The 72,089-nt window shown below is 43.4% G+C and overlaps 1 protein-coding gene across 1 annotated transcript; it reads left to right on the forward strand.

Moving 5' to 3' along the window:
- Positions 1 to 19,341: 19,341 nt before the first annotated feature.
- On the forward strand, positions 19,342 to 58,928 carry LOC115119655 (NGFI-A-binding protein 1-like). Its single transcript, XM_065015979.1, has 8 exons — positions 19,342 to 19,556; positions 30,215 to 31,029; positions 31,230 to 31,363; positions 41,006 to 41,057; positions 43,887 to 44,006; positions 46,228 to 46,447; positions 55,834 to 55,998; positions 56,152 to 58,928. Exons 1-8 carry the CDS (start codon positions 19,532 to 19,534, stop codon positions 56,220 to 56,222), a joined length of 1,602 nt encoding a protein of 533 aa, XP_064872051.1. The 5' UTR covers positions 19,342 to 19,531; the 3' UTR covers positions 56,223 to 58,928.
- The last annotated feature ends 13,161 nt before the right edge of the window (positions 58,929 to 72,089 follow it).

Here is a 72,089-nt window from a genome sequence, read left to right on the forward strand (position 1 = left end):
TCTCTCTCTCTCTCTCTCTCTCTCTCTCTCTCTCTCCCCCCCCTCTCTCTCTTTCTCTCTCTCTCTCTCTCTCTCCCCCTCTCTCTCTCTCTCTCTGATTGGGAGAAGAATATGTTTTAAAGCTTGGAGCGTGCACACCCAGTAGTTTTCCTGGTAGCGGGCTGCTTGTTCAAATCCTGGCTGCCAAGGTCAAAGTGGAACGGCATGGAAATGTGCTGAATGTCATGCAGCAGGTAAATGCATTGGTCACATCTTATATCTATGGAGTCACCCACAGCCAGTGGATTACGCAACACAAACTCTAAAAGAAAACAAGACACCTTTGACATGACTGCAGGCAATGAAATGACGGCGTGTTTTGCCTAATGTCAGTCAAACTGAACAAAGATATGGCGTGTCTTGCCCTTTTCATTACAGCGTATTTTGCCATGTATAATTTATTCAAATGTATTCTGTCACATGTAGCTCCACAGTTACTTTAATTCCTATCTAATAAGAAACAGTATTATTAGAGTTACATGTAGAGAGACGACTGGTGGTAACAGAAACGTGTGGAGGATGATTAAAAATGAATCAGAAATATGAATAAACCTTTTGATAAGAGATAACCTGGATAGGGAAGGATGAACCTTTAAATAAGAGAGAACCTGGATAGGGAAGGATGAACCTTTAAAGAAGAGAGAACCTGGATAGGGAAGGATGAACCTTTAAAGAAGAGAGAACCTGGATAGGGAAGGATGAACCTTTAAAGAAGAGAGAACCTGGATAGGGAAGGATGAACCTTTAAAGAAGAGATAACCTGGATAGGGAAGGATGATGATTTCTAAAATGAGACCCTACTCTCTATTCTGGAATACTTGACTGTAATCTCAATCTCTCTCTCTCTCTATCTCTCTCTCTCTCTGAATATGTTTTGATAAATGTGTGACTCCTTGCCAATGGCCACTTACAGTGCAATTGGTAAGTATAATCGAAGAGAATTCTCTTCGATTATAATCACAGCCGTATATATCCCCCCCAAGCAGACACATCGATGGCTCTGAACGAACTTTATTTAACTCTTTGCAAACTGGAAACCATTTATCCGGAGGCTGCATTCATTGTAGCTGGGGATTTTAACAAAGCTAATCTGAAAACAAGACTCCCTAAATTTTATCAGCATATCGATTGCGCAACCAGGGGTGGTAAAACCTTGGATCATTGTTACTCTAACTTCCCGACGCATATAAGGCCCTACCCCGCCCCCCTTTCGGAAAAGCTGACCACGACTCCATTTTGTTGATCCCTGCCTACAGGCAGAAACTGAAACAAGAGGCTCCCACGCTGAGGTCTGTCCAACGCTGGTCAGACCAAGCTGACTCCACACTCCAAGACTGCTTCCATCACGTGGACTGTGCGAGTTCATTAGAACGTGCGTTGAAGATGTCGTTCCCATAGCAACGATAAAAACATTCCCTAACCAGAAACCGTGGATTGATGGCAGCATTCGCGTGAAACTGAAAGCGCGAACCACTGCTTTTAATCAGGGCAAGGTGTCTGGCAACATGACCGAATACAAACAGTGCAGCTATTCCCTCCGCAAGGCTATTAAACAAGCTAAGCGTCAGTACAGAGACAAAGTAGAATCTCAATTCAACGGCTCAGACACAAGAGGCATGTGGCAGGGTCTACAGTCAATCACGGACTACAAGAAGAAACCCAGCCCAGTCACGGACCAGGATGTCTTGCTCCCAGGCAGACTAAATAACTTTTTTGCCCGCTTTGAGGACAATACAGTGCCACTGACACGGCCTGCAACGAAAACATGCGGTCTCTCCTTCACTGCAGCCTGCAACGAAAACATGCGGTCTCTCCTTCACTGCAGCCGAGGTGAGTAAGACATTTAAACGTGTTAACCCTCGCAAGGCTGCAGGCCCAGACGGCATCCCCAGCCGCACCCTCAGAGCATGCGCAGACCAGCTGGCCGGTGTGTTTACGGACATATTCAATCAATCCCTATACCAGTCTGCTGTTCCCACATGCTTCAAGAGGGCCACCATTGTTCCTGTTCCCAAGAAAGCTAAGGTAACTGAGCTAAACGACTACCGCCCCCGTAGCACTCACTTCCGTCATCATGAAGTGCTTTGAGAGACTAGTCAAGGACCATATCACCTCCACCCTACCTGACACCCTAGACCCACTCCAATTTGCTTACCGCCCAAATAGGTCCACAGACGATGCAATCTCAACCACACTGCACACGGCCCTAACCCACCTGGACAAGAGGAATACCTATGTGAGAATGCTGTTCATCGACTACAGCTCGGCATTCAACACCATAGTACCCTCCAAGCTCGTCATCAAGCTCGAGACCCTGGGTCTCGACCCCGCCCTGTGCAACTGGGTACTGGACTTCCTGACGGGCCGCCCCCAGGTGGTGAGGGTAGGCAACAACATCTCCTCCCCGCTGATCCTCAACACGGGGCCCCACAAGGGTGCGTTCTGAGCCCTCTCCTGTACTCCCTGTTCACCCACGACTGCGTGGCCACGCACGCCTCCAACTCAATCATCAAGTTTGCGGACGACACAACAGTGGTAGGCTTGATTACCAACAACAACGAGACGGCCTACAGGGAGGAGGTGAGGGCCCTCGGAGTGTGGTGTCAGGAAAATAACCTCACACTCAACGTCAACAAAACTAAGGAGATGATTGTGGACTTCAGGAAACAGCAGAGGGAACACCCCCCTATCCACATCGATGGAACAGTAGTGGAGAGGGTAGCAAGTTTTAAGTTCCTCGGCATACACATCACAGACAAACTGAATTGGTCCACTCACACTGACAGCGTCGTGAAGAAGGCGCAGCAGCGCCTCTTCAACCTCAGGAGGCTGAAGAAATTTGGCTTGTCACCAAAAGCACTCACAAACTTCTACAGATGCACAATCGAGAGCATCCTGGCGGGCTGTATCACCAGAGGGTAGTGAGGTCTGCACAACGCATCACCGGGGGCAAACTACCTGCCCTCCAGGACACCACCCGATGTTACAGGAAGGCCATAAAGATCATCAAGGACATCAACCACCCGAACCACTGCCTGTTCACCCCGCTATCATCCAGAAGGCGAGGTCAGTACAGGTGCATCAAAGAAAAAAAAAACAGCTTCTATCTCAAGGCCATCAGACTGTTAAACAGCCACCACTAACATTGAGTGGCTGCTGCCAACACACTGTCATTGACACTGACCCAACTCCAGCCACTTTAATAATGGGAATTGATGGGAAATGTTGTAAATATATCACTAGCCACTTTAAACAATGCTACCTTATATAATGTTACTTACCCTACATTATTCATCTCATATGCATACGTATATACTGTACTCTACATCATCGACTGCATCCTTATGTAATACATGTATCACTAGCCACTTTAACTATGCCACTTTGTTTACTTTGTCTACATTCTCATCTCATTTGTATATACTGTACTCGATACCATCTACTGTATGCTGCTCTGTACCATCACTCATTCATATATCCTTATGTACATATTCTTTATCCCCTTACACTGTGTATAAGACAGTAGTTTTGGAATTGTTAGTTAGATTACTTGTTGGTTATCACTGCATTGTCGGAACTAGAAGCACAAGCATTTCGCTACACTCGCATTAACATCTGCTAACCATGTGTATGTGACAAATAAAATTTGATTTGATTTGATATTCAGACCCCATTACTTTTTCCACATTTTCTTATGTTACAGCCTTGTTGTAAGAATTGATTAAATATGTTTTCCTCACCAATCTACACACAATAACCTATAATTACATCACAATACCCCATAATGACATCACAATACCCCATAATGACATCACAATACCCCATAATGACAAAGCAAAAACAGGTTTTTAGAAATTACAGCCTCGAGTATTCTTGGATATGACGCTACAAGCTTGGCACACCTGTATTTGGGGAGTTTCTCCCATCCTTCTCGGATCCTCTCAAGCTCTGTCAGGTTGGATGGGGAGCGTCGCTGCACAGCTATTTTCAGGTCTCACAGAGATGTTCAAATCTGTGGTCTGGCTGGGCCACTCAAGGACATTCAGAGACTTGTCCCGAAGTGACCATCTTGCGTTGTCTTGGCTGTGTGCTTATGCTTGTTGTCCTGTTGGAAGATGAACCTTCACCCCAGTCTAAGGTCCCGAGTGCTCTAGAGCAGGTTTTCATCAAGGATCTCTCTGTACTTTACTCCCAGTCCCTGCTGCTGAAAAACATCCCCCCACAGCATGATGCCGCAGGTCCTACAGGCCCTAGTTTTGTCGCACCTTGACTACTGTTCAGTTGTGTGGTCATGTGCCACAAAAAAAGACTTGCAATTGGCTCAGAACCGGGCAGCATTGCAGGCCCTTGGATCTACACAGAGAGCTAATATTAATAATATGCATGTCAATCTCACCTGGCGGAAAGTGGAGGAGAGATTGACTTCATCACTAAATAACTTTATTTGATCAAACACCATTTTTTCCAAAAGTTTGCTAAGCACTTTCAACAGGTTGATTGTTTGGCAGTTTGAACCATTAAAGGGTACTCTGCTATTCTTGGCTAGTGGAATGACCTTTGACTCCCTCCAAGTCGGAGGGCACACCGTCTTCTAGGCTTAAATTGAAGATGTGGCAAACGGTGTATTCCGCTACCAACCTCAGCAATTTACCATCCAGGTTGTCAGTACCAGGTGGTTTGTCCTTATTTATAGACAGCAACAAATATTTTCACCTCTTCCACTTCCACTTTGTGGAACTCAAAACTACATCGTATGTCTTCCATTATTTGGTCCATTAAAGGCTCAGCATTTGCTGTTTGCATGTCAGGCCTAAGTTTGTTTGTTAAAGTGGTTGGCAATATCAAAGGGTTTTGTTATGAACAAGCCTCAATAAAGGATGGAGCAGAGTTAGCTTTTCTAGCCTAGAATTTCATTTAACATACTCCAGAGCTTTTTTACTAGCATTCTTTATATCATCTATCTTTGTTCCCCATAGTATAGTTCATTCATCTTTTTGTTTAGTTTAGTTAGCGATTTTTCAATTTACTGTATGTTTGCCAGTCTGCTGTGTTGTCAGACTTATTTGCTATTCTCTTAGCCTCATCCCTCTCAGCTATACGTTTTTTCAATTCATCATCTATCCATAGGGATTTGGCAGTTCTAACAGTCAGTTTCTTGATGGGCGCAAGCCTATCAGCAACCGGAAGAAGCAGTTTCATAAATTCTTCAAGTACAGCATCAATATGTTCCTCATAACACACATCAGAGGAACAAATATATTCGACATAGGAATCATTGGAAAACCTCTTGTATGATTGTTCATTAATACACAATTATAGGTTCAGTCTTTGCAACTTTGGTTTTTCTAGACATGGCTATTATATTATGATCACTACATCTGATGGGTGGGAATACTGCTTTAGAGCAGATTTCTGCAACATTAGTAAACATGTCATCAATAGACTCGTTCTGGTTCCTGATCTGTTTACAAATACCCTGGTAGGTTGACTGAAAAACATATAAGATTGCAGCCACAAAAAAGGACTTGGAATTGGCTCAGAACAGGGCAGCATGGCTGGCACTTGGATGTACACAGAGAGCTAATATTAATAATATGCATGCCAATCTCTCCTGGCTGAAAGTGGAGTATCACTACTTGTATCACTACTTGAGAGCTAATATTAATGATATGCATGACAAAATGCAAATTAATTACATAAAAATCATACAATGTGATTTTCTGGATTTTTGTTTTAGATTCCGTCTCTCACAGTTGAAGTGTACCTATGATAAAAATAACAGACCTCTACATGCTTTGTAAATAGGAAAACCTGTAAAATCGGCAGTGTATCAAATACTTGTTCTCCCCACTGTATATACAGTATGCCAGGTAGGCTCTACACCCTTTTAAGTTAATTTAAGTTATTTGGCAACTTTAGATACAAACCTTATCAAAACATATAGGCCTATGGACTAGGCTACATGAGATGTGGGACTTTGATTCGAAAAAGTTGCAAAAAAAGACATTGTTTCTTATGCTGGGTATCATTCACAAGTGATAATATATAATTCACAAGTGATTGGCTAATACTGTCACCCATCAGACTATTCTTGATTTAATCTTGTCTGTACATTTACTAAATAATGTATGTGGGAAATTTGTTTTGATTTAGAATGGACCATTATCATGCACCTGTATCAAAACAGGGGCAGCGGAAAAAATACATGTCATCTATGCACTTAAATAGCGAATGGAGGACGCTTTTCCCCGTGGTTCATATAATCAATCTGTTAATATTAGGAAAGTTGAGAAATAAATATAGTAGGCCTAGCCCATAGAAAGCTGATGGGATCCTCCTATTTTTAGTAGAGGTCATCACTCTGTTTTTTTACCGCAATTGTATAGCCTATAGATATGTTGTGCAACATGAGCTCATGGAATGTTTGGTTAGATTTTTCAATGATGTCAGAGTGATTAGAGGGACAATAGGGTGCAGGTAGTTAGAAAATTTGGTATGCTACTAATGACCAGTAGCAGCATCAGAGCTCACATGGAGAGCTCACATTTTGACTGCCTTCATGACTCGTGACCGCCGGTGTGGCTGTAATACGGTCACCGCAACAGCCCTACTCTGGACATGCATGACAACACCTCCCACATTCGCATTTCTATCTTTCCTGTATATTCTATAACCATATATAGCTCCTGCATTGAATTATCAAAGGAATGATCTAAGTGTGTTTCAGAGATATGAAGGTTTTTCAGAATATGAATGTTTTCTGATGTTAACCTCTCTGGCCAAAAGCCAGTGAATATGCAGAGTGCCAAATTCAAATAAATTACTATGAAAATCAAACTTTCATGAAATCACACATGATATGCATATCTTATCTTCTGGGGATGAGTAGCAGGCAGTTGAATTTGGGCATGCATTTCATCCGGACGTGAAAATACTGCCCCCTGTCACCAAGAAGTTAATGCAACCTCTGTGTCGCATTTCAAAAAAGCTTTACGGAAAAAGCACACCATGCAATAATCTGAGTACAGCGCTCAGACACAAAAGAAAGCCATGCTATGGAGTCAGTAAAAGTCAGAAATAGCGTTATAAATATTCACTTACCTTTGATGATCTTCATCAGAATGCACTCCCAGGAATCCCAGTCCCACAATAAATGTTTGTTTTGTTCGATAAAGTCCATAATTTATATCCAAATGCCTCCTTTTTGTTAGTGCGTTTAGTTCGCCAATCGAAATTCACCAGGCACAGACAAGTCCAGGCGAAGGTTCAGACGAAAAGTCCAAAAAGTTATATTACAGTTCGTAGAAACATGTCAAACGATGTATAGAATCAATCTTCAGGATGTTTTTATCATACATCTTCAATAATATTCCAACCGGACAATTCCTTTGTCTTTAGAAATGAAAAGGAATGCAGCTCGCTCTCACGGCCGCGCATATGATTTAGTTCATGGCCTTCTGCCAGACCCATTAGTCAAACAGCTCTTATTCGCTCCCCCTTCATAGTAGAAGCCTGAAACAAGGATCTAAGGACTGTTGACATCTAGTGGAAGCCTTAGGAAGTGCAATATGACCCCATTTACACTGTATCTTGGAAAGGCAATGAGTTGAAAAACTTCAAACAGATTTCCCTGCCATATGAGTTCTGTTTTACTCACAGACATCATTCAAACAGTTTCAGAAACTTCAGAGTGTTTTCTATCCATATATTAGCTTCTGGGTCTGAGTAGCAGGCAGTTTACTCGGGGCACGCTTTTCATCCGAACGTGAAAATGCTGCCCCTTATCCCAAACAGGTTTTAATAGCTGAATCTGATCTTCTATGATATATGGAGGCCGACCAGACGGCTTCCCACCCTACCTCCTACGCCTTGCCAGCGTCCAGTCTCCCACTGGCTGTGGAGTTGAGCCACCATCTGTCCAGTGGATTGGAGCAGGTCTGTACCGCCCACCTCATCGACCCCTTGTCTGTAGGAGGCATTAAGAACTGAAATTCTGTGTGCCTGAGATGCATCAAAGCACTTAGAAAGTACATCTTGTTTTTTCTGCAGCTGAGCTAGCAGTCGGAGAATCTCTGCTTGATGATGATACATTTGGGAGAGACAAAGAATTTATGGACACATATCCCAATGACTGACATGTGACTCTAATATCAGTGGACTGTGATGCAACTGGTTTTGGAAACATATCCAATGACTGACAGGTGACTCTGATGCAACAGTTTATGTATGCTGTTTCTTCTGACAGGATCTGATTATCAATCAACATTGAGTCCTTCTGTCTATCAGTGGTTGTGGGAAATAATGCCTCATGTACATGGGGAGAAGGGGAGAGAGAAGGAGAGAGAGCATGGAGGGAGGGATGTATTGAAGGAGAGAAGAAGAGAGGTAGGAAGAGGAAAATTACTGAATGGAGAGAGAGGGAGGGAGGGAGGGAACTGAAGGGAGAGAGAGGGAGAGAGTGTGCGAGAGGAAGAGAATTGAAGGGGGAGGGAGGGAGGGAGGGAGGGAGGGAGGGAGGGAGGGGAAGATAACTGAAGGGAGAGAGGGGTAGGGAGAGAAAGATAACTGAAGGGAGAGAGGGGTAAGGAGAGGAAGAGAACTGCAGCACCCGGCCTCACCCTACTAGAATTTAAATTAAATGTCTACTGTTTACTGATGATCTGGTGCTTCTGTCACCAACCAAGGAGTGCCTACAGCAGCAGCACATAGATCTTCTGCACAGATTCTGTCAGACCTGTGCCCTGACATTAAATCTCAGTAAGACAAAAACAATGGTGTTCCAAAAAAGGTCCAGTCGCCGGGACAAAAAATACAAATTCCATCTGGACACTGTTACCCTAGCTGGACACTGTTACCCTAGCTGGACACTGTTACCCTATCTGGACACTGTTACCCTAGCTGGACACTGTTACCCTAGCTGGACACTGTTACCCTAGCTGGACACTGTTACCCTAGCCCTTGTGTAGGCTTAATATTCTGTATACTTTGACCTAAGGGTAAAAAGTAAAAAATGACCCGCCTTTACTAACTAAACCCATAAAATAATCAGCTTAACTGAATTTTAAACCGCAAATCTATTTTGCATGAAGAAACAACATGTCATTCATTAAAAACTTTGTGAATTTCTGGGGTTTCCCTCTTCACAATGCAGAAAGACTACATTTAATAAGTGGACACCACTCGTTTTTACAACACACCTGTCATTATTGTTTTCTTTACTAAAGGTTATTATTATTATTGCTAAAGGTACTGCATAGGTGTAAACATACTTTTCTTAGCAAGACATAGCACTTGTATAGCCTGAGAATGTAGCAGAAATGTGCAGAAAGTAGTTTGAATGCAGATTATTGAAGGGAAACAATAACAGTCGTCTTGAACTTTGTTGGAAACATAGTGGTATATTCTTATATACTGTACCCCAATGCGGGTGAAGGTCGAGCTGGTAGAGGAGGACCCTTACACCATTCAGAAGGTCAGCTGGTGCCCGCAGAGCCGTCTCTTCTGTGTGGTGGGCATCTCTGCCCACGTCATCCTCTACCGGTTCAGCAAACACGACACCAACACGGAGATAGTGGTGAGTGGATGAGAGATGTTTCCTAACCCGCTTCCCCAGTCAGTTGAGGAATTAAACTACAAAATACTAGTCTTCTCCCATTTTTTTTACCTTTGCCCCAACCACAAGGTGTACAAACAAAAACAATTAAAATAAATAAATAAAATAAGATAATGAATACAAAACAAAAACGTGAAGAACATAAATCAATCAACTCTAATTAGCACATGTAGGGCAGTATGCAAGTGTGTGTGCATGGACTTTGCAGATGTATTTCTCACATGTGCAGCACATAGTATTTATTTTCCAGTCCTTCTTTGGGGGGAAGAATTGGCATCTCCTCCTCTTGCCTGCCCCAGCTGCAGCCTCAGGTGGATCAGGACAAGATTCAGCCACCTGAACAGCTTTCACAAGCGCTGCAGAGGCTGCTGTGTGGGGACGTGCTCTCTTCCCTGAATGTGTGGGGTTACAAGTGTCTTTCCCAGCTGCTCCAGGAACAACCTCCTCTTGATCCGCTTATCAGGCATCCAGGTAGGGTTGATCTTGTTCCATATCACGAAGGCATTGTATGAGGACACATCATTGATGTTATGGAAGATGACCAGGGGCCAGCGGGCAGTCATCCTCCCGCAGCTGTAAGTTCCAATCACCTTGTCCAGGTTGTCCATGCCTCCTTTGTTATGGTTGTAGTCCAGGATGATGGCTGGCTTCCTGTCCTCATAATAACTGATCTCAGCCATTTTGTACAGTGTGTTCAAGAGGACCACATTCTTGTTCCTCTTTGGGAGGTCAGAAACTTGAGTGGTGGTTGGGGGTCTTGACTCACGGTTGCAAGTCTTGACTTGCAGGTCTTGACTCACGGTTATCAAATCGTAGCATTCTTGAGAAAGTGTGAAAGACTTTCAGCAGCATTGTGGCACGGCAAATCGCCCTTCCACTCTCTGTATCCCAGAGACTACATGTAGCTTTCGCCTCGGGACCTATACACACCTGCTAAGATTAGCAGCCCTATGTAGGCATGCAGGTCAATCTCATCCATCCTTTTCCAGTTGTCCATATTTACGGAAACTCTCCAAATTTGTCATCTCCAGGATTATTTTTTTGATGGCTGGTGTGATGGACATGTAGAATATTTGAGGCAATGTCCTGGGCATGGGCAACTGCATGTCTTGTGGGCCCTGGGGTCATCCTTATGACCTGGTTGTCATATGGTGACAAAAATGTCTCTCTTCCAGATGGGGGATTTCTTCTTCATCTGAAGATGATGCATCGTGCTCTGGGATGTATTCTTCCCCATCTTCTTCTTCAGATACCTCCTTCTCTTCTAAATCATTGTTCTCTTGTTCCTCCTGGACATCTGAATAAATCAGACCTGCACTCAGGGCTTCGGCAAAGAGAGAACTGGGGGGGACTGTCATCTGCAGCATCTTTATAGAGGGGGGGGGGACTGTCATATGCAGCATCTTTATAGAGGGGGGGACTGTCATCTGCAGCATCTTTATAGAGGGGGACTGTCATCTGCAGCATCTTTATAGAGGGGGGGACTGTCATCTGCAACATCTTTATAGAGGGGGGGGGGCTGTCATCTGCAGCATCTTTATAGCCTCTGACTGCATTCCCCAATAGTTTTATTTTATTGTGTCATGTGTGTGTGTGTGGGGGGGGGGGGGTCATGGAGGGGTGATGTTGCACATGCACAAGGAGGTTTTAGTTTTGTCTGAGATCAATCAGTTGCACACATAATCTCAATTTCTCATTGTGTGAGTGTGTGTGATTTTTGTATTTTGAATTTCGCTCTCTGCAATTTCACCGGATGTTGTTGAGGTGGGGCGCTAGCGTCCCACCTAGCCCAAAGAGGTTTTAACAAATGGGCTGTGTACAGGTGCAATGATCGGTAAGCTGCTCTGACAGCTAATGCTTAAAGTTAGAGAGGGAGATATAAGTCTCCAGCTTCAGTGATTTTTGGAATTCTCCAGTCATTGGCAGCAGAGAACTGGAAGGAAAGGCAGCCAAAAGAGGAGTTGACTTTGGGGATGACCAGTGAAATATACCTGCTGGAGCATGTGCTACGGGTGGGTGTTGCTATGGTGACGAGTGAGCTGAGATAAGGCGGGGCTTTACCTTGCAAAGACTTATAGATGTGGGTTTGGCGACAGATATGAAGCAAGGGCCAGTGAACAAGAGCATACAGGTCGCAGTGGTGGGTAGTATATGGGGCTTTAGTGACAAAATTGATGGCACTGTGATAGACTACATCCAATTTGCTGAGTAGAGTGTTGGAGGCTATTTTGTAAATTACAAGCCAAAGTCAAGGATTGGTAGGATGGTCAGTTTTACGAGGGAATGTTTAGCAGCATAAGTGAAGGAGGCTTTGTTTGCAAAATAGGAAGCAGGTCGTAGATATCATTTTAGATTGGAAATGCTTAATGTGAGTTTGGAAGGAGAGTTTACAGTCTAACCAAACACCTAGGTATTTGTAGTTGTCCACATATTCTAAGTCAGAACCGTCCAGAGTAGTGATGCTAGACGGGCGGGCGGGTACGGGCAGCGATCGGTTGAAGAGCATGCATTTACTTTGACTTTAATTTAAGAGCAGTTGGAGGCCATGGAAAGAGTGTTGTATGGCATTGAAGCTCATCTGGAGGTTTGTTAACAGTGTCCAAAGAAGGGCCAGAAGTATACAGAATGGTGTTTTCTGCGTAGAGGTGGATCAGAGAATCACCAGCAGCAAGAGCGACATCATTGATGTATACAGAGACAAGAGTCGGCCCACGAATTGTGGCACCCCCTCCAATTTGACACACTGAACTCTATCTGAGAGGTAGTAGGTGAACCAGGAAATAATTTGAGAAGCCACGGCGGTTGTCTGCCGATAAGAATACGATGATTGAAAGAGTCAAAATCCTTGGCCAGGTCGATGAAGACGGCTGCACAGTACTGTCTTTTATCGATGGCGGTTATGATATCGTTTAGGACCTTGAGTGTGGCTGAGGTGCACCCATGACCGGCTCGGAATCCAGATTGCATAGCAGAGAAGTTACATTGGGATTCGAAATGGTCGGTGATCTGTTTGTTAACTTGGCTTTTGAAGACTTTAGAAATGCAGGGTGGGATAAATATAGGTCTGTAACAGTTTGGGTCTAGAGTGTCTCCGCCTTTGTAGAGGGGGATGACCGCGGCAGCATTCCAATCTTTAGGGATCTCAGACGATACGAAAGAGAGGTTGAACAGGCTAGTAATAGGGGTTGCAACAATTGCGGTGGATTATTTTAGAAAGAGAGGGTCCAGATTGTCTAGCCTAGCTGATTTGTAGGGGTCCAGATTTTGCAGCTCTTTCCGAACATCTACTATCTAGATTTGGGTGAAGGAGAAGTGAGGGAGGCTTGGGCAAGTTGCTGTGGGGGGTGCAGAGCTGTTGGCCGGGGTTGGCGTAGCCAGGTGGACAGCATGGCCAGCCTTAGAAAAATTCTTATTGATATTCTCGATTATCATAGACTTATCGGTGGTAACAGTGTTTCCTAGCCTCAGTGCAGTGAGTAGCTGGGAGGAGGTGCTCTTGTTCTCCATGGACTTTACAGTGTCTCAGAACTTTTGGGAGTTTGTGCTACAGGATGCAAATTTCTGTTTGAAAAAGCTAGCCTTTGCTTTCCTAACTGCCTGTGTATACTGACTCCTAACTTCCCTGAAAAGTTGCATATCGCGGGGGCTATTTGATGCTAATGCTATACGCCACAGGATATTTTTGTTCTGGTCAAGGGCATTCAAGTCTGGAGTGAACAAAGGGCTATATCTGTTCTTAGTTCTAAATTGTTTGAATGGGGTATGCTTATTTAAGATGGCGAGGAAAGCACTTTTAAAGAATAACCAGGCATCCTCTACTGATGGAATGAGGTCAATATCTTTCCAGGATACCCTGGCCAGGTTGATAAGAAAGGCCTGCTCGCAGAAGTAATTTTAGAAAGCATTTGACAGTGATGAGGGGTGGTCGTTCGACAGCTGTCCCATTATGGATGCAGGCAATGAGGCAGTGATGGCTGAGATCCTGGTTGAAGACAGCAAAGGTGTATTTAGAGGGCAGGTTGATCAGGATGATATCTATGAGGGTGCCCGTGTTAATGGATTTAGGATTGTACTCGGTAGGTTCCTTGATAATTTGTGTGAGATTGAGAGCATCTAGTTTAGATTATAGGAGGGCCGGGGTGTTAAGCATATCCCAGTTTAGGTCACCTAAGAGTACTAACTCTGAAGATAAATGGGGGGAAATTAATTCACATATGGTGTCTAGGGCACAGCTGGGGGCTGAGGGGGGTCCATAACAAGTTCAACAGTGAGAGACTTATTTCTGGAAAGGTGGATTTTTAAAAGTAGCAGCTCAAACTGTTTGGGCACAGACCTGGATAGCATGACAGAACACTGCAGACTATCTCTGCAGTAGATTGCAACTCCACCCCTTTGGCAGTTCTATCTTGGTGAAAAAAATGTTGTAGTTGGGGATGGAAATTTCAGACTTTTTGGTGGCCTTCCTAAACCAGGATTCAGACACGGCAAAGACATCAGGGTTGGCGGAGTGTGCTAAAGCAGTGAATAAAACAAATTTAGGGAGGAGGCTTCTGATGTTATAATGCATGAAACCAAGGCTTTTACAGTTACAGAAGTCAACAAATGAAAGCATCTGGGGAAGAGTAGTGGAACTGGGGGCTACAGGGCCTGGGTTAACCTCTACATCACCACGGGGAGTAGGATAAGTGTACGGCTAAAGGCTATAAGAACTGGTCGTCTAGTGCATTGGGAACAGAGAATAAAAGGAGCAGATTTCTGGGCATGGTAGAATAGATTCAGGGCGTAATGTACAGACAAGGGTATGGCAGGATGTGAGTACAGTGGAGGTAAACCTAGGCATTGTGTGACGATGAGAGAGTTTTGTCTTTGGAGGCACCAGTTAAGCCAGCTGAGGTCTCTGCATGTCTGTGGGGTGGGACAAAAGAGCTATCTTAGGCATGTTGAGCGGGACTGAGGGCTCTACAATGAAATAAAACAAGAAGAACTAGCCTAGACAGCAGTAGACAAGGCATATTGACATTATTGAGAGGCATAAAGCAATCACAGGTGTTGATCAGGAGAGGTGAGACAACAAAGGGTAAATGGCGTTGAATGGGCAGAGCAGGTCAGTTAGGTAAATACAGGACCTGAGTTCGAGGCTGGGGCCGACAGATAAATAAAATGACATGCTGTGTTATTGAAACAGTCCAGGGGGCATCAGCTGTGTAGCCGAGTGATCATAGGTTCAAAAGAGTAGCAATAGGTGAGTCAGGGGGGCGTCCGGTAGTCACAACGACGCTAGGCGAGCAGGGGACACAGCGTTCAGAAAGCTAGCGGGCCAGGGCTAGCAGATGGTTCTTCGGCGATATTGTAACAGAATAGCCTGTTGAGACCACGTCGGGCGATCACGTTGGCAGTCCAGTCGTGATGGATCGGCGGGGCTCCGTGTCGACAATAAAGGGTCCAGGCCAATTGGCAAAGGAGGTATTATAGCCCTAGAATTAGCTGGTATATGGGCCTAGCTCGAGGCTAGCTCAAGGCTAACTGGTGCTTGCTTCGGGACAGAGGCGTTAGCCAACAGTAGCCACTCGTTTGCAGCTAGCTAGCTGCAATGATCCGGTGTAATGATCCAGAGTGGCAGGAATCCGATGATGTGGTAGAGAGAAGCAGTCCGATATGCTCTGGGTTGATATCGCGCTGTGCAGACTGGCAGGTATTGTCCGAGCTAAAGGTGAAGCCGTGGCTAACAAAGACTAGCAGCTAGTTAGCTGGCTAGCTCCTGATGGAGGTTCCAGTTATAAGGGATAAAAATAGCAGATCCGTACCACATTGGGTGAGACGGGTTGCAGGAAAGTATATTTAGTTCGTAGATAGAAAGTGAGATTAAGATATATACGGAGAAAAAAGGGCTATTTACACAGGATAACACACGGGAGCCCGTCTGGTGTTCAACCTTCCCAAGTTCTCTCACGTCACCCCGCTCCTCCGCTCTCTCCACTGGCTTCCAGTTGAAGCTCGCATCCGCTACAAGACCATGGTGCTTGCCTACGGAGCTGTGAGGGGAACGGCACCTCAGTACCTCCAGGCTCTGATCAGGCCCTACACCCAAACAAGGGCACTGCGTTCATCCACCTCTGGCCTGCTCGCCTCCCTACCACTGAGGAAGTACAGTTCCCGCGCAGCCCAGTCAAAACTGTTCGCTGCTCTGGCCCCCCAATGGTGGAACAAACTCCCTCACGACGCCAGGACAGCGGAGTCAATCACCACCTTCCGGAGACACCTGAAACCCCACCTCTTTCAGGAATACCTAGGATAGGATAAAGTAATCCTTCTCACCCCCTCCCCCCTTAAAAGATTTAGATGCACTATTGTAAAGTGGCTGTTCCACTGGATGTCTTAAGGTGAACGCACCAATTTGTAAGTCGCTCTGGATAAGAGCGTCTGATAAATGACTTAAATGTAAATGTAAATAATATATGTATTATTATGGATTTATAATCAGCTATAATGGGGCTGTCATTTTGGACCGGGAACACAGAATTAATGAACATGAAACGAGCACAACAGAAGGGTTAAGACCACACAAGGGCTAGAGCATAGAAAAACTATACATACCTCGGCCTAAACATCAGCGCCACAGGTAACTTCCACAAACCTGTGAACGATGTGAGAGACGAGGCAAGAAGGACCTTCTATACCACCAAGAGGTACGTAAAATTTGACATACCAATTAGAATCTGTCTAAAAAATTTGTTACAGAACCCATTGCCCTTTATAGTTGTGAGATTTTGGGTCCACTCACCAACCAAGAATTCACAAAATTGGACAAAATCAAATTGAGACTGCATGCAGAATTCTACAAAAATATCCCCCGTGTGCAACTTAAAACACCAAATAATGCATGCAGAGCAGAATTAGGCCGATACCTGCTAATTATCAAAGTCCAGAAAAGAGACGCTAAATTCTACAACCACCTAAAAGGAAGCAATCCCCAAACCTTCCATAACAAAGCCATCACCTAAAGAGAAATGAACCTGTAGAAGAGCCCCCTAAGCAAGTGTAACGGATGTGAAACGGCTAGCTTAGTTAGCGGTGCGCGCTAAATAGCGTTTCAATCGGTGACATCACTTGCTCTGAGACCTTGAAGTAGTAGTTCCCCTTGCTCTGCAAGGGCTGTGGCTTTTGTGGAGCGATGGGTAACGATGCTTCGTGGGTGACTGTTGTTGATGTGTGCAGAGGGTACCTGGTTCGCACCCGGGTATGGGCGAGGGGACCGTCTAAAGTTATACTGTTACACAAGCTCGTCCTGGGTCTATGTTCACAAACAGAGCCCCAGGACAGCAACACAATTAGACCCAACCAAATCACGAGAAAACTAAAAGATAATTACTTGACACATTGGAAATAAAAAAAATTAAACCCAGAGAAAACTAGAATGCTTTTTGTCCCTAAACAGAGAGTACACAGTGAATACCTGACCACTGTGACTGACCCAAACTTAAGGAAAGCTTTGACTATGTAGAAACTCAGTGAGCATAGCCTTGCCATTGAGAAAGGCTGCCATAGGCAGGCCTGGCTCTCAAGAGAAGACAAGCTATGTTCACACTGCCCACAGAATGAGATGGAAACTGAGCTGCACTTCCTAACCTCCTGCCAAATGTATGACCATATTAGAGACACATATTTCCTTCAGATTGCACAGACCCACAAAGAATTCGGAAAAAAAACCCGTTTTGATAAACTCCCATATCTACTGGGGGAAATACCACAGTGTTCCATCACAGCAGCAAGATTTGTGACCTGTTGCCACTAGAAAAGGGCAACCAGTGAATAACAAACACCATTGTAAATACAACCCATATTTATGTTTATTTATTTTCCCTTTTGTACTTTAACTATTTGCACATCATTACAACACTGTAATATAGACATAATAAGACAATTGAAATGTCTTTATTCTTTTCGAACTTCCGTGAGTGCAATGTTTACTGTTAATTTGTATTGTTTATTTAACTGTTGTTTATTATCTACTTCACTTGCTTTGGCAATGTTAACATATGTTTCCCATGCCAATAATGTCCTTATATTGAATTGAGAGGTAGGGAGAGGAAGAGGAGAAGAAGATATATGAAAGGTAAAGAGAGAGGATGAGGGAGAGCCCATCCCTGGTGTCTGCTACTGAAGTAGTGTGTGTGTGTGTGTGTGTGTGTGTGTGTGTGTGTGTGTGTGTGTGTGTGCGCGTGTGAGGGAACGCGTTTAACTCTGCTTGTGAGGACCACGAGAATAGTAGAAGAACAAAAATTGGACCAAATGGGGATATTTTGTTAGTCCCCACAAGGTCAAATGCTATTTCTAGGGGGTTTAGGGTTAAGGTTAGAGTTAGTTTTAGGGTTAGAATTACGTTCAGGGTCAGGGTTAGGAGCTAGGGTTATGGTTAGGTTTAGGAGCTAGGGTTAGGGTTAGGGGTTAGAGAAAATATAATTTTGAATGGGAGTGAATTGTGTGTTCCCAGAAGGTTAGCTGTACAAGACTGTGTGTGTATGTGTGTTTGGAGAGGCTGCTTGCCTGCTAGCTGATTCACTCAGTGTGGGAGTGTAAATATCCTGTAGTGCCTGCTGCATGTGGGACCTCATCCTGTCCTCTCCCGCTCTGTCACTCTTTCTCCATCTCCTGTAGTTCATCTCTCTTCCTCCTCTCAGTCTGCCAGCACCAGTCCCTTTCCCCTGCCCTTTCTCTCCCTCCACCTCTCTCTCTCTCCCTCCACCTCTCTCCACCTATCTCTGATTCTCTCCCTCCACCTCTCTCCCTTTATCTCTCTCCACCTCTCTCTGATTCTCTCCCTCCACCTCTCTACCTTTACCTCTCTCCACCTATCTCTGATTCTCTCCCTCCACCTCTCTCCACCTATCTCTGATTCTCTCTCTCCACCTATCTCTGATTCTCTCCCTCCACCTATCTCTGATTCTCTCCCTCCACCTCTCTCCACCTATCTCTGATTCTCTCCCTCCACCTCTCTCTGATTCTCTCCCTCCACCTCTCTCTTAACCTCTCTACTCCTCTCTCTCTCTCCCTTCACCTCTCTCTCTATCTCTCTCCTCCTATCTCTCTGTCTCTCTTCCTCCACCTCTCCCCCTCGTTGACCTAAATTACTCCTCTCTTGATCTTTTTCTCTCTCTTTCCCTGTCTTCTCTCTCTCTTTCTCTTTCGCTCTTTCTCCTCTCTCCTTCCATCTTTCTCAGATATCTCTCGCTTTATCATTGGACACCGTCTATTATCAGAATGGTTCAGAGTTCAGTGTAATGTAAATGTCCCCTGTCTATTTTTTTTTACAGCATCTTCATAGCACTTTATGTAACCAAGCACAGGAGTTGTTAGCATAATGCTGTTGTTTTTACTGTTCTCTTACCGTGGGACTGAAAAAAAATAAGTGAAAAGAAGGTGGCAATGGAACACACTTGAATCGCAACAAAAACATAGTGGAGATGTTGTCCCAAAGACAGTAAAATAGGCGACATAATGCTTGGGGAACCGCTGCTTATTTGGTTGACAGTGTTAATTGACATTTGGGCGTAGACCTATTTTCAGTATGCTACAATTGGCTTTTCAAAAATGAAGTCCAACCTCTGCCATCCCTCTGACCGCGGTCGCTGCCTGGTGTGATAGGATGCTTGGTGTTCCACACAGCGGCTCCCACGCCCCCCAGACACACACGTGTGGATCTGCGTCACGCAGTCGCGTGGGAGTGAGAGATGTAGCGAGGGAGGAGCAGCCCAACAGTAGGGGAGTTGGGTGGAACGTATAGTTAGCAGGTCCTTTATTCTAAACCTATATTTCACGTACTCATAATTTGTTTTCTCGCCGTGAGAGAACAGAGAAGTGAAGAACGGAACGAGAGGTTGGATGAGCGACGTGAAGAGTTCTGCAGGTAGGCTATAGATGTTTTCTTTCCTTTTCTAGCAGGGCGCAAACTTGAGACGCATCAGTAGACGATCTTGGTTGGACTTTAACAGGCTAAATAATGTTGTAGACATGAAATGGCATGACCAATATCACAAAGAAGGGACTGGGAGTGATAAGACTAATTGTTGATAAGCGTACCTATTGTTGATGAAGTGCACGTCCTGTAAGCGTCATTCATTCTGTTGGCACATAAACTAATTGATACGTTTTGTATGACTTTTGTATGCGGAGAGTAGAGTTGTGAACTGCTGTGCATTTTGGGCAACAATGACAGTGGAAGCGGGACGGAGTTTTTAGGCTAGTCTATGAGGGGGGAAACTCAAACCCATTATTCCCGGGCGCAGGGACACAACCGGTGGGCGTCTACACTACCCCAATGTGTTGTCACTACTCAAAACATTTAAGGAATATGAAGAAACCTGTTGCACTTAATATATCTGAGTACAGTTAATTAAAGTGATTTTGTTGTCATTACTAAAACCGAAAATTCCAACAACAACAAAAACACACACAGCTGAAGTCTACTGATGCACCTGTGCGTCAACCTAATTAACATTTAAAAAAATCCCCATCAAAATCCGCCAGTTTAAACGAGAGAGATCCGTTTTTTGTTGTTGTTGCATGGGCTGCATCTCAATCCACCACATCCGCCTTGTCGGCCTTCAGCATCTGCAGTGGAAAGTGGCAGAGCTACAGCACTGTTTGACAGACTAGGAGATATCCAGGAAATCAGTTTTACCAGGAAAACATCTGGAGTGACTGAACCATTTGGGTTACAAACTAATATGACCCCACTATGTACTGTAATTTTTTTTTGATTCAGGTGGTTAGTAAACTATACTTGAAAATACAATTATTTTGACTTAAGTTTTTTGTTGTCATCTTTAGTGATTATAATTACTACTTTACTGGATTAAAAAAAGTCCAGAGATGAAATGCATGAATCCTTGTTTAACACTAAGACACGATCATTGAAAGTAAAAAATAAATAAATATATATATATATATATATATATATCTATCTCATAGATACAGGACAAAACTGTTATTCCTTACGATGAGGTTTTTGAATGTCTTTGTCTGTTCTTAATTTCTATGGGCTATAGGGGCAGCAGGGTAGCCTAGTGTTTAGAGTGGTTAGAACATTGGACTAGGAACCGGAAGGTTGCAAGTTCAAATCCCCGAGCTGACAAGGTACAAATCTGTCGTTCTGCCCCTGAACAGGCAGGTAACCCACTGTTCCTAGGCCGTCATTGAAAATAAGAATTTGTTCTTAACTGACTTGCCTAGTTAAATAAAGGTAAAATAAATTAAAAAAAATAATGCCTGACCCGCATGCAATATTTTTTATCAAATAATTGTTTCATATTTTTTCAGATACCAACAGGGGTCCTAAAATTCCAATATCGAATAGCTAAACTACCCCCCCATTTTGAGAAAGTTAGAGGACGTTTACTATAAAACTTAAATTCATAGGCGTTTATTTGCTTTAATCACTGGACACAACAGCCGCTAATTAGAGACAGGCGTCGATTTCCTTAATGCATAAAGCTTTTGCTAATTTGCATAGTTAATTGTTTAATTCCAGAATTTTAATCAATTTCTTAATTTCCTGCAATAATGTGTTCACACAATGTCATGTTTCTTTTGTCTTCGTATGCCTCTATAAAAAATAATTTCCCTTGACAGAATAATTAATTATTCTCCTCTTTTGACCGTGCATTTTCGTCAGTTCGTACTTACGCCACTAGAAGGTGATCAGATGATTTCTAGGGCTCTGTTCTCTCGAAATGGTTGATTGTTTTTGTGCTTGCCGGTTACCTAGCGGTTCTCAGCTGTTACCAGCCAATGGCTAGCAGTTTCTTACTGCCAATAATAGAGGATGATTGCCATAATTTGTTCAAATCAAATGTTAAACCTCATAAACAATTCATGGTAATCTTGTAAACAATTAATTTAGACCAGGTGTTTATTTGCTGAAATGTATGCTGGTGCCTGGCTATGAAAAGTGACAGGCGGCTATTTGAGTTGAGTTGAATTGAAGTTTTACGTTATTTTTTTAAAACCTTTGTTTAACTAGGAAAGTCAGTTAAAAACTCATTCTTATTTACAATGACAGCCTGGGAAGTTGTACAGTACAAGGTTAACTGCCTTGTTCAGGGGCAGAACGACAGATTTTTACCTTGGCAGCTCAGGGATTCGATCCGGCAACCGTGCGGTTACTGGCCCACTAGGCTACCTGCCCGCTCCAGCACAGGGTATGTGCACAGCTGTCTCTGTAGTGTCCTGGGTAAGGGTGTGTGTAGGTAGACTAGGTGTGTGTGTCGCTCTAGTGTGCTGGGTTAGGCTGTGTGTAGTTAAGCAAGGTGTAAAGCTTTTTCCACGGTGTCTGACTTTGGACGGGGGAAAAAGGAAGCCCATGCAGCACCTGTCTGTCTGGATCAGGGTGACTCATAGACAGGGAGAGAAGGGGAAGGAGGGAGAGGCAGGGGCGAGAAGGAGAGAGAGGCAGGGGCGAGAAGGAGGGGAGAGAGAGAGGTGGGGGGAGGAGTGTGGGAGAGGATATGTGGACTAGTAAGTGACTGAGAGAAAGAAGATAACAGAGAGATACTGACATTACCACCATGCTAGCTGCACTCATCCTCTAGCCTTCTTGCCCTGTCCAATTGTAATTTATCTTTAATTGAGATGTCAACTGACTACATTTAGGAGTACTGGGCCTCAGCCACAGAGCAGTGGGACTCAGCCACAGAGCAGTGGGACTCAGCCACAGAGCAGTGGGCAGAGCAGTGGGACTCAGCCACAGAGCAGTGGGCAGAGCAGTGGGACTCAGCCACAGAGCAGTGGGCAGAGCAGTGGGACTCAGCCACAGAGCAGTGGGACTCAGCCACAGAGCAGTGGGCAGAGCAGTGGGACTTAGCCACAGAGCAGTGGGACTCAGCCACAGAGCAGTGGGAAGAGCAGTGGGACTCAGCCACAGAGCAGTGGGCAGAGTAGTGGGACTCAGCCACAGAGCAGTTCGTCACGACTGTATAGTATGGATGTTTGAATCTCAATGCTACATTCAAATCTCCCTACCATGATATCATTCAAATATCCCTACCATGATATTCAGATTTCCCTAACATGATATCTAATCCAATATGACACCAATGTCGATGAAACTTCAAAAATCAACTTGATTGGAGGTACCCAACACACTCCCTGCCTCTTGTCATGAGCCGTCCGGCATTAGGAAAAAAAGACAAGGTCTTGGCCCGACCGAGCTCAATATCTAGGCATTGGATAAGAACGAGACTACAGCATCTATAAAGTGATCATTAAACTTGCCACCTTGTCGGACTGAAAACGTTTATGGGGCAACAGTTTTGATTAAATGTATAATATGTCGCTCTCACGTGCTAATTTCTGTCAATTAAGAACCAACGATATGCTACATTTTTTTTTAGCATTTCTGACTATGCTAACGTCTATTTTAGCCGAAGCGCAGAGTTCTAACACTGGGTCGGTTGCTCGGCAACAACACAGTTGCTTGCATCAGACTGACAGTCATAAGAAGCCTATGTGAACTAACCTAGGATACTGTAAATAGCTAGCTACAGTGCCTTCAGAAAGTATTCATACCCCTTATTCCACATTTTGTTGTGTTACAGCATGCATTCTAAATGGATAAAACACTTTTTTCATCTCACCCATCTAAACACAGTACCCAATAATGACCAAGTGAAAACAGAAATATGAAATACAGAAATATCTAATAGAAAAAGTACATTTCTTTGCCACATTTTTTGCAGTATTACTTAAAGATGCACCATGCGGAAATCACTCCACCATTTCTTGCTTCCTGAAATTATAATAGTTCGCTTAATTTTGTGACGAACAAGCGTAGTGTAAAGAATCATTGTACCATTTAAACCGTGAAATATATAGTTTTCATACCCCCACATTTTTTTTTTCTCAGTTGTTTGGAGTAGAAAACTGAAAGTAAAAGATGCAAAAATGAAATTTTAAAAACGGAAAGCATAGAAATAGAACATATCTACCACTTCTTAGACTTGCTTTCTATATGAATTTGGTCAGGTCGCCCAAAAAGTGACATATTGCAGCTTTAAGTGCCTCGTTGAACTGTACAGACGTCCTTCTTTTCACTCTGTCATTTAGGTTAGTGTTGTGGAGTAACTACATTTTCAGTTTTCTCATATCTCAACTATTAAACTCTGCAACTGTTTTAAAATCACTATGAGGCCAATGGTGAAATCTCTGAGCAGTTTCCTTCCTCTCCGGCAACTGAGTTAGGAAAGACGTATGTATCTTTGTAGTGACTGGGTGTATTGATACACCATCCATAGTGTAATTAATAACTAGGGATATTCAGCATCTGCTTTATTTTTTTTTTACCCATCTACCAATCAGTGCCCTTTGCGAGGCATTGAAAAACCTCCCTGGTCTTTGTTGTTGAATTTGTGCTTGAAATTCACTACTCGATTGAGGGACCTTACAGATAATTATATGTCTGAGATTGGGTACTCATTCAAAAATCATGCTAACAACTTTTATTGAACATGGAATGAGTCCATGCAACTTATTATGCGACTTGTATATTTCTACTCCTGAACTTATTGAGGCCATAACAAAGGGTTGAATACTTACTGACTCAATACATTTCAGCTTTTAATGCTTTATTAATTAAAAAATATTCTACAAACAAAATTCCACTTTGAAATTATGGGGTATGTAGATCAGTGACACAAAATATCAATGTGATCAATTTTAAGGAGTGTGAGAACTTTCTGCAGGTACTGTTGGTTACTTTTCCCACATTTTGTTATGTCGCAGCCTTATTGTGCATTTTTTTCATTTAGTCCATTTTACATCAATCTACACACAATACCCCATATTGACAGAATTTTTTGCAAATGTATTAAAAATAAAAAACAGAAATACCTTATTTACATAAGTATTCAGACCCTTTGCTCACGTGCATCCTGTTTCCATTGATCATCCTTGAGATGTTTCTACAACTTCATTGGAGTCCATCTGTGGTAAATTCAATTGATTGGACATGATTTGGAAAGGCACACACCTGTCTATATAAGGTCCCACAGTTGACAGTGCATGTCAAAGCACAAAGAAGTTGTCCGTAGAGCTCTGAGACAGGATGTGTCAAGGAACAGATTTGGGGAAGGGTACCAAAAAATGTCTGCAGCATTGAAGGTACAAGAACACAGTATCCGCCATCATTCTTAAATGGATGAAGTTTCGAACCACCAAGACTCTTCCTGGAGCTCGCTGCCTGGCCAAACTGAGCAATCAAGCCTTGGTCAGGGAGGTGACCAAGAACCCGATGGTCACTCTGACAAAGCTCTAGAGTTCCTCTGTTGAGATGGGAGAACCTTCCAGAAGGCCAACCATCTATGCAGCACTCCACCGATCAGGCCTTTATGGTAGAGTGACCAGGCGGAAGCCACTCCTCGGTAAAAGGCACATGACAGCCCGCTTGGAGTTTGCCAAAAGGCACCTGAAGACTGACCATGAGAAACAAGATTCTCTGGTCTGATGAAACCAAGATTGAACTATTTGGCCTGAATGCCAAGCGTCACATCTGGAGGTAACCTGGCACCATCCCTACGGTGAAGCGTGGTGGTGGCAGCATCATGCTGTGGGGGTGTTTTTCAGGGACTGGGAGACAAGTCACGATTGAGGCAAAGATGAACGGAGCAAAGTACAGGGAGATCTTTGATGAAAACCTGCTCCAGAGTGCTCAGGACCTCACACTGGGGCGAAGGTTAACCTTCCAACAGGACAGCAACCCTAAGCACACAGCCATGACAACGCAGGAGTGTCTTTGGGACAAGTCTCTGAATGTCCTTGAGTGGCCCAGCCAGAGCCCGGACTTGAACCCGATCGGACATCTCTGGATAGATCTGAAAATAGCTGTGCAGCAATGCTCCTCATCCAACCTGACAGAGCTTGAGGGGATCTGCAGAGAATAATGGAAGAAACTCCCCAAATACAGGTGTGCCCAGCTTGTAGCGTCATAACCAAGAAGACTTGAGGCTGTATTCGCTGCCAAAGGTGCTTCAACAAAGTACTGAGTAAAGGGTCTGAATAATTATGTAAATGTAATATATATATTATTTATACAGTAGCAGTGAAAAGTTTGAACACACCTGGGGTGGCAGGGTAGCCTAGCGGTTAGAGCATTGGACTAGTAACCGGAAGGTTGCAAGTTCATATCCCCGAGCTGACAAGGTCATTCTGTCATTCTGCCCCTGAACAGGCAGTTAACCCACTGTTCCTAGGCCGTCATTGAAAATAAGAATTTGTTCTTAACTGACTTGCCTAGTTAAATAAAGGTCAAAATTCCATGGTTTTCTTTATTTTTACGATTTTCTACATTTTAGAATAATAGTGAAGACAACAAACTATGAAATAACACATATTGTCATGTCGTAATCAAAAAAGTGTCGAACAAATCCAAATATATTTGAGATTCTTCAAAGTAACCACCCTTTGCCCTGATGACAGCTTTGCACACTCTTGGCATTCTCTCAACCAGCTTCATTAGGTGCATTTCAATTAATGCTTTTTTGGTTACTACATGATTCCATATGTGTTATTTCATAGTTCCGATGTCTTTACTATTATTCTACACTGTATGAGTAGGTGTGTCCAAACTCTTCATTGGTACTGTGTATAAAGTAGCAAACATTTTTTTTAAAACATAAAAAACATACACTCAATTAGTATTTGGTAGCATTGCCTTTAAATCGTTTAACTTGGGTCAAACGTTTCAGGTAGCCTTCCACAAGCTTCCCACGATAAGTAAGGTGAATTGTGGCCCATTCCTCCTGACAGAGCTGGTGGAACTGAGTCAGGTTTGTAGGCCTCTTTGCTCGCACACGTTTTTTCAGTTCTGCCCACAAATTTTCTATAGGATTGAGGTCAGGGCTTTGTGATGGCCACTCCAATACCTTGACTTTGTTGTCCTTACGCCATTTTGCCACAACTTTGGAAGAAGATTTGGGGTCATTGTCAATTTGGAGGACCCGTTTGCGACCAAGCTTTAACTTCCTGACTGATGTTTTGTGATGTTGCTTCAATATTATCCACATAATTTTCCTTCATGTTCCATCAATTTTGTGAAGGGCACCAGTCCCTCCTAAGGCAAAGCACCCCCGCAACATGATGCTGCCACCCCCGTGCATCACGGTCGGGATGGTGTTCTTCGGCTTGCAAGCCTCCCCCTTTTTCCTCCATACATAACAATGGTCATTATGGCCAAACAGTTCTATTTTTGTTTCATCAGACCAGAGGACATTTCTCCAAAAAGTACGAACTTTGTCCCCATGTGCAGTTGGAAACCGTAGTCTGGCTTTTTTTATGGCGGTTTTGGAGCAGTGTCTTCTTCCTTTCTGAGCGGCCTTTCAGGTTATGTCGATATAGGACTCGTTTTACTGTGGATATAAATACTTTTGTACCTGTTTCCTCCAGCATCTTCACAAGACTCTTTGCTGTTGTTCTGGGATTGATTTGCACTTTTCGCACTAAAGTATGTTAATCTCTAGGAGAGAGAACGCGTCTCCTTCCTGAGTGGTATGACGGCTGCGTGGTCACATGGTGTTTATACTTTTGTACTATTGTTTGTACAGATGAACGTGGTACCTTCAGGCATTTATAAATTGTTCCCAAGAATGAACCATACTTGTGGAGGTCTACAATTTGTTTTCTTCTGAGGTATGATTTATTTTTTCCCCCATGATGTCAAGCAAAGAGGCACTGAGTTTGTAGGTAGACCTTAAAACACATCCACAGGTAAATTGTCAATTAGCCCATGACATCATTTTCTCGACTTTTCCAAGCTGTTTAAAGGCACAGTCAACTTAGTGCATGTAAACTTCTGACCCACTGGAATTGTGATACAGTGAATTATAAGTGAAATAATCTGTCTGTAAACAATTGTTGGAAAAATTACTTGTGTCATGCACAAAGTAGATGTCTTAACTGACTTGCCAAAACTATAGTTTGTTAACAAGAAATTTGTGGAGTGGTTGAAAATGAGTTTTAATGACTCCAACCTAAGTGTATGTAAACTTCCGACTTCAACTGTAGGTAGCCAGCTAGCTAGCTAATGTTAGCTAATGTTAGGTTGCTTGTCCAAAGTCCAGCAGCTAGCCTCTCTCGCTAACAACAGTCAGCTGAAAGCTAGCTAGATTTATTTGTATTGATTTGTCAGTAAGATACAGGCATCTTTCCTATCTCAGTTGACAGAGAGGAAGGAAACCACTCAGGGATTTCACAATGAAGCCAATGGTGTGTAATGGCTGTGATAGGAGAAAACTGAGGATGGATCGACAACATTGTAGTTACTCCACAATATTAACCTAATTGATAGAGTGAAAAGAAGGAAGCCTGTACATAATACAATTATTCCAAAACATGCATCCTGTTTGCAATAAGGCACTACACTAAAACTGCTAAAAATGTGGCAATTAACTTTAAAATTAACTTTTTGTCCTGAATACAAAGTGTTATGTTTGTGGCCAATCCAACACAACACATCATTGAGTACCACTCACCATATTTTCAAGCATGGTGGTAGCTGCATTATGTTATGGGTATGCTTGTCATTGGCAAGGACTAGAGGGTTTTGGGTATACATCTAAACAGAATAGTGCTATGCACAGGCAAAATCCTAGAGGAAAACCTGGTTCTGTCTGATTTCCAACAGACACTGGGAGACAAATTCACCATTGGACAATAATCTTAAACACAAGGCCAAAAATACACTGGAGTTGCTTTCCAAGACAACATTGAATGTTCCTGAGTGGCCTAGTTACAATTCTGACTTAAATCAGCTTGGAAATCTATGGCTAGACTTGAAAATGGCTGTCTAGCAATGATCAACAACCAACTTGAAAGAGCTTGAAGAATTCAAAAAAAGTTTAAAAGTGCAAATATTGTACAATCCAGGTATGCAAAGCTCTTAGAGACTTACCCAGAAGGACTCACAGCTGTGATCACTGCTAACGGTGATTTTAACATGTATTGACTCAGGGGTGTGAATACTTATGTAAATTTGATATTTTTCCATTTCATTTCCAATACATTTAGAAAACCTTCTAAAAACACATTTTCACTTTGTGATTATCAATTTTGAATTCAGGCTGTAACAGGCTGCAAAATGTGGAATAAGTCAAGGGGTATGAAAACTGGGATTGAGTTGATTTATAATTGCACATTGGGATTGGCTGAAGTGTTTGTGTGTGTGTGTGTGTGAAATTCTCAGTGCACAACCCACTTTTTGTGCGCAGATGCAGTGCAATGTAATGTAAATGGGCCACTGTGATAGACAGCAACCTGCCTTGTTGCTCCATTTCACTCCCTACTCCCTGTCACTCTTCTCACTGGCTCTGTTGGGTAGCTAGCTATAAACTGTACTGGGGACAGGGAGTGGGGGAGGAATTCACACATACAATACATACACACACAATGGTTGACTCCATGCTGAGAGAGAGACTACTAGAATCTGAAGTCAAATGTCTACTCTTTGCTGATGATCTGGTGCTTCTGTCCCCAACCAAGGTGGGCCTACAGTAGCAATTAGATCTTCTGCACAGATTCTGTCAGACCTGGACCCTGACAGTATATTTCAGTAAGACAAAAATAATGGTGTTCCAAAAAAGTTGCCAGGACCACAAATACAAATTACAACTAGATACCATTGCCCTAGAGCACACAAAAAAACTATACATACCTCGGCCTTAACATCAGTGCAACAGGTTACTACCACAACCCTGTGAGAGATAGAGAGCGAGAGAGAGGAAAATGTTTTAAAGAGCAGGTGCTTCTACACCTGCATTGCTTGCTGTTTGGGGTTTTAGGCTGGGTTTCTGTACAGGTGCTTCTACACCTGCATTGCTTGCTGTTTGGGGTTTTAGGCTGGGTTTCTGTACAGGTGCTTCTACACCTGCATTGCTTGCTGTTTGGGGTTTTAGGCTGGGTTTCTGTATAGCACTTTGAGATATCAGCTGATGTACGAAGGGCTATATAAATAAATTTGATTTGATTTGATAAACCTTCCAATAGTGAACAGGATAACATTATCTTGATCTACAATGCCTAACGGATCTAAAGAGAGAGCGAGCAACTACGTGTGCTGAAGAGTATGTATGATGTGTAACTCTCCCTGGTCTCCAGGAGTGTTGCATGCTGGGATGGATTCAGAGCTGCCTCTCTGTGTCTGCATGCTCCACTGCTTCATGTTCTCTATCCCTCTAATCTACAGGACATTAGAAGTGTATATATCTGGTATATTTTTGCTGTGTTTTTTATATTCATAGATTATTTATGATTTATTTATTGTTCAGGTCTTTCACGGCTGAAATGTACTTTGTATTTCTGGAGTTTGACTATGAACAATTTATTTGTATTATGTGCATGTTGCTGGTTTTAGAATTTCATAGTGGTTTTCACAGTGTTAAGACTATCACTTCTCAGACTTGACATAGCATGTTATGTCATCATTTTTATGACTGTTAAAGTATATGGCAATAGTGTGTGTGTGTGTTCTGTCAGGTATGTTGGCAGCATTGAAACTAAGTTGTCAGTGTGTTCTGTCAGGGATGGCGGCGGTGTTACCCAGGACCCTTGGGGAGCTCCAGCTCTACAGGATCCTCCAGAGGGCCAACCTGCTGTCTTACTACGGGGCCTTCATCCAGCAGGGTGGCGACGACGTGCAGCAGCTGTGTGAGGCGGCCGAGGAGGAGTTCCTGGAGATCATGGCCCTGGTGGGCATGGCCAGCAAGCCCCTCCATGTTAGGAGGCTCCAGAAGGCCCTGCGAGACTGGGTCACCAACCCGGCCCTTTTCAACCAGCCCCTGGCCTCTCTCCCTGTCTGCAGCATCCCTGTCTACAAGCTGGAAGCTAACGGTAATTCTAAGACTAGCGCCCACGTCACGGTGCCCACTCTACTGGCGGCGGAATGTGTGGGGGCGTCAGGGGTGGGGGGCGAGGGACGAGGATGTTCGGCCTCTGGGTCTCCAGTGCAGATTGGCAGCGAACCTCGTTTCTGGGGCTCCTTGTCCTCTCGCGGCGGGGGAGCGGAGAGCGAGCGAAGCCTGTCCCCTGCTGAGATGACCCTGGGTCTGGGTTCTCCCTCGCCGCCGTCCCCCCGCAGCGAGGAGGTACTAGATGCCGCAGCGTTGAGGTCGCTGGCAGAGTGTGTGGAGCGGCTGGCCCAGGCGCTGCCCCGGAGCGACCCGTCCGAGGTGAAGGAGGGGCTGCGGGGCAACAAGAAGCTGTCCAAGGTGATCTGCCACATCCTGGACATGGAGGAGGAGGACCCGAGGAGGGAAGAAGAGATACGCAAGTACAGCGCAATCTACGGACGCTTTGACTCCAAGAGGAAGGATGGCAAGCACTTCACACTTCACGAGGTAGATGGGGAAAGAGGGTGTTTGTGCATGTGTCTGTTTGTGTCTGTTTGTTTGTGTGTGGCATCAGTGTGCAAAAAAGTAACATTTTCAGATATTTGGGAACTTGATTGTTGTCATTCAACTTTGAGAACTCGTTATAACAATGACCCTCCAACTCCTCTTCTTCCCCTCCTCTCCTCCTCCCCCTTCTCTGTGTCTAGCTGACAGTGAATGAGGCAGCAGCTCAGTTGTGTATGAAGGAGGTCTCCCTGCTGACCAGGAGAGAAGAGTTGTTTGGTCTGGCTAGACAGGTCTCTCGCGAGGTCACCTACAAGTACACCTACAGGACTAGCAAGTGAGAACACACACACGTGCGCGCACACACACACACACACACTGAAAGTAGTGTGATTTCGTAAGCAGTCCAAGCATCAGGAGGATGAATGGAAATACTTTCAATGTGTATAAAGGTAATCCTCCTAATGGGTCATAAAAAGAAAACATATATATATATATATATATATATATATATATATATATATATATATATATATATACAGTGGGGCAAAAAAGTATTTAGTCAGCCACCAATTGTGCAAGTTCTCCCACTTAAAAAGATGAGAGAGGCCTATAATTTTCATCATAGGGACACTTAAACTATGACAGACGAAATGAGAAAAAAAATCCAGAAAATCACATTGTAGGATTTTTAATGAATTTATTTGCAAATTATGGTGGAAAATAAGCATTTGGTCACCTACAAACAAGCATGATTTCTGGCTCTCACAGACCTGTAACTTATTCTTTAAGAGGCTCCTCTGTCCTCCACTCGTTACCTGTATTAATGGCACCTGTTTGAACTCGTTATCAGTATAAAATACACCTGTCCACAACCTCAAACAGTCATAGTATATATATATATATATACAGTTGAAGTTGGAAGTTTACTTACACTTAGGTTGGAGTCATTAAAACTTGTTTATCAACCACTCCACAAATTTCTTGTTAACAAACTATAGTTTTGGTAAGTCGGGTAGGACATCTACTTTGTGCATGACACAAGTCATTTTTCCAACAATTGCTTACAGACAGATTATTTCACTTCTAATTCACGGTATCACAATTCCAGTGGGTCAGAAGTTTACAAACATTATGTTGACTGTGCCTTTAAACAGCTTGGAAAATTCCAGAAAATTATGTGATGGCTTTAGAAGCTTCTGATAGGCTAATTTGAGTCAATTGGAGGTGTACCTGTGGATGTATTTCAAGGCCTACCTTCGAACGTAGTGCCTCTTTGCTTGACATCATGGGAAAATCAAAAGAAATCAGCCAAGACCTCAGAAAAGAAAATAGTAGACCTCCACAAGTCTGGTTCATCCTTGGGAGCCATTTCCAAATGCATGAAGGTACCACGTTCATCTGTACAAACAATAGTACGCAAGTATAAACACCATGGCACCACGCAGCCGTCATACCGCTCAGGAAGGAGACGCGTTCTGTCCCCTAGAGATTAACGTACTTTGGTGCGAAACGTGCAACTCATTCCCAGAACAACAGCAAAGGACCTTGTGAAGATGCTGGAGGAAACAGGTACAAAAGTATCTATATCCACAGTAAAACAAATCCTATATCGACATAAACTGAAAGGCCACTCAGCAAGGAAGAAGCTACTGCTCCAAAACCGCCATAAAAAAGCCAGACTACAGTTTGCAACTGCACATGGGGACAAAGACCGTAGTTTTTGGAGAAATGTCCTCTGGTCTGATGAAACAAAAATAGAGCTGTATGGCCATAATGACCATCGTTATGTTTGGAGGGGAAAGGGGGAGGCTTGCAAGCCCAAGAACACCATCCCAACTGTGAAGCACGGGGGTGGCATCATCATGTTGTGGGGGTGCTTTTCTGCAGGAGGGACTGGTGCACTTCACAAAATAGATGGCATAATGAGGGGGGGAAAGTATGTGGATATATTGCAACATAAGCAACATCTCAAGACATCACTCAGGAAGTTAAGGCTTGGTCGCAAATGGGTCTTCCAGATGAACAATGAGCCCAAACATACTTCCAAAGTTGTGGCAAAATGGCTTAAGGACAACAAAGTCAAGGTATTAGAGTGGCCATCACAAATCCCTGACCTCAATCCTATAGAAAATTTGTGGGCAGTACTGAAAAAGCGTGTGCGAGCAAGGAGGCCTAAAAACCTGACTCGGTTACACCAGCTCTTTCAGGAGGAATGGGCCAAAATTCACCCAATTGAACAATTTAAAGGCAATGCTACCAAACACTCATTGAGTGTATGTAAACTTCTGACCCACTGGTAATGTGATGAAAGAAATAAAAGCTGAAATAAATCATTCTCTCTACTATTATTCTGACATTTCACATTCTTAAAATAAAGTGGTGATCCTAACTGACCTAAAACAGGGATTTTTTACTGGGATTAAATGTCAGGAATTCTGCTAAACAGAGTTTAAATGTATTTGGCTTAGGTGTATGTAAACGTCCGACTTAAACTGTAAAAAGTATTTAATAAGGATATTTAATTAATTCAGATCTAGGATGTGTTATTTTAGTGTTCCCTTTATTTTTTTGAGCAGTGTATATTTATTTTCTATATAGAAAAGAGGATTAGAAATTATGCGAGTTATGTTATTTGATATTCTAATTCTATATTCTAATTTCATAGCTGATCAATCCCTGATAAAATACTTTTATTTGACAGCATTGCCTTCTCATGACTGGTCCTTGAGAATAAAGTTGAAATAGAAAATACCACATGAGTTATTTGAGTATAAAATCTCATGTTCCATCTTGGAAGTTGCCAGCTTGCTTGTGCCAGCCACTCCTTTACTCCTTCTTGATGACAGAGGTTTTAATCAGACATGCAGGTGCTTCCTGGCTGGCAACCACGACGACGGAAAATTCCACCCAACGCCTGTGTCTTTCTCACTTCTTCGCGTCGTGACGTTGTTGCTGATTCATAAATAATTATTTTTATGGGACGGACATTGTCCCCGCTTCCACCATCCTTTTGGCTTAGTTGATGTAACCTGAATGTTTCAATTATTAAAATTATTATTATTATTTCAATTATTAAAAAATAATCACTGATTTTACATTTGTTTTTCATAACATTAAATGCACTATGCATTAATGTGGGTTAAATGCTGTGGTAAAACAGAATAAATCGATTAATAGAAGTCCCATGATTGTAGTGACTGTCCATTAGTGCTTATCACTTATTAACCATCATTTATTCAAATAAAATGTTGTTTGTCACATGCGCCGAATACAACAGGTGTGGACCTTACTGTGAAGCCCTTAACCAACAATGCAGTTTTAAGAAAAATAAGAGTTAAGAAAATATTTACTAAGTAAACTCAAGTTTAAAATTGAAAAAATATAATAATAAAATAAAGTTACACAGTAAAATAACAACAGTGAGGCTATGTACAGGGCTTTTCACAATTACTTTAATCAAATATTTCAGTTGTGTATATTACATTTGATGACTTTATTATTTCATTCCAAGTCATTCCTAACCTAGCCCACAATGTCTGCTGTGTGGATCGAGCAGTCAACTAGTCGAGCAGTCATTTAAAAGAGTAAGAACCTTTCAGAGAGACAACTCAAAGGTGAAATCCATTAAAGCCAAGATAATGGAATTCATTGCCCTTGACAATGAACCGTTCTCTGTCGTGGGTGATGTTGTCTTTCGCCGACTGGTCGAGCACCCGTACACACTACCAAGTGCGCTATTATTCAGATGTTGCCCTACCTGAGTTGAACGGTAATAGCGTCACTGCTATTAGCTTCACGAAATACATACTATGGAACGCTGTTTGGGTGTTTGTGTGTAAAAAAAAGAAAGTAGCACTGTCAAAGCTGTACAAAAAAGTCTGCAAACACCGGCCACGAATGATGTGTTTACAATACCCCGTTGGTAATAAAGCATAATTTGTTCGATCGCAACTTCTGGGGTAGCTAGCTTTAGCTTGGTACCTAGCTAGCACCAATACAACCAGCCTGAAAACAATGACCAGTAGAAACTGCAGTCATTTTCATTATTCTTAGCAATGATTTAGGAATCCTTGTGAGTAAGTATTAGCTAGGTTGCTACTTGTTGTTCGCCTATTGAAATTGAACTTCAGTTCATGAAAGTAAATAGCTAGCCAACTACTTAACCCTGTTGCCCAAAGCTAAGGTCATCTGGCTAGTGAGGCTCAACCGGACTGGGTTATGTGTTGTGAAGCTAGCCACAATAAGAATTAGGCACAATAGTGGAATTTCTGGTTTGCCTTCAAAATAAAATTATGTCATTGAAAGGGGACGCAAATGAATACAAATAGTATAATTATGTCATACTTTTATTTTGAAGGCTAACCGCAAAGTCTACTATTGTGACTAATCCTTATTGTGGCTAACTTCACATAGATGGGTCCGACCACCATTAATCAAATAAGAACTGTCTTATAAATTAGGGTTATTTTAGATGATGACACCTAGCTATATAGTTAGCTAGCTAACTATAGCTACTGAAACAGATTATGTTGTTATGCTATATTTTAGGGGAAGAACATTGTTTGCGTCCATGAGCTAGCTAGCTTTTTTTTAATGACCAGCACTGTAGGTGCGCGAGACAACTTAACCTGCATCATAGCATATGTATTGATGAGTTGTTGTACATATGAAATACGAGTGATAGTGTAATAACTATGTAAAAACTTCCACTGGATGTCATAAGGTGAATGCACCAATTTGTAAGTCGCTCTGGATAAGAGCGTCTGCTAAATGACTTAAATGTAATGTAAATGTAAAAACTGTACAAACGCGTTAAATTGTGTGACGTGCAGTCATATTCAGGTCCTGATTGAGTGGCAACCACGACGACGGAAAATTCCACTCACTTCTTAGTGTTATTTGACATGTATCTTTTTTGACACGCAAAACCACAACGACTTTCCATAGCAGAGACCCAAACGGCGTTCCATAGCAGAGATCCAAACGGCGTTCCATAGCAGAGATCCAAACGGCGTTCCATAGCAAAGACCCAAACGGCGTTCCATAGCAGAGATCCAAACGGCGTTCCATAGCAGAGATCCAAACGGCGTTCCATAGCAGAGATCCAAACGGCGTTCCATAGCAGAGATCCAAACGGCGTTCCATAGCAGAGATCCAAACGGCGTTCCATAGCAGAGATCCAAACGGCGTTCCATAGCAGAGATCCAAACGGCGTTCCATAGCAAAGACCCAAACGGCGTTCCAAAGCAGAGACCCAAACGGCGTTCAAAAGCAAAGACCCAAACGGCGTTCCATAGCAAAGACCCAAACGGCGTTCCATAGCAAAGACCCAAACGGCGTTCCATAGCAAAGACCCAAACGGCGTTCCATAGCAAAGACCCAAACGGCGTTCCATAGCAAAGACCCAAACGGCGTTCCATAGCAGAGACCCAAACGGCGTTCCATAGCAGAGACCCAAACGGCGTTCCATAGCAGAGACCCAAACGGGGTTCCATAGCAGAGACCCAAACGGGGTTCCATAGCAGAGACCCAAACGGCGTTCCATAGCAGAGACCCAAACGGCGTTCCATAGCAGAGACCCAAACGGCGTTCCATAGCAGAGACCCAAACGGCGTTCCATAGCAGAGACCCAAACGGCGTTCCAAAGCAGAGACCCAAACGGCGTTCCAAAGCAGAGACCCAAACGGCGTTCCAAAGCAGAGACCCAAACGGCGTTCCAAAGCAGAGACCCAAACGGCGTTCCAAAGCAGAGACCCAAACGGCGTTCCAAAGCAGAGACCCAAACGGCGTTCCAAAGCAGAGACCCAAACGGCGTTCCAAAGCAGAGACCCAAACGGCGTTCCAAAGCAGAGACCCAAACTGCGTTCCAAAGCAGAGACCCAAACTGCGTTCCATTTACATTTACATTTAAGTCATTTAGCAGACGCTCTTATCCAGAGCGACTTACAAATTGGTGCATTCACCTTATGACATCCAGTGGAGCAGCCACTTTACAATAGTGCATCTAAATCTTTTAAGGGGGTGAGAAGGATTACTTTATCCTATCCTAGGTATTCCTTAAAGAGGTGGGGTTTCAGGTGTCTCCGGAAGGTGGTGATTGACTCCGCTGTCCTGGCGTCGTGGGGAGTTTGTTCCACCATTGGGGGCCAGAGCAGCGAACAGTTTTGACTGGGCTGCGCGGGAACTGTACTTCCTCAGTGGTAGGGAGGCGAGCAGGCCAGAGGTGGATGAACGCAGTGCCCTTGTTTGGGTGTAGGGCCTGATCAGAGCCTGGAGGTACTGAGGTGCCGTTCCCCTCACAGCTCCGTAGGCAAGCACCATGGTCTTGTAGTGGATGCGAGCTTCAACTGGAAGCCAGTGGAGAGAGCGGAGGAGCGGGGTGACGTGAGAGAACTTGGGAAGGTTGAACACCAGACGGGCTGCGGCGTTCTGGATGAGTTGTAGGGGTTTAATGGCACAGGCAGGGAGCCCAGCCAACAGCGAGTTGCAGTAATCCAGACGGGAGATGACAAGTGCCTGGATTAGGACCTGCGCCGCTTCCTGTGTGAGGCAGGGTCGTACTCTGCGGATGTTGTAGAGCATGAACCTACAGGAACGGGCCACCGCCTTGATGTTAGTTGAGAACGACAGGGTGTTGTCCAGGATCACGCCAAGGTTCGTAGCGCTCTGGGAGGAGGACACAGTGGAGTTGTCAACCGTGATGGCGAGATCATGGAACGGGCAGTCCTTCCCCGGGAGGAAGAGCAGCTCCGTCTTGCCGAGGTTCAGCTTGAGGTGGTGATCCGTCATCCACACTGATATGTCTGCCAGACATGCAGAGATGCGGTTCGCCACCTGGTCATCAGAAGGGGAAAGGAGAAGATTAATTGTGTGTCGTCTGCATAGCAATGATAGGAGAGACCATGTGAGGTTATGACAGAGCCAAGTGACTTGGTGTATAGCGAGAATAGGAGAGGGCCTAGAACAGAGCCCTGGGGGACACCAGTGGTGAGAGCACGTGGTGAGGAGACGGATTCTCGCCACGCCACCTGGTAGGAGCCACCTGTCAGGTAGGACGCAATCCAAGCGTGGGCCGCGCCGGAGATGCCCAACTCGGAGAGGGTGGAGAGGAGGATCTGATGGTTCACAGTATCGAAGGCAGCCGATAGGTCTAGAAGGATGAGAGCAGAGGAGAGAGAGTTAGCTTTAGCAGTGCGGAGCGCCTCCGTGATACAGAGAAGAGCAGTCTCAGTTGAATGACTAGTCTTGAAACCTGACTGATTTGGATCAAGAAGGTCATTCTGAGAGAGATAGCGGGAGAGCTGGCCAAGGACGGCACGGCACGTTCAAGGGTTTTGGAGAAAAAAGTTCCAAAGCAGAGACCCAAACGGCGTTCCATAGCAGAGACCCAAACGGTGTTCCATAGAAATCCTGGTTGAGAATTAAATGACTGAAGAAATGAACAACGAAACAGCACAGCAAGTAAGTGAAATAAATAGATTTTGATTATGTTTTACTGGTAATGGGGACATATGTGAATGCCATCAAAATAACTTTTTGGTGTGTGTAACCTTTTATTTAACTAGGCAAGTCAGTTAAAGAACACATTTTTATTTACAATAACGGCCAAACCCGGACGAAGCTGGGCCAATCGTGCACTGCCCTAAGGGACTCCCAATCACTGCCGGATGTGATAGAGCCACGATTCGAACCAGGGACTGTAGTGATGCCTCTTGCACTGAGGTGCAGTGCCTTAGACCGCTGTGTCCATGTGTGTGTGTTAACTATTTATCTGTACTAGAAAGCTTAAAAGGCAGCTAAAATTTTGAATATCGGTTATCAGTATTGTTTTTTTTGGGGGGCAAGGAAAATATCGGATATCGGTATTGGCCAGAAATGTCATATCGGTCCATCACTAGTCATGCACTAAACTACAGTATGTATATAGAATATTGACCTGTTGGAAACTACAACTCCCTACTACATTGCACAGTTCGGGCTTGGTCTGATTTATCTCTAGAAAAGCTGAGCATTATGTGCATTGAGCTTGCAAAATTGTTCAAATAAAAATGGAATTCTAATAATTTAACCAACATTGGTCAATTAATTGTTTAACAAAAAACATTTTGGTTAATCGGATTAAATGGGCATGTTTATATATTGAAATCTGTACATTTGTTTTTGAAGTGGGCTTTATGGCAAGAAAGGGAAAGGGGGATACCGAGTCAGTTGTTCAACTGAATGCATTCAACTGAAATGTGTCTTCCTGCATTTAACCCCTCTGAATCAGAGAGGTGCGGGGTGCTGCCTTCATTGATGTCCACGTCATGGGCGTCTGGGGAGCAGTTGTTGTTGGGGGTTAACTGCCTTGCTCAAGGGCGGAACGGCACATTTTTCCACCTTGCCGGTATTGCGTCATTGGTGTTGCACCATAAATTAAAAATAAATAAATCAGCATTTGACAATATTTTACAGGAGTTTTCATATGTACCTTTTTTCCTTTAGGGATTATAGATCCTTTAGGCATTAGAGATCCTTTAGGCATTATAGATCCTTTAGGGATTATAATTCCTTTAGGCATTATAGATCCTTTAGGGATTATAGATCCTTTAGGGATTATAGATCCTTTAGGCATTATAGATCCTTTAGGCATTATAGATCCTTTAGGGATTATAGATCCTTTAGGGATTATAGATCCTTTAGGGATTATAATTCCTTTAGGCATTATAGATCCTTTAGGCATTATAGATCCTTTAGGCATTATAGATCCTTTAGGGATTATAATTCCTTTAGGGATTATAATTCCTTTAGGCATTATAGATCCTTTAGGCATTATAGATCATAGATCCTTTGGGGATTACAGATCCTTTAGGGATTATAGATCCTTTAGGCATTATAGATCCTTTAGGGATTATAGATCCTTTAGGCATTATAGATCCTTTAGGGATTATAGATCCTTTAGGGATTATAGATCCTTTAGGGATTATAGATCCTCTAGGGATTATAATTCCTTTAGGGATTATAGATCCTTTAGGCATTATAGATCAATATAATGTTATCCTGTTCACTATTTGAAGGTTTACGCTATTTAAAATGTTCCTCTCTCTCTCTCTCTGGTCTCTCCCTCTCTCTCTCTGGTCTCTCCCTCTCTCTCTCTGGTCTCTCCCTCTCTCTCTCTGGTCTCTCTCTCTGGTCTCTCCCTCTCTCTCTCTGGTCTCTCTCTCTCTCTCTGGTCTCTCTCTCTCTCTCTCTCTCTGGTCTCTCCCTCTCTTTCTCTCTCTCTCTCTCTCTCTGGTCTCTCCCTCTCTCTCTCTGGTCTCTCCCTCTCTCTCTCGCTCTCTCTCTGGTCTATCTCTCTCTCTCTCCCTCTCTCTCTCTGGTCTCTCCCTCTCTCTCTCTGGTCTCTCCCTCTCTCTCTCTGGTCTCTCCCTCTCTCTCTCTCTCTCTGGTCTCCCCTCTCTCTCTCTCTCTCTCTGGTCTCTCTCCCTCTCTCTCTCTCTCTCTCTGGTCTCTCTCCCTCTCTCTCTCTCTCTCTCTCTCTCTGGTCTCTCCCTCTCTCTCTCTCTCTCTCTCTGGTCTCTCCCTCTCTCTCTCTCTCTCTCTCTGGTCTCTCTCTCTCTCTCTCTCTGGTCTCTCCCTCTCTCTCTCTCTCTCTCTCTCTCTGGTCTCTCCCTCTCTCTCTCTCTCTCTCTCTGGTCTCTCCCTCTCTCTCTCTCTCTCTGGTCTCTCCCTCTCTCTCTCTCTCTCTCTCTCTCTCTGGTCTCTTTCTCTCTCTGGTTTCTGTCTCTCCCTCTCTTTCTGGTTTCTGTCTCTCCCTTTCTCTCTCTGGTTTCTGTCTCTCCCTCTCTCTCTGGTTTCTGTCTCTCCCTCTCTCTCTGGTCTCTCTTGTTCTTTCTTTCTGGTTTCTGTCTCTCTGGTCTCTCTCTCTCTTTCTTTCTGGTCTCCCCCTAAAACACTCTCTGGTCTCTCTCTCTCTCTCTCTCTCAATCTCCTGTAGGTCTCGATGCTGTGACAGAGATGATCCTTCTCACAAGATGATCAAAACAGAGGTGAGCTCATCTCTTTCCTCTCACACCGCATGTTCTGATGAGCACCACGTTTGTCTATATATAATTTAAAGCTCATTCCTATATCTTCAGTTTCCTAACAACTTGTGTGTTAGTATATTAAAAAGGGTTAATCCATTAACAATTTGATTCCCACAGACAGACAGACAGACAGACAGACAGACAGACAGACAGACAGACAGACAGACAGACAGACAGACAGACAGACAGTGCATGGTTCTGGCTGGGTGTGTTCAGCGCCTTAATGTTTACTTAGCTGCCTGTCAGCCAGCTTGGCTGTGTGGGCGTGGCTCGAATGAGAGGAGGTGTGTCCCTCAAGACTACTGGGTGTCATAATGTAAGTGAGCACTCAAAGTTCACTGCAATAAAAACTTTCTCTGTCAAATCAGGTCACCTCCTCCGCACCTTAAGTCACGCCCTAAGAATCCACATTGAGCGACTGACACACCTCCTTGCATCCCCTCATTGTCTTTAGAAGTGCGTCAGACGCTGCGTAGTAGGGCCTTGTCTGGCAGTGTGTCAATGCCTCTATTTCCATTCCTCACAGTGTAGTGCAGCTGTTGAGTAAAGAGTTTCCCCAGAAACTCATCTGAATTGTTCTGAGCTGTTGAGTAAAGAGTGGCTTTGTGTAGTGAGCTGTGTGAGATTGTGGCAGCTGTTCATTCATCTCTCTCCAGTGGTTCGTTTGATGGCGGTCCAAACCTCTGTGAGTGATCATTCTCCACGCCTCCACAGTACAGGGGTGGGCCAGGGTGGGACCAGCTAGGTAGCAGACACACTCCCCCATCTCCTTCCTCCTGTTTCTCAATCCTTTGGGGCAGTCACATTCTAGAACTTTGTAGAACATACATACAGAGTTATTTGTTTGAAGGGAAAGGGGGAATACCTAATCAGTTGTACAACTAAATGTAATTAACTGAAATGTGTCTTCCTGCATGTAACCCAACACCGCACGGGGAACAGAATGAATGAATGTTTTGGAGTGGATTCTTTTCATAGAAAATATGTTTTCTGTAACTTATTGGAGTCTACTGAAGACCCAGTTTGTTACATACATTAAACACATTTTCCTTAAAACAACTTTTGGAGTTGTTTTCATTTTGAGGCACTTTTCTCTTGCTAAAGGGACAATTGTTCTCACGACCTGGTGGTTTTCTTTTGACTGTACATGACTGTGTGTCCTTCTTGAGAAGTTTTAAATTTTTACCACAACAAAGGAGTTAACGACCAACAGAGTTCTAAAATGAATCCCCACCCACCTGCCTTCCTGCTGCTGTTTCAGTCCTCTCAATACCACACAATACACACTGCTGCCACCCTCCCATTAAGGGCCAGGCACACGCCCATGTGGACTCTAACAACAGAAATGCCCAAATGAGTGCAGTCGCGCCTACCCATATGTCTGATGACATCACCATGTGGGCGCTTTCTGAATCACCCACACCCATGCACTTGCACAGTTGAGTTGTCTGCACACATACTCACACCGTCATATGGTCTTTACTTCTCCTTCTGTCTCTCCCACATATATACACACACACACAGTCTGACTGGACACCTTCTGTGGGTTCTGTAAAGGAGTGACGCATCATAAGGTAGGGTTAGCTCAGGGTTGATCGACCAGCAGACATGCGTTAACCTTCCTCGTCCAACCTTCACTAACCCCAGTACAGCAGGAAGGATCCACCTCAGGTGGTAGGTTTACTTACTGACTTTATTGTCCCCATGGGGAAATGTTGTTGCAGTGTCATGTACACGTTTAAAGTGGCGTTTGAATACAACACTACATTGACAATACAAGTGTCATAAGTTACATACCAGCCTGCTGGCTTTACTGAGTCGATAGGAACATTAGCCTGCTGGCTTTACTGAGTCGATAGGAACATTAGCCTGCTGGCCTTACTGAGTCGACAGGAACATTAGCCTGCTGGCCTTACTGAGTCGACAGGAACATTAGCCTGCTGGCCTTACTGAGTCGACAGGAACATTAGCCTGCTGGCCTTACTGAGTCGACAGGAACATTAGCCTGCTGGCCTTACTGAGTCGACAGGAACATTAGCCTGCTGGCCTTACTGAGTCGACAGGAACATTAGCCTGCTGGCTTTACTGAGTCGATAGGAACATTAGCCTGTTGGCCTTACTGGGTCGATAGGAACATTAGCCTGCTGGCTTTACTGAGTCGATAGGAACATTAGCCTGCTGGCCTTACTGAGTCGACAGGAACATTAGCCTGCTGGCCTTACTGGGTCGACAGGAACATTAGCCTGCTGGCCTTACTGAGTCGATAGGAACATTAGCCTGCTGGCTTTACTGAGTCGATAGGAACATTAGCCTGCTTGCTTTACTGGGTCGATAGGAACATTAGCCTGCTGGCCTTACTGAGTCGATAGGAACATTAGCCTGCTGGCCTTACTGAGTCGATAGGAACATTAGCCCGAGCTACTTAGGAGGAATATCACACCTGGCACAAATGATTGTCTAGTTCTGTTAGGACCTCATATTGAAGCTAGTAGAGACCCCAACTGATGTATAGAACAATCTTAAAGTGATCAACTTTGGTTTAGATACAAGCATCAGTAAATCTTAGGTCCAAGTTGAATGAATGTATTGTCTAACTTTCTTATCACTTTGCATGTTGTTTTCTTCCCTCACAGACTCTGAATTGGTCAAATTTGGTCAAATGATAAATGTTGTGTATGGTTTCCTAGAAACAAGGGTGTCTCAACTTACCCCACTCTCCCCTAGAGTAGAAAAGAGGGGCTCATCAGGACTGTGGTCTCAATGTTCCTCATTGTCTCTTTATTGTGTCAGGAGGGCTTCTTCGACCTCCAGGAAGCCCTGCAGTCAATCCACATGAGAAGGGTGGCCCTGAGAGAGCAGCTGGCCACAGCCAAGTCTAAAGGAGAGGAGACTATGGGGCGCTGCATCCAGGTGACGATACTACCACTGACGGACTGACTGACTGGCTGGCTGTCTGATGGATGGACTGACTGACTGACTGGCTGGCTGTCTGATGGATGGACTGACTGACTGACTGACTGGCTGGCTGTCTGATGGATGGACTGACTGACTGGCTGTCTGACTGACTGGCTGTCTGACGGACTGATGGACTGACTGACTGGCTGGCTGGCTGTCTGATGGATGGACTGACTGACTGGCTGTCTGACTGACTGACTGGCTGTCTGACGGACTGATGGATGAACTGACTGGCTGGCTGGCTTGCTGACTGACTGTTTGACGGACTAGCTTGCTGGATGACTGTTTGACTGACTGGCTTGCCGGATGACTGTTTGGCTAACTGGCTTGCTGACTGACTGACTGTGTGACTGACTGACTGGATAACTGGATGGATGGCTGGCTGATGAGCTGGATAACTGGATGGATGGCTGGATGATGAACTGGATAACTGGATGGATGGCTGGATGACTGGATGGATGGCTGGCTCGCTGACTGACTGACTGTGTGACTGGCTGATGAGCTGGGTAACTGGATGGATGGCTGGCTGATGAGCTGGATAACTGGATGGATGGCTGGATGATGAACTGGATAACTGGATGGATGGCTGGATGACTGGATGGATGGCTGGCTCGCTGACTGACTGACTGTGTGACTGGCTGATGAGCTGGGTAACTGGATGGATGGATGGCTGATGAGCTGGATAACTGGATGGATGGCTGGCTGATGAGCTGGGTAACTGGATGAATGGCTGGCTGATGAGCTGGGTAACTGGATGGATGGATGGCTGATGAGCTGGATAACTGGATGGATGGCTGGCTGATGAGCTGGATAACTGGATGGATGGCTGGCTGATGAGCTGGATAACTGGATGGATGGCTGGCTGATGAGCTGGATAACTGGATGGATGGCTGGCCGATGGACTGGATGGATGGCTGGCTGATGAGCTGGATAACTGGATGGATGGCTGGCTGATGAGCTGGATAACTGAATGGATGGCTGGCTGATGAGCTGGATAACTGGATGGATGGCTGGATAACTGGATGGATGGCTGGCTGATGAGCAGGGTAACTGGATGGATGGCTGGCTGACTGACTGGATAACTGGATGGATGGCTGGCTGATGGACTGGATAACTGGATGGATGGCTGGCTGATGAGCTGGATAACTGGATGGATGGAGCTGGATGGAGAACAGATACGTGCATAAACAACCAGTATCTAGACAGGAGAACAGATAGGTGCATAAACAACCAGTATCTAGACAGGAGAACAGATAGGTGCATAAACAACCAGTATCTAGACAGGAGAACAGATACGTGCATAAACAACCAGTATCTAGACAGGAGAACAGATACGTACATAAACAACCAGTATCAAGACAGGAGAACAGATAGGTACATAAACAACCAGTATCTAGACAGGAGAACAGATAGGTGCATAAACAACCAGTATCTAGACAGGAGAACAGATACGTGCATAAACAACCAGTATCTAGACAGGAGAACAGATACGTACATAAACAACCAGTATCTAGACAGGAGAACAGATACGTGCATAAACAACCAGTATCTAGACAGGAGAACAGATAGGTGCATAAACAACCAGTATCTAGACAGGAGAACAGCTACGTGCATAAACAACCAGTATCTAGACAGGAGAACAGATACGTGCATAAACAACCAGTATCTAGACAGGAGAACAGATAGGTGCATAAACAACCAGTATCTAGACAGGAGAACAGATACATGCATAAACAACCAGTATCTAGACAGGAGAACAGATAGGTGCATAAACAACCAGTATCTAGACAGGAGAACAGATACGTGCGTAAACAACCAGTATCTAGACAGGAGAACAGCTACGTGCGTAAACAACCAGTATCTAGACAGGAGAACAGCTACGTGCGTAAACAACCAGTATCTAGACAGGAGAACAGATAGGTGCGTAAACAACCAGTATCTAGACAGGAGAACAGATAGGTGCATAAACAACCAGTATCTAGACAGGAGAACAGATAGGTGCATAAACAACCAGTATCTAGACAGGAGAACAGATTTTGTTTATTTTTGTTTATCTCTAACTCTGCATGCCTCTATCTGTGTGTGTCTGTCCGCATCTGTCCATCTGTGTCTGTCCGTGTGTCTCCGTCTGTCCGTGTGTGTGTGTGTGTGTGGTCTGTTCATGCGGGTGTGTTAGCTGCAGCTGGAGCGTCTGCTGACCAGACAGATGGAGATCCATCACGATCTGCAGGCCCAGGACAGACTGCAGGCCCAGGACAGACTGCAGGCCCAGGACAGACTGCAGGCTCTGGAGTGGAAGGTCCCTCTGGGGGCCTTCAGGTTGAATCACAACACTAACCCAGAACACCGTCACCATGTCAACGGAGTCTCCACTGATAGCACCAGTCTACCGCCAGGTCAGTCATTCCACATTCATGTTAGGAAGTGTATATTGGACCGGCAGAACGAAAATGTAACGTTGAATGAATTAGGTGTTGAGGTTAAGTTTAGGAACCAGGGGTAAGGTTGGGGTTGGAGTAAGGAGGATAAAACGTTAACATTGGGTCAGGGGTGCCACTGTTCGCCACCCTTCTATTTCTGCTGGTTAAATATACACTGCCTTTGTTTCATTTCCTAGTCACACTTTCATTTCTCACAGTCATTTGTTTTTGGGGGGAGATTTTGGGGACTTTCAGGATGGGTCCAGGTGTGTGTGTGTGTGTGTGTGTGTGTATTTTATTACATCCCCATTAGCTGTTGTGACGCAGCAGCTACTCTTCCTGGGGTCCACACAAATGGCACATGTAGCCTACATATCAATATATACACACCAAATATCTAGGTCCTCAGAAAGCAGACGTGTGTGTATATATAAAGGTTATAAATGCTCTGAGTTGTTTTTTTAAGTTTGCTTTGAGGCAGCTATTGATTTTCCCTGAAACCCTCTTAAATGGATAATTCACCCAAATTACAAAATTAAACATTGATTTCTTGACCCTGTAAGCAGTCTGTGGACAAGGTATGACAGCAATCCATGCTTTGGTGTAGTTTCCCTGACACTGTTTCCACATACTAAACGTTTTAACATTTGTAGCACAAATCCCATTCAAGTCATGGGACTGATATTAGCATTTTTCGCACATGAGACAATAAAAATGCTGCGGTTTGGCTGGCGCCTAGTCGAACTCAGCTAGTAGGAAACAAACAAGTGTGCTCGCATACTCCCTTAAAAGACCTTCGCTTGAAACGACCTTCGCTTGAAACGACCTTCGCTTGAAACGACCTTCGCTTGAAAAACAGAGTGGCAATAGTACTGTTTGTCCATTTTGAGTTTGTCCAAATAGTCCAAATTAAATCTTAAGATATCTCAAGAAATCTGTCATGAATTTTGACATTTTTGCCAAGGAGATCTTATTCGTACAATTTTACATCTAACTGAGATGTTTAGTGCAGTATTTGTCAATTAAAACGCGCATGAAAACAAATTGTCTCTCATTGAAAGACAACAAAGACTTTATTGAATAATCCCTACTGTTGATCAATCACCCACAAAGGGGCGTAGGTTTCGGCTCTGAACATCGGCTTGGATCCAGGAAACATTTTGTGCGCCCGAACAGCCGGAAAAAACCCTCAATGATGTCCAAATCAAACAAACAACGCCACAAAATATCATCATAATATATGCACAAACTCTTCGGGAAACGGTTTCGACCAGAAAACGTGCATCATTTGAGACAATGAAGAGTGTGTGGTGAGCACTGAGGATGAAGGATGACACGACCTCTCTACTTTCACAAACTCAACCTCACACAGTCAACAGCATGACACCGCAACGTTAACACGTTCACCTGCTTCCTCTGTTTCCTTTTATGCTCGCACGGCGCGTAACCACACACACTTAAACACACACACACACACATGCACTCACATGTACACAGACTGAATTCTCTTCCTTTGTGCTCTACCTCTGGGTCTTCATAAACAGCATTGACAGCAATGTGGCGTGACTAACACTTTTCATACACAGCACAATACTACAGTACTTTTATTATCATTCTGTTATATCAGAAATGTGTCTTCTGTTGAGAAGAGGGACTCCCTGCACAATTAAATTAAATCAACGTTTATTTGTCACGTACGCTGAATACAACAGGTGTAGACCTTACAGTGAAATGCTTACTTACCTTTTTTTTTTACTTAAAAAGTATTAGGTGAACAATAGATTAGTAATGAAATAATAAACAACAGTGAAAAATAACAGTAGCGAGGCTATATACAGTAGCGAGGCTACATACAGACAGTTAGTCAGGCTAATTGAGGTAGTATGTACATGTAGATATGGTTAAAGTGACTATGCATATATGATAAACAGAGAGTAGCAGTAGCGTAATCAAATCACATTGTGTTTGTCACATGCGCCGAATACAACAGGTGTATTCACCTTACAGTGACCTTACATTTCACCTTACAGTGAAATGCTTACTTACGAGCCCCTAACCAACTATGCAGTTAAAAAAATTAAAATATGAATAAGAATAGGAAATTAAAGTAAGAAGTAATTAAAGAGCAGTCTGTCCATTACAGGTTCAATTACAGCTCTCTGCCTAAGTACAGGTTAAATTACAGCTCTCTGCCTCAGTACAGGTTAAATTACAGCTCTCTGCCTCAGTACAGGTTAAATTACAGCTCTCTGCCTCAGTACAGGTTAAATTACAGCTCTCTGCCCCAGTACAGGTTCAATTACAGCTCTCTGCCTCAGTACAGGTTCAATTACAGCTCTCTGCCTCAGTACAGGTTCAATTACAGCTCTCTGCCTCAGTACAGGTTCAATTACAGCTCTCTGCCTCAGTACAGGTTCAATTACAGCTCTCTGCCTCAGTACAGGTTCAATTACAGCTCTCTGCTCTCTGCGTCAGTACAGGTTCAATTACAGCTCTCTGCTCTCTGCCTCAGTACAGGTTCAATTACAGCTCTCTGCCTCAGTACAGGTTCAATTACAGCTCTCTGCCTCAGTAAATCAAATCAAATCAAATCAAATTTTATTTGTCACATACACATGGTTAGCAGATGTTAATGCGAGTGTAGCGAAATGCTTGTGCTTCTAGTTCCGACAATGCAGTGATAACCAACAAGTAATCTAACTAACAATTCTAAAACTACTGTCTTATACACAGTGTAAGGGGATAAAGAATATGTACATAAGGATATATGAGTGAGTGATGGTACAGAGCAGCATACAGTAGATGGTATCGAGTACAGTATATACATATGAGATGAGTATGTAGACAAAGTAAACAAAGTGGCATAGTTAAAGTGGCTAGTGATACATGTATTACATAAGGATGCAGTCGATGATGTAGAGTACAGTATATACGTATGCATATGAGATGAATAATGTAGGGTAAGTAACATTATATAAGGTAGCATTGTTTAAAGTGGCTAGTGATATATTTACATCATTTCCCATCAATTCCCATTATTAAAGTGGCTGGAGTTGGGTCAGTGTCAATGACAGTGTGTTGGCAGCAGCCACTCAATGGTGGCTGTTTAACAGTCTGATAGCCTTGAGATAGAAGCTGTTTTTCAGTCTCTCAGTCCCAGCTTTGATGCACCTGTACTGACCTCGCCTTCTGGATGATAGCGGGGTGAACAGGCAGTGGTTCGGGTGGTTGATGTCCTTGATGATCTTTATGGCCTTCCTGTAACATCGGGTGGTGTAGGTGTCCTGGAGGGCAGGTAGTTTGCCCCCGGTGATGCGTTGTGCAGACCTCACTACCCTCTGGAGAGCCTTACGGTTGAGGGCGGAGCAGTTGCCGTACCAGGCGGTGATACAGCCCGCCAGGATGCTCTCGATTGTGCATCTGTAGAAGTTTGTGAGTGCTTTTGGTGACAAGCCGAATTTCTTCAGCCTCCTGAGGTTGAAGAGGCGCTGCTGCGCCTTCTTCACGACGCTGTCAGTGTGAGTGGACCAATTCAGTTTGTCTGTGATGTGTATGCCGAGGAACTTAAAACTTGCTACCCTCTCCACTACTGTTCCATCGATGTGGATAGGGGGTGTTCCCTCTGCTGTTTCCTGAAGTCCACAATCATCTCCTTAGTTTTGTTGACGTTGAGTGTGAGGTTATTTTCCTGACACCACACTCCGAGGGCCCTCACCTCCTCCCTGTAGGCCGTCTCGTCGTTGTTGGTAATCAAGCCTACCACTGTTGTGTCGTCCGCAAACTTGATGATTGAGTTGGAGGCGTGCGTGGCCACGCAGTCGTGGGTGAACAGGGAGTACAGGAGAGGGCTCAGAACGCACCCTTGTGGGGCCCCCGTGTTGAGGATCAGCGGGGAGGAGATGTTGTTGCCTACCCTCACCACCTGGGGGCGGCCCGTCAGGAAGTCCAGTACCCAGTTGCACAGGGCGGGGTCGAGACCCAGGGTCTCGAGCTTGATGACGAGCTTGGAGGGTACTATGGTGTTGAATGCCGAGCTGTAGTCGATGAACAGCATTCTCACATAGGTATTCCTCTTGTCCAGGAGGGTTAAGGCAGTGTGCAGTGTGGTTGAGATTGCATCGTCTGTGGACCTATTTGGGCGGTAAGCAAATTGGAGTGGGTCTAGGGTGTCAGGTAGGGTGGAGGTGATATGGTCCTTGACTAGTCTCTCAAAGCACTTCATGATGACGGAAGTGAGTGCTACGGGGCGGTAGTCGTTTAGCTCAGTTACCTTAGCTTTCTTGGGAACAGGAACAATGGTGGCCAGGTTCAATTACAGCTCTCTGCCTCAGTACAGGTTCAATTACAGCTCACTGCCTCAGTACAGGTTCAATTACAGCTCTCTGCCTCAGTACAGGTTCAATTACAGCTCTCTGCCTCAGTACAGGTTCAATTACAGCTCTCTGCCTCAGTACAGGTTCAATTACAGCTCTCTGCCTCAGTACAGGTTCAATTACAGCTCTCTGCCTCAGTACAGGTTCAATTACAGCTCTCTCCCTCAGTACAGGTTCAATTACAGCTCTCTGCCTCAGTATAGGTTCAATTACATTCATTGTCTAAATCAAATCAAATCAAAGTTTATATGTCACATGCGCCGAATACAACAGGTGTAGACCTTACAGTGAAATGCTTACTTACAGGCTCTAACCAATAGTGCCAAAAAAATTGGTAAAGAAATAAAACAACAGTAAAAAGACAGTTGAAAAAAGAGTAGCAAGGCTATATACAGACACCTGTTAGTCAGGCTTATTGAGGTAGTATGTACATGTAGGTATCATTAAAGTGACTATGCATATATGATGAACAGAGAGTAGCAGAAGCGTAAAAAGAGGGGATGCGGGTGGTGGGACACAATGCAGATATCCCGGTTAGCCAATGTGCGGGAGCACTGGTTGGCCGGGCCAATTTAGGTGGTATGTACATGAATGTATAGTTAAAGTGACTATGCATATAAGATAAACAGAGAGTAGCAGCAGCGTAAAAGAGGGCTTGGGGGGCCACACAATGCAAATAGTCCGGGTAACCATTTGGTTACCTGTTCAGGAGTCTTATGGCTTGGGGGTAAAAACTGTTGAGAAGCCTTTTTGTCCTAGACTTGGCACTCCGGTACCGCTTGCCATGCAGTAGTAGAGAGAACAGTCTATGACTGGGGTGGCTGGGGTCTTTGACAATTTTTAGGGCCTTCCTCTGACACCGCCTGGTATAGAGGTCCTGGATGGCAGGCAGCTTAGCCCCAGTGATGTACTGGGCCGTACGCACTACCCTCTGAAGTGCCTTGCGGTCGGAGGCCGAGCAATTGCCGTACCAGGCAGTGATGCAATCAGTCAGGATGCTCTCGATGTTGCAGCTGTAGAACCTTTTTTAAATAACAGCTCTCTGTCTAATTCCAGGTTAAATAACAGCTCTCTGTCTAATTCCAGGTTAAGTAACAGCTCCCTGTCTAAATACAGGTTAAATAACAGCTCCCTGTCTAATTCCAGGTTAAATAACAGCTCCCTGTCTAAATACAGGTTAAATAACAGCTCTCTGTCTAATTACAGGTTAAATAACAGCTCCCTGTCTAAATACAGGTTAAATAACAGCTCCCTGTCTAAATACAGGTTAAATAACAGCTCCCTGTCTAAATACAGGTTAAATAACAGCTCCCTGTCTAAATACAGGTTAAATAACAGCTCCCTGTCTAAATACAGGTTAAATAACAGCTCTCTGTCTAAATACAGGTTAAATAACAGCTCTCTGTCTAATTACAGGTTAAATAACAGCCCCCTGTCTAATTCCAGGTTAAATAACAGCTCCCTGTCTAAATACAGGTTAAATAACAGCCCCCTGTCTAATTCCAGGTTAAATAACAGCCCCCTGTCTAGTTACAGGTTAAATAACAGCCCCCTGTCTAATTCCAGGTTAAATAACAGCTCCCTGTCTAGTTACAGGTTAAATAACAGCCCCCTGTCTAATTCCAGGTTAAATAACAGCTCCCTGTCTAAATACAGGTTAAATAACAGCTCTCTGTCTAATTACAGGTTAAATAACAGCTACATGCCTAGGTGCAGGTTCAAGGGACACTTCAGGAATTTGTCAATGAGGCCCTTTATCTACAGTACTTCCCTAGAGTCAGATGATCTCGTGGATACAATTTTCCTGCCTGGCGAATACTCATAAACTAGCGGATACCGATAGATTTCCAGTCATTGAGCTAATGCTGGTTAGCATTTGCTCGCGAAAGTGCCCTTAACTCCCTTCATACTGGACACAGAGACATAAAATGGTATCCACGACTTCATCTGACTCTGGGGAAGTAGATAAAGAGCCTCATTGCCAAAATTACAAAGTATCCCTTTAAATAACAGCGATGGGCTATTTTGTTTGTATCCTAGCTTTGTCGTTATGCGAGCCAATGTACATAATGTTTCTGCTACCAGCTCTTATGATTGAATAAGAGCTTCTGGAAATCAGAACAGCGATTACTCACCTTGAACTGGACAAAGAATTTAACTTTAATGAGTTGGACGAAAGGGATTTACTCCAGACACCCGAACAAGCCCCCATCCCCATCATTCACAGTAGAAAGAGACGGTGAAGATATAGCGGAAAGAGATCGAGGTGCCTTGTGAGGATCCGCTGATGAGTGGTGAATCTGCCCTTGCCATCCGTACTACTGTCCAACGCACAATCAGCGGAGAAATAAATTGGGAGAGTTAAATGCATGTATATCCTACCAACGGGACGTTAAAAACTGTAATATCTCATGATAAGCTGTAGACCACACTATCTACCTAGAGATTTTTCATCTGTATTTTTCATAGCTGTCTACATACCACCACAGATCGAGGCTGGCACTAAGACCTCACTCAATGAGCTATATATCGCCATAAGCAAACAGGAAAACGCTCATCCAGAAGTGGCCGGGGACTTTAATGCAGGGAAACTTAAATCTGTTTTACCTCATATCTATCAGCATGTTAAATGAATGTGCAACCAGAGAGGGAAAACAACTCTAGACCACCTTTACTCCACACACAGAGATGTGTACAAAGCTTTCCCTCGCCCTCCATTTGGCAAATCTGACCATAATTCTATCCTCCTGATTCCTGCTTACACGCATAAAATTAAAGCAGGAAGCACCAGTGACTCGGTCAATAAAAAAAAGAGGTGAGATGAAGCAGATGCTAAGCTACAGGACAGTTTTTCAAGCACAGACTGAAATATGTTCCGAGATTCTTACGATGGCATTGAGGAGTACACCACATTAGTCACTGACTTCATCAATAAGTGCATCGATGACGTCGTCTCCACAGTGACTGTACGTACATAAACCAACCAGAAGCCATGGATTACAGGCAACATCTGCACTGAGCTAAAGGGTAGAGGTGTCTCTTTCAAGGAGTGGGACACTAACCCAGAAGCTTATAAGAAATCCCACAATGCCCTCTGACGAACCATCAAACAGGCAAAGCATCAATACAGGACAAAGTTCGAATCATACTACACCGGCTCTGACGCTCGTCGGATGTGGCAGGGCTTGCAAACTATGAAAGACTACAAAGGGAAGCACAGCCAAGAGCTGCCCAGTGACACTAGCCTACCAGAAGAGCTAAATTACTTCTATGCTCTTTTCGAGGCAACTAACACTGAAACAGGCATGAAAGCACCTGCTGTTCCGGACGACTGTGTGATCACGCTCTCCGCAGCTGATGTCAGTAAGACCTTTTAAACATGTCAACATTCACAAGGCCGCATGGCCAGACAGATTACCAGGACGTATACTCTGAGCATGCGCTGACCAACTGGCAAGTGTCTTCACTGACATTTTCAATATGTCCCTGACTGAGTCTGTAATACCAACATGTTTCAAGCAGAGCACCATAGTCCCTGTGGCCAAGAAAACTAAGGTAACCTGACTAAATGACTACCGACCCGTAGCACTCAAGTCTGTAGCCATGAAGTGCTTTGAAAGCCTGGTCATGGCTCACATCAACAAATTATCCCAGAAACCCTAGACCCACTCCAATTTGCATACCGCCCCAACAGATCCACAAATTATGCAATCTCTTTTGAACTCCACACTGCCCTTTCACACCTGTACAAAAGGAACACCTATGTAAGAATGCTATTCATTGACTACGACTACAGCTCAGCATTCAACACCATAGTACCCTCAAAGCTCATCACTAAGCTAAATACCTCCCTCTGGATCTGGATCCTGGACTTCCGATGGGCCTCCCCCAGGTGGTAAGGGTACGTAACAACATATCCACCACGCTGATCCTTAACACGGGGGCCCCTCAAGGGTGTGTACTCATTCCCCTCCTGTACTCCATGTTCACTCATGACTGCAAGACCAAGCACGTCTCCCCACGCCATCATTAAGTTTGCCGATGACACAACAGTGGTAGGCCTAATCACCAACAACGACAAGACAGCATATAGGGAGGAGGTCAGAGACCTGGCTGTGTGGTGCCAGGACAACAACCTCTCCCTCAACGTGATCAAGACTAAGGAGATGATTGTGGACTACAGGAAAAGGAGGACCGAGCACGCCCCCATTCTCATCAATGGGGCTTTAGTAGAGGTGCAGGTTGAGAGCTTCAAGTTCCTTGGTGTCCAAATCAGGAACAAACGAACATGGTCCATGCACACCAAGACAGTCGTGAAAAGGGGACGACAAAACCTATTCCCCCTCAGGAGACTGAAAAGATTTGGCATGGGTCCTCAGATCCTCAAAAGGTTCTACAGCTGCACCATCGAGAGTATCCTGACTGCTTGCATCAGTGCCTGGTATATGGCAACTGCTTGGCTTCCGACCGTAAGGCACTACAGAGGGTAGTGCGTACGTCCCAGTACATCACTGGGGCCAAGCTTCCTGCCATCCAGGACCTCTATACCAGGCGGTGTTAGAGAAAGACAAAAAAAATTGTCAAAGACTCCAGCCAACCCAGTCGTAGACTGTTCTTTCTGCTACCACAAGGCAAGGGGTACCGGAACGCCAAGTCTTGGTCCAAGAGGCTTCTAAACGGCTTCTACCCCCAAGCCATAAGATTCCTGAACAGCTAATCAAATGGCAACCCAGACTACTTGCTTTGCCCCCCCCCCCCACACCATATAGCCTCGCTATTGTTATTTTACTGCTGCTCTTTAATTATTTGTTAGTTTATTTCTTATTTTTTTAGGTATTTTTTTTAACTGCATTGTTGGTTAAAGGCTTGTAAGTAAACATTTCACTGTAAGGTCTACACTTGTATTCGGCGCTTGTGACAAATAAAATTTGATTTGACCTAGCTGTCTGTATCCTAACTTCATCCTTACCTAGCTGTGTGTTCCTGCAGGGGAGAGGCCACTGAACCTGCAGGTTGAGGGTCAAAAGTCGAATGGAGACACACCCCTGGGGAAACAACTAGCCAATGAGCTGAAGAGGCATCACGGCAACAGGGAGGGAAAGACCCCACCCACGAGTCACCATAGCAATGTCAAGTGCAAAACTCTGACCATAGGTCTGCCCCTAGAGATGCTCTCTTATTGTTCATTCACAATTCATAATTTGATACTGAGATACTGAATTAGTTTGTTTATTCTTTGTCATAGTTCTCTCATGCTGAATCATGAGATATCCAACTCCTATTTATTTATTTTCTCTCTCATTCCAGAAAATGGGAACGGGGCTGACTTCTCCCAAGGGGCTCTCAGCCTTTCTGACAAGAAGACCATCAAATCATAGCCGGAGGATTCCAGATAGCACCTCTTCTCCTCCTCCTCTTCCTCCTTGCGCATCCCTCTTTCACAACACAGTCGTCGTTGGGCAATACTAAACAAGCACAGCTGCATTAGAGCCTTAACAACCAATGTTGCCTCAAGATAAGGGATTTTACATGTAGTTTCTTTTTTGCCAAAGCACCTAGAGAGCCTTTATTTCTCTACTCGTAGAAGCCCATTTTTTGTATTTTCACTGACTGTGTTGATTCCTCCTCCCTTCCCTACTCTACCGTTCTCCTTTCTTACTTTCAAGACTGACGGCGAGGGGTCTGTAGATGTATTTGTACATATAGAATTCTGACACGGAAAAGTGTTTATTTGTCACTGATGTCATTTAAATATGTGCTGTGTAAAATTAGGACGTCAGTTACCAGGACAACACTAGAAGTTCCACCGACTTTGAGTCAACCAGGATTTGGCTCAGAAAAGTCTTATTTATGTTGACAAAGTGCCGGGTTACCATGGTGTTACCATGGGTTGACTCATTCAAGGTTCTAATGGTGATTAAAAAAAACTTAAGACACCAACTTAAATATTTATTACAATTCAGTGAGAGCCTTCATTTGGAATTTACATATGGGACGACAACTACATTTACATTTTTACCTTTATTTAACTAGGCAAGTCAGTTAAGAACAAATTCTTATGTTCAATGACGGCCTAGGAACAGTGGTTTAACTGCCTTGTTCAGGGGCAGAACGACAGATTTTTACCTTGTCAGCTCAGGGGATTTGATCTTGCAACCTTTCAGTTACTAGTCCAACACTCTAACCACTAGGATACCTGCCGCCCCAACATATGGAACGACAACAACAACATATGGGGGGACGACATATGGGATGGCAAAATATTTGGACGACAACCTATGGGACAACAAAGTACCATATTTGTATATTATTGCAAGACAGTCTTCTGTGATAACATCGGGTGTGTATGATAGCCATCAAGAATAAGCACAAGTAGGGATTTTCATGACAAGGGCCTCAGAGGCCATATAAATGGAGACGTTGACGTACTCTGTCTTACTAAACGGAAGGGAAATCCTAGAAGTAGTAGAGTCTGAACTACAAAACAGTAATAACAGGGTTTTACATCCCACCTTCTCACTTTAACAAGTACAAAACCAAGTGTGTATAAGTAGAGCAACACCGACAATGTGTTGTTGAGAAACCCAGTGTCAATGTCTCGTTTTCCCAGTTGTGGGGATCGTGGTCACTGTGCAGTAGTTCTATTTCCTGTTGACTAGCGTTAGCCATAGTCTTAGTTCCCCTCAAGATGACCTCGAACAGATACAGTTGAAGTCAGACGTTTACATACACATAGGTTGGAGTCATTAAAACTTGTTTATCAACCACTCCACAAATTTCTTGTTAACAAACTATAGTTTTAGCAAGTCGGTTAGGACATCTACTTTGTGCATGACACAAGTAATTTTTCCAACAATTGTTTACAGACAGATTATTTCACTTATAATTCACTGTATCACAATTCCAGTGGGTCAGAAGTTTACATGCACTAAGTTGACTGTTATTTTAAACAGCTTGGAAAATTCCAGAAAATGATGTCATGGCTTTAGAAGCTTCTGATTTACATCATTTTAGTAAATTGGAGGTTTACCTGTGGATGTATTTCAAGGCCTACCTTCAAACTCAGTGCCTCTTTGCTTGACATCATGGGAAAATCAAAAGAAATCAGCCAAATCAACCAAAAATAGTTGACCTCCACTCATCTGGTTCAGCCTTGGGAGCAATTTCCAAATGCCTGAAGGTACCACGTTCATCTGTACAAACAACGGTATGCAAGTATAAACACCATGGAACCACTCAGCCGTCATACCGCTCAGGAAGGAGACTCCTAGAGATGAACGTTCTTTGGTGCGAAAAGTGCAAATCAATCCCAGAACAACAGCAAAGGACCTTGTGAAGATGCTGGAGAAAACCGGTACAAAAGTATCTATATCCACAGTAAAACGAGTTCTATATTGGCATAACCTGAAAGGGTGCTCAGCAAGGAAGAAGCCACTGCTCCAAAACCAGCATAAAAAAGCCAGACTACGATTTGCAACTGCACATGGAGACAAAGATCGTCCTTTTTGGAGAAATGTCCTCTGGTTGGGCTGATGGAACAAAAATAGAACTGTTTGGCCATAATGACCATTGTTATGTTTGGAGGAAAAAGGGGAGGCTTGCAAGCTGAGGAACACCATTCCAACCGTGAAGCACGGGGGTGGCAGCATCATGTTGTGATAGATATATTGAAGCAACATCTCAAGACATCAGTCAGGAAGTTAAAGCTTGGTCGCAAATGGGTCTTCCAAATGGACGTTGACCCCAAGCATACTTCCACAGTTGTGGCAAAATTGCTTAAGGACAACAAAGTCAAGGTCTTGGAGTGGCCATCACAAAGCCCTGACCTCAATAGAAAATGTGTGGACAGGAATGAAAAAGCATGTGAGAGCAAGGAGGCCTACAAACCTGACTCAGTTCCACCAGCTCTGTCAGGAAGAATGGGCCAAAATTCACCCAACTTATTGTGGGAAGCTTGTGGAAGGCTACCCGAAACGTTTGACCAAAGTTAAACAATTTTAAAGGCAATGCTACCAAATCTTAATTCAGTATATGTAAACTTCTGTGATGAAAGAAATAAAAGCTGAAATAAATCATTATCTCTACTATTATTCTGACATTTCACATTCTTAAAAGAAAGTGGTGATCCTGACTGACCTAAAACAGGGAATTTTACTAGGATTAAATGTCAGGAATTGTGAAAAACTGAGTTGAAATGTATTTGGCTAAGGTGTATGTAAACTTCCCACTTCAACTGTATGTAGTACTGCTTGATTCAAAAAATGCATCGTCATGTTTTTAGATTCTCCATCCAAAGTATTTATTTTATACTTTTTTAAATTTTATTATCATATTCTCCTATGAATGACTATGATGTACATGTTACTTTATAAAACGCTTCAGTAATGTATTCAATTACACGAGTCCCTGGGATACTATCTTAATGTCACTTTAGATCAAGAAGTTTAACAAAAAAAGTTTCTGTCTCAAATTCATAATTCGGTATTGTACCTAGTTAAGCTGTCTCACTAACTGTATTGATGTTTAAAAAGATTACCTCTTCTTTCAGTTACATTCATACATTCTGTTATCCATTTTCATGCAATAGTTAGTGACAGTGCACAAAAAATATACATTTAAATTATTTTCCACTTCCCCTAAATTGGAATACAATGCCTGTACAGTAACATGCTATAAATGACATCAGAGCTCAGTGCCTGTACAGTAACATGCTATAAATGACATCAGAGCTCAGTGCCTGTACAGTAACATGCTATAAATGACATCAGAGCTCAGTGCCTGTACAGTAACATGCTATAAATGACATCAGAGCTCAGTGCCTGTATAGTAACATGCTATAAATGACATCAGAGCTCAGTGCCTGTATAGTAACATGCTATCAAAGTGCCTGTACAGTAACATGCTATAAATGACTGCCTGTATAGTAACATGCTATAAATGACATCAGAGCTCAGTGCCTGTACAGTAACATGCTATAAATGACATCAGAGCTCAGTGCCTGTACAGTAACATGCTATAAATGACATCAGAGCTCAGGCTCTGTGCTTCACAGCTCTGTATGGGTTCAGCTGATCTGAACCTGAGCACCACATGCAACAAGAAGTTGCCCCCATCCCTCCCGCCAGTGGGAAACTTTTGCAAATGTTATGTTGTCTAAAAGGGAAGTGCTGTAAATTAAGATGACTGGATGTACTATGAAAGATGAGACTTTGAGGATTCTAATAAATATCTATTTGATGTCAGAAAAGCAAGTCAAACACCTTTGAGTCCAAATGTGCACTTCACATTTCCATTTCACAACTCATGTCATGTACAGTGTCAATGTTTATGACCTCTATGCTTGATGTTCAGCTACAAGGTGACATGGCCGTCATACCCTGGGTTGTTCTGAACAGAATGAGTCTATGCTTGATGTTCAGCTACAAGGTGACATGGCTGTCATACCCTGGGTTGTTCTGAACAGAATGAGTCTATGTTTGATGTTCAGCGACATGGCCGTCATACCCTGGGTTGTTCTGAACAGAATGAGTCTGTTCGATGTTCAGCTACAAGGTGACATGGCCGTCATACCCTGGGTTGTTCTGAACAGAATTAGTCTATGCTTGATGTTCAGCTACAAGGTGACATGGCCGTCATACCCTGGGTTGTTCTGAACAGAATGAGTCTGTTTGATGTTCAGCTACAAGGTGACATGGCCGTCATACCCTGGGTTGTTCTGAACAGAATGAGTCTATGCTTGATGTACAGCTGCAAGGCGACATGGCCGTCATACCCTGGGTTGTTCTAAACAGAATGAGTCTATGCTTGATGTACAGCTGCAAGGCGACATGGCTGTCGTACCCTGGGTTGTTCTGAACAGAATGAGTCTATGCTTGATGTACAGCTGCAAGGCGACATGGCCGTCATACCCTGGGTTGTTCTGAACAGAATGAGTCTATGCTTGATGTACAGCTGCAAGGCGACATGGCCGTCATGTACAGTCGTTATTGTATAAGTTAGTCATCTTGGCAATATAAAAAGCTGACACAGATTGTGATTTATAATGGACCGTTTCTGGAGTGCATAAAGAACAACGGTAATTGTGTGATGGCAAACAAAACAACGACAAGTTCCTCAACAGCACAGCTACATTAGGAGAGCTCAAAAAAGCACCTTATAGTTAAAGACTCTTCTTTTAAAGTGCATTGAAATTACTTCGGAACTGGGCACACTTTGGAGTTAGTTCTGTCACTCAAACCCCTGTCATTGTTTGTCTTGTGTTGCACCTACCCCACATTTTCCACAGAATATTTTCAGATTGCTGTGAAAGGTACAGTAAATGTCAAATGCACATAATATCAACAGTGTGATGTTTGCATTCAGTATTGTGTCCGGTGAACTGTTGTGTCCTTAACTTTTGGTCAGATAATTTCCACATAACCTCCCAACTGTTCCCTTACAATTGTACTGTACCATGCTTATGCATATGTATTTCATATTTCTTCATTAAGAAACATTTCAATTTAGCCCAACACCCACAAGTGTAAAGGGTTAAAGCACAGTATTCAATGATGATTTAGTCAGGAGAACCTAGCCAGAGGATATTGACACATACACAGTAGCCAGGATAAGCACTTAACAACTGTAGTATTGTGCGTTGACTTACCCTAGTAGGAGAAAATAGTGTGCATTTGTATATTTAGTGAACTAACCAAAATGTGAGTGTAAAATATACATTTGTATAATTTATTGGAGGTATTTTGTTCAGAACACATCATTTATTGCATGCAAATCTTTGACCATTTTCATAAGTGAGATTCATTAAGTAATGGCCTAATGAGCATCTACATCCACCCTCATCATGAAAACTGTATTATAAAATGATTAGAACGTCTAAATTGTTTCCCCTTAAGTCATGGAAAAATGTTGGCAGGATGATTGATTCAGTAATCTTCACCTGAATTCTACCTATACATAAAAGCAAAATGTAGCTTGACTACCTGACTGTTTCAGTATTTAAAAAAGCTACCTCCAAATACAGTAAGAGACAGACTGGTTCCCAGGCTACCAACAACCAGCTTCACAAGAAGGATGATGTCAGAACTACCTTAGTTCCTTGTAAGTTTCCTCTGCAGCAGCGACCTTTGACCTGACCCTGTGTTGTGACTCGTAACAGCTCTGTATACTATACAGTAGAATGATACATTACTAACTTTGGGATGAACCTGTTTGTGTTTGTCTGTAGAATTTGTTCTTGTCAGAGTTGTTGTTGGTAAAAACATCATTAGATGATGTCATGCACCCTATTGTTTTGTAAACACTTACATTTAATGTGTTCTACAGCACATGAACAATAAACTCTTTTTTTTGTTTTATCTGATGGTGGATTACCTTTCGTGGGGCTGTCCTGTTTCCCCCAAAATAATTTGTGCTTTTTTATTTATATATTTTTTTAGTTGAACTCAAATTTAAAAAAAAATGTGGATAGCACATAGTTCCTAAGAATTTTAGCTAGACAAGCCAAAACAACTTCTGAGAATTGATGTTAATGAAAGGTAAATGGCCTCTGTGATAGGGCTGCAGATGCTCTCTCAGAATCAAGATAACAACCTGACTAGATAAGTTCTAGTGAACATTTTGTGTTCATCAGAAATACTGTTCTAGTTTCGCTTTCAGAAAACTCCAAAGAGTTATGTCTTATGACTCAGCGTATTGTGATCCTGAAGGGTCACCGTACTTTGACAAAACGTTGTTATGCGAGCTCAGGAAAATGGGCATGTTCGAATGATAGCGGATAAACTTGTGTCGTTGATACAGAACAAAGTCTTGTTCTTCCAACACAACAGTAAAAATGTAGTAGTGAAAAGACAATTCAGCCTCTACACAGTTATTTTTCATCTCCTTGCAAAAAAAGAACTACCTAAAAATGACATTCTGCCCATGCAGTGCTTCTGAACCATGTAATTCAGACAGCATATTCCAGTTCATACTCCTCAAACCTTCCACTCTCAAAACCATCTCAGTGGCCTTATTCATGTGTATCCATCTCAACTCAGTTACCCTTTGAACATTTTTGAAAAACTTGAGAAGAGAGGAAAGTTTCACGACACTCTGCTATATTCTGGGAAACAAAAGGTATTGCACAACACATACAGTGCCGTGAAAATGTCTCAGCCCCCTTTCTGATTTTCTCTATTTTTGCATATTTCTGATACTGAATGTTATCAGAATGCAGTGTTGGGTTTTTGCCTGGCATAATGGGACCCATGTCATCCATGAAGTTATACTTTTGATTCATCTGTCCATAGAACATTCTTCCAAGAGTCTTGAAGATCTTCCAGGTAGAAGGAACCATGAATTCTGCTCTGTATCAGATTTCTACAGGAGAATGTCAGGCCATCCGTCTGTGAGCTGAGCCTGAAGCGCAGCTGTGTCATGCAGCAAGACAATAATCCAAATCACACTATCAATGCAATGGTGCCGGAGGAGAAGGCTGCCGTTTTATGGGCTCCTAACCAATTGTGCTATTTTTGTTATTTTTTTTCGTGTTGTTTGTAACTTATTTTGTGCATAATGTTTCTGCCTCCGTCTCTTATGACCTAAAAGAACTTCTGGATATCAGAACAGAGATTACTCACCTCGAACTGGACAATTTTTTATTTAATGACGCAAAGGATTTACTGCTGCTACAAGACCAGGCCCAAATCCCCGTCATTCGCATGAAGAGACGCCGCCGATACAGGGAACGCTGATCTGGGTGCCTTGTGAGAATTCCCGGGTGAATGAGTGGGTAACCCGCCTCTACTATCCATCCTATTGGCCAAGGTGCAATCATTGGAGAATAAACTGGATGAGCTCCGTTCTAGACTATCCTACCAACGGGACATTAACAACTGTAATATCTTATGTTTCACTAAGTCGTGACTGAATGATGACATGAATACTATACAGTTGGCTGGGTTTTCCATGTATCGGCAAGACAGAAAAGCTGCCTCCGGAAAGACAAGGGGTGGAGGTCTGTGTCTATTTGTCATTCAACCAAGATCATTGCGATCACTGCCTCATTGCCTGCATCCGTAATGGGTCAGCAGTCAAATGACCTCCACACATCACTGTCAAACGCTCCTTGAAACACTCAGCGAGCAGGCCTTTCTAATCGACCTGGCCAAGGGTATCCTGGAAGGACATTGATCTCATCCCGTCAGTAGAGGACGCCTGGTTATTTTTTTTTAAATGCCTTCCTCACCATCTTAAATAAGCATGCCCCTTTCAAGAAATTTAGAACCAGGAACAGATATAGCCCCTGGTTCTCTCCAGACCTGACTGCCCTTAACCAACACAAAAACATCCTATGGCGTTCTGCATTAGCATCGAACAGCCCCCGTGATATGCAACTTTTCAGGGAACCTAGAAACCAATACACACAGGCAGTTAGAAAAGCCAAGGCTAGCTTTTTCAAGCAGAAATGTGCTTCCTGCAAACTACAAACTCAAAAAAGTTCTGGGACACTGTAAAGTCCATGGAGAATAAGAACACCTCCTCCCAGCTGCCCGCTGCACTGAGGATAGGAAACACTGTCACCACCGATAAATCCACTATAATTGAGAATTTCAATAAGCATTTTTCTACGGCTGGCCATGCTTTCCACCTGGCTACCCCTACGCCGGTCAACAGCACTGCACCCCCCACAGCAACTCACCCAAGCGTTCCCCATTTCTCCTTCTCCCAAATCCAGTCAGCTGATGTTCTGAAAGAGCTGCAAAATCTGGACCCCTACAAATCAGCCGGGCTAGACAATCTGGACCCTTTCTTTCTAAAATGATCTGCCGAAATTGTTGCAACCCCTATTACTAGCCTGTTCAACCTCTCTTTCGTGTTTTCTGAGATTCCAAAAGATTGGAAAGCAGCTGTGGTCATCCCCCTCTTCAAAGGGGGGGACAATCTTGACCCAAACTGCTACAGCCTATATCTATCCTACCCTGCCTTTCTAAGGTCTTCGAAAGCTAAGTCAACAAACAGATTACCGACCATTTCGAATCCCACCATACCTTCTCCGCTATGCAATCTGGTTTCAGAGCTGGTCATGGGTGCACCTCAGCCACGCTCAAGGTCCTGAACGATATCTTAACCGCCATCGATAAGACACATTACTGTGCAGCCGTATTCATTGACCTGGCCAAGGCTTTCGACTCTATCAATCACCACATCCTCATCGGCAGACTCGATAGCCTTGGTTTCTCAAATGATTGCCTCGCCTGGTTCACCAACTATTTCTCTGATAGAGTTCAGTGTGTCAAATCGGAGGGCCTGTTGTCCGGGCCTCTGGCAGTTTCTATGGGGGTGCCACAGGGTTCAATTATTGGACCGATTCTTTTCTCTGTATACATCAATGATGTCGCTCTTGCTGGTGGTGAGTCTCTGATCCAGCTCTACGCAGATGACACCATTCTGTATAATTCTGGCCCTTCTTTGGACTCTGTGTTAACAACCCTCCAGGCGTGCTTCAATGCCATACAACTCTCCTTCCGTGGCCTCCAATTGCTCTTAAATACAAGTAAAACTAAATGCATTGCTCTTCAACCGATCGCTGCCTGCACCTGCCCGCCCGTCCAACATCACTACTCTGGACGGTTCTGACTTAGAATATGTGGACAACTATAAATACCTAGGTGTCTGGTTAGACTGTAAACTCTCCTTCGAGACTAACATCAAACATCTCCAATCCAAAGTTAAATGTAGAATCAGCTTCCTATTTCGCAGCAAAGCATCCTTCACTCATGCTGCTAAACATACCCTTGTAAATCTGACCATCTTACCGATCCTCGACTTCGGCGACGTCATTTACAAAATAGCATCCAATACCCTACTCAATAAATTTGATGCAGTCTATCACAGTGCTATCCGTTTTGTCACCAAAACCCCATATACTACCCACCAATGCGACCTGTACGCTCTCGTTGGCTGGCACTCGCTTCATACTCGTCACCAAACTCACTGGCTCCAGGTCATCTACAATACCCTGCTAGGTAAAGCCCCGCCTTATCTCAGCTCACTGGTCACCATAGCATCACCCACCCGTAGCACGCGCTCCAGCAGGTATATTTCACTGGTCACCATAGCATCACCCACCCGTAGCACGCGCTCCAGCAGGTATATTTCACTGGTCACCATAGCTTCACCCACCCGTAGCACGCGCTCCAGCAGGTATATCTCACTGGTCACCATAGCATCACCCACCTGTAGCACGAGCTCTAGCAGGTATATTTCACTGGTCACCATAGCAGCACCCACCCGTAGCACGCGCTCCAGCAGGTATATCTCACTGGTCACCATAGCAGCACCCACCCGTAGCACGCACTCCAGCAGGTATATCTCATCCAGCAGGTATATCTCACTGGTCACCATAGCAGCACCCACCCGTAGCACGCGCTCCAGCAGGTATATCTCACTGGTCTCCCCCAAAACCAATTCTTCCTTTGGCCGCTTCTCCTTCCAGTTCTTTGCTGCCAATGACTGGAACGAACTACAAAAATCTCTGAAGTTGGAGACTCTTACCTCCCACACTAACTTTAAGCACCAGCTGTCAGAGCAGCTCACAAATTACTGCACCTGTACATAGCCCATCTATCATTTATCCCAAACAACTACCTCTCCCCCTACTGTATTTATTTATTTTGCTCCTTTCCAAGCCCATTATTTCTATCTCTACTTTGCACATTCTTCCACTGCAAATCTACCATTCCAGTGTTTATTTTTTTTAAATACATTTTTTTTACTTGCTATATTGTATTTACTTTGCCACCATGGCCTTTTTTGCCTTTACCTCCCTTATCTCACCTCATTTGATCACATTGTATATAGACTTATTTTTCTACTGTATTATTGACTGTATGTTTGTTTTACTCCATGTGTAACTCTGTGTCGTTGTACCTGTCGAACTGCTTTGCTTTATCTTGGCCAGGTCACAATTGTAAATGAGAACTTGTTCTCAACTTGCCTACCTGGTTAAATAAAGGTGAAATAAAAATAAATACAAATTAAATGCTGGTGCACAAAATCTAATATTAAAGAAGTCTCAAGGTTATGCTGGACTGTAGTGATGCCTCTTGCACTAGAGATGCAATGTCTTAGACCGCTGCGCCACCTTGGATCCCTTCATGAGACTCGGTGAGGTACTCTACCTCACTCTACCTCGCCTGAGGTAGAGTACCTCACCAAGTCTCATGAAGGGATCCCGTGTGGCGCAGCGGTCTAAGACATTGCATCTCTTGTGCAAGAGGCATCACTACAGTCCCTGGTTTGAATCCAGGTTGTATCACATCCGGCCGTGTTTGGGAGTACCATAGGGCAGCACACAATTGGCCCAATGTCGTCTGGGTTTGGCCGGGGTAGGCCGTCATTGTAAATAAGAATTTGTTCTTAACTGACTTGCCTAGTTAAATAAAGGTTAAATAACAAATTTAAAAATGATAAGCTGTAGACCACACTATTTACCAAGAGAGTTGTCATCTATATTTTTTGTAGCTGTCTATTCATTCAAATAAAATTACATTTGTCACATGTGCCGAATACAACAGTTGTAGTAGACCTTACAGTGAAATGCTTACTTACAAGCCTTTAACCAACAATGCAGTTTTAAGAAAAATTATTATTAAGAAAGTATTTACTAAATAAACAACAACAACAAAAAGTTTAAAAATCCAAAGAAATTAAAGAGCAACAATAAAATCACAGTACCAAGGCTATATACGGAGGTAATTGTCATTTGTAAGTCGCTCTGGATAAGAGCGTCTGCTAAATGACTTAAATGTAAATGTAAATAATATGTACATGTAAGTAGAGGTAAAGTGACTAATGCATAGATAATAAACAGAGAGTAGCAGCAGTGTCATTTTTCTTGGGGGGGAAACAAAGCAAATAGTCTGGGTAGTCATTTGATTAACTGTTCAGGAGTCTTATGGGGGTAGAAGCTGTTCAGAAGCCTCTTGGACCTAGACTTGGTGCTCAGGTACCGCTTGCTGTGTGGTAGCAGAGAGAACAATCTATGACTAGGGTGGCTAGAGTCTTTGGCAATTTCTAGGGAATTCCTCTGACACCGCCTGGTATAGATGTCCTGGAGTGCAGGAAGCTTGGCCCCAATGATGTACTGGGTTGTACGCACTACCCTCTGTAGCGCCTTGCGGTCAGAGGCTGAGCAGTTGCCATACCAGGCGGTGATGCAACCAGTCAGGATGCTCTCTATGGTGGAGCTGTACAAAAATGTTTTGAGGATCTGAGGACACATGCCAAATCGTTTCAGTCTGCTGAGGGGGAATAGGCGCTGTCCTGTCCTCTTCATGACTGTCTACCACAAACCAATGCTGGCACTAAGTCTGCACTCAACTAGCTGTATAAGGCCATAAGCATACAAGAAAATGCTCATCCTGAGGCAGCACTCCTAATGGCCGGGGACTTTAATGCAGGGAAACTTAAATCCATTTTACCTCATTTCTACCAGCATGTAACATGTGCAACCAAAGGAAATAAAGCTCTAGACAACTTTTACTCCACACATAGAGACTGGTACAAAGCTCAACCTTGCCCTCCATTTTGCAAATCTGACTCTCCACTGGTCCATTGACATGTCACATGTACATCATTTCAAGACATTCTCTGAAACTCATCTCGGACGCACTGCCTGTCTCCCTGTACTTCACATATGCTTGGACTGATAATAGAATAGGCCCTTACGCCTACTGCAACCCACAGCCCTGTGTCCACACACACACATGCGCGCAAGCCACCATGGTGTGCATTAAAGACGTGTAGGTGGGACAACACTGTGGAGCCTAGCAGGAATGTAAAAAGAGGCCTTGGTGGTATGTTATCCTTGATGGTACGTTATCCTTGGGGATATGTTATCCTTGGTGATACGTTATCATTGGTGATACGTTATCATTGGTGATATGTTATCCTTGGTAGTATGTTATCCTTGGTGATATGTTATTGGTGATATGTTATCATTGGTGATATGTTATTGTTGGTGATATGTTACCCTTGGTGATATGTTACCCTTGGTGATATGTTATCATTGGTAATATGTTATTGTTGGTTATATGTTACCCTTGGTGATATGTTATCTTTGGTGATATGTTACCCTTGGTGATATGTTATCCTTGGTTATATGTTATCCTTGGTGATATGTTATCATTGGTGACATGTTATCATTTGTAGTATGTAATCCTTGGTTATATGTTACCCTTGGTGATATGTTATCCTTGGTGATATGTTACCCTTGGTGATATGTTATCATTGGTGACATGTTATAATTTGTAGTATGTAATCCTTGGTTATATGTTATCCTTGGTAGTATGTTATGCTTCTACACCTGCATTGCTTGCTGTTTGGGGTTTTAGGCTGGGTTTCTGTACAGCACTTTGAGATATCAGCTGATGTACAAAGGGCTATGTAAATAAATTAGATTTGATTTTGATTTGTTATCCTTGGTAGTATGTTATCCTTGGTAGTATATTATCCTTGGTGATATGTTATCCTTGGTAGTATGTTATCCTTGGTGATATGTTATCCTTGGTGATATGTTATCATTTGTAGTATGTTATCCTTGGTGATATGTTATCCTGCCCTCTTTTCTTCTGCAGGTCTTTAATTTTTTTTTTGCTACAGATAAACCTGAGCTGTACAGTTGATGATTGCTCATTAAAACCTGCCACAACTTGTAATCTTTCAAATATGCAGGCAGAAGTCTGCAATGTAGTCAGTCTGGAACACGGCCATTGTGCTTTCCACTGGGTACAAATTGTTTGAATCAATGTTATTTCAACAAAATGTGTCAGTGTATTGTGACTTGGAATCTACGTGGAAAATGCATTGGATTTAAAAAAAGGTGAACTGTTGTTTTGGTGGTATAATTACATCATCACAGTAACCACAATTCCACATAGACAAACCTTGTATAAAATATGTTGAATTTGTGCCTTTGAAACAATGTCAGATCCTCAATGTTATATCTACTATCTGGAGAGTGGATCTATCTACTGCTATCCATTTAGTCTCCCATCTAGGGTTTTAATGAAGCCCAGCCCTGCTTAACTTTCATATTTGCCACTCATTACTACCAATGTGCTGTCGTGAGAATGATTTTTGAGATATCTCTTAATAACTGAACATATTTACTGTTGCTTTTGAAGGCATTCCAAAGGGTAGGTTTAGCAGAGCAAATTAAATGAAACCATATTTTATAAGTCACACATCCTCAATGATACTATTTAGGCATGTACAGTGAGCTCCAAACATGTTGGGACAGTGACACATTTATTGTTCTTATGGCTCTGTACTCAAGAACTTTGGATTTGAAGTGCAGACAGTCAGCTTTCATTTTTCAGGTTTGTTCATCCATATCGGGTGAACTGTTTAGAATTCACAGCTCTTTTTGTTCATAGTCCCACCATTTTAGGGGACCAAAAGTATTGGGACAATTTCACTTATGTGTATTTAAGTAGTCTAAAGTTTAGCATTTAGTCCCATAATCCTATTGTTTTGGATGTGTTTCAGATTACTTGGTACTCCAGAGTAAACGTAAGTTTCACGATAGTTGTTGACATTGATATGAATGCATTTCAACTCAATAGAGAGGATTTTATCAAGTGTCAGAGCTTCTAGTTTCACAAAGCAATGTTTGTACTTGATGTAAGGGCCTTCTAATGGAAAGACTGCTGTCCTTACACTCATTACACTTACAAAGTTTTGTCTTCCCCCAAAATGCTTCCTAAATGTTATTGTCTCAGAACGAGTCTGAGCTCCAGTCTTATGGTGTTGTTCACAAAAGTTACTATTGACAACCAATTTGATAAAATCCCAGAAAACAATGTTCTTTCTTCTGTCGTATAGTTTCAGATTATGTGATGTCATCCTGAAACGTACAAATGATTGAGATCATTATTGAAAATGGTAAACATATTTTCAGGATATATATTTTTTTCAATATTGTTTCTGTAATTTGCTGTTATAGTAAATGATTAATAGGAAAGGTTAAAGTAAGGGGTTTGTAATTCAGATAAGAGATAATTATGCTAGATGTATTCAATACATTTGATACTGGAAGATGCCCTTGTCCTAAAACTGACATGTGTTTTCAAACTCTCTTCTGTACATTGCTTGTAGATGTTCATGGGTCACCGCAGAGAGGTTCAGCATCATTACAATGGAATGACAAAGCTGACAAAAACATTTCAAATGTATCATTTGCTGTATGGAATGAACCCCCAGATGGCAGTATAGACTTGTGGACCAGAAATGCATGTTGCCCTCTGAAAGGCTTGTCACTTTTTTTCCCAGTTAGAATATTATAACGATGAACACTTCTCTGAACTGTTTACAGAAAAACATTGCCAAAAATAGCAAAACATTTGCGGAAATTGGTTGCACTGAAATAACTAACATATTCCCACTTGGCTATGTTATTCCACTCTATTAATAAGAAAGCTGCCATATGTATAGAGCAGAATAATACCCTGTTTGCTATAGAGAATACCCTCATTGCTATAGAGAATACCATCATTGCTATAGAGAATACCCTCATTACTATAGAGAATACCCTCATTGCTATAGAGAATACCCTCATTGCTATAGAGAATACCATCATTGCTATAGAGAATACCCTCATTACTATAGAGAATACCCTCATTGCTATAGAGAATACCCTCATTGCTATAGAGAATACCCTCATTGCTATAGAGAATACCCTCATTGCTATAGAGAATACCCTCATTGCTTTTGAGAATACCCTCACCACTCATAAAGGATATTGGGCCAAATCCTCAGTTGAAATGCATCTCCATTTTAAGATTTCTCAGATATTGAATGAGAGAAATAATCTGGATGCTACAGTCCTGGACATTTGTTTCGGGTGAAACTTAATCTCGGGGGTTAATTTTATAGAAATGCAGCAAGGTGAAGAACTGCTGGCGTTTGCAGTATTTAACATTTGTTTTCGTGTCATACTTTCCATTTCATCCGTTTAGTTCGCTTGAGGTGGGCCATGATGACTAATGTGTCAGACTCTAGTCAGCGTGTGGTATGTTGGTGTGGAACGTTTTATCTCTGGAGAAAGGAAGGGATTGATTAGTTCTGATTATGTGTGTAGGAAAGGACAGTCTGTCTGTCTGTCTGTCTGTCTGTCTGTCTGTCTGTCAATAAAGTACTCTAAATAGACTCCAGGTCAGTCGCAGCGGGGATCACCAGGCTATAATGCAGTGAAATGCTAGTTA

The sequence above is a fragment of the Oncorhynchus nerka genome, linkage group LG3, assembly GCF_034236695.1.
Source record: "Oncorhynchus nerka isolate Pitt River linkage group LG3, Oner_Uvic_2.0, whole genome shotgun sequence".
Taxonomy (NCBI): Eukaryota; Metazoa; Chordata; class Actinopteri; order Salmoniformes; family Salmonidae; genus Oncorhynchus; species Oncorhynchus nerka.

Excerpts from the sequence above, each read along its gene's own strand:
- LOC115119655 (XM_065015979.1), top strand. The coding sequence starts at position 19,532 with ATGAGCGACGTGAAGAGTTCTGCAG. Across the intron at positions 19,557-30,214 it reads CGACGTGAAGAGTTCTGCAG|GGATGGCGGCGGTGTTACCC; the intron begins GTAGGCTATAGA and ends GTGTTCTGTCAG. Across the intron at positions 41,058-43,886 it reads ACAAGATGATCAAAACAGAG|GAGGGCTTCTTCGACCTCCA; the intron begins GTGAGCTCATCT and ends TTATTGTGTCAG.